Source organism: Bradysia coprophila, unplaced genomic scaffold (assembly GCF_014529535.1).
Source record: "Bradysia coprophila strain Holo2 unplaced genomic scaffold, BU_Bcop_v1 contig_232, whole genome shotgun sequence".
NCBI classification, from domain to species: Eukaryota; Metazoa; Arthropoda; class Insecta; order Diptera; family Sciaridae; genus Bradysia; species Bradysia coprophila.
The window spans coordinates 5,988,188-6,051,922 of NW_023503493.1; the positions used below are offsets into that span (position 1 = coordinate 5,988,188).

A 63,735-nucleotide genomic window follows, 5' to 3' on the forward strand; every position below is an offset into this window, starting at 1 on the left:
AATACAAGTAAATGTGTGCTAGGCCACGCGTCTGAATGGCATTACATCCTCACTATATTTACCTTGCTCTGGGGATATGATATAGATCAAAATTTTGACCACTAGCAGTGCGATTGTATGCCAAAATTTGTGTGCTAACTAACTAACAGCAAACTTCACGAAACGTGATAATTTTTAAATCTCGTTTAAGAAAACGAATAAACTGAAAATTCTTACTAAAAAGTGTATTGAACAACTTGAAGTAACCGGGAAACGTTTATATTTGAAGTTAAGCAAAGTAAAATCATTAAATTATTCCAAAAATGCTAAAATTTGTCGAATTTCTCAGGAATTTAAAAAAATATTCCGCTTTTGTGATGTTGGCTGTAAGTAGTTAGCACTACACAAAATAGTGAAAGTGAACAGAGTACTGTCATTAGTTTTGCCAACTGAAAAGATCTATGAGGTTGAGAATTCGTTGCTTTGAGCGCGATCTATACAAAAGAAAAATTTTCCAATCAACTACGAACTATATTTTACGCATTGAATCGATCTATCAATTGTCAATCGATTCCCTAGAGATTCATTATTTAAATTCGTAATAATTTTATTGCGTGTAAGCATAACATTAGTTAATTTACCACTTACAGCCTAAATGCATACGTAACTATAACCTACCTCTATCTATAATATCTGATTACCTGTTTTATTGAACACAGATCACATTATAGTCAGTGAAAATGTGTTAGGAGGGTATGACAATATCATTTAAAATTTGATTAATTTCTGGAAAATGTAAGACCGAAATTCCAACGGCGAAAGTCCAAATTACCTTTCTGAAGCATATTCGAATCATTTTATATGACTTCCTAAGACATATATCGACAGTTTTCGGGTCGTTTTTTCTGGTTTTGTGGTATGAAAAAGTACTGATGCATCTTTAGGGCTCGTTCAGCAACTAAAAATTCGTTACCCAAAGTGAAGATTTTGACATATTTTATATGAAAGAAGTGTCAAAATTCTCATCCGTGAAACTTAACGAAGAGTTCCTGAACGAGCTCTTATGTATTCGTTGCGACGTACACAAATAGCTGACGTTCGTTCAATGTGTTCACTTTTCATTCGTTGGGAATTTTCAAAATTACAAATGGAACAGTATTAGATTTAATGCTGACCGACACGGTGAAGCTACCATTACTCTAACAACAGTAAGATCATTATTGATACGATACATACTTAATAATAACAGTTTTTTGTATTGGAAATTGCGGCGCCACACAAGGTATACCCTCCTGAAATATGGTCACTGCCAATACCCTCACTAGCAACCAAACTTCGTTTTGACGCAGTCAAAATTCAAAATGCCATCTTATTTTAACAAATGTGACACTGATTTGTTTTTGTAATAGAGTTGCCGTGCCGCGCTCTTTTTCAAAGCAATATCGATATCACACGAAAAAGACAAATTTAAAACTTTATTACATTTTTGTACACCAAAATAACGGAACAACACACAAAAAAACACGTCACAATCACAAACTATTCATTTTCGAACACCGAAAAGGGTAACATCGTTGCTCATACTTCATTTAATTTATTTTTGAAAGTGTAAAATTTCAATCACAGAATCATAGAGTATAACTCTATGGACAGAATACACTGTACAGTTTTACCACTCTAATTTTCCTAGTTTGGTTACTAGAGAGGGTATTGTCACTGATTATAGTTAGGTATTTATTGTCAAGATTCGGAAGGTCCACGGCAGATTAAAATAAACCAGGCAGGAGCGGTTCATTTTCGAAACGTCAAACAAGGGACCTAAAACACACTGTATGAAAATGATCTCAAATGAACACTGACATAAATTGAAAAATTTTATTCGCAAAAAACGGGCTACTAGATTATTCAGGTTCCTAGTCAAATCAGCGCTACTGCCTGGTTAACTTTACTCTGTCGTGGGAAGGTCTAATTTAATTATAAATTGACAGAGACAATAAGGCCAGTTCATGAGTTTGTTTAGCAATAGTAAAGACGAATTTGTTGCCGACAGAGACAGCCCCTTTTAGAGTTTCTATAAATTTTATCCATAATATAATGAAAAGTATGCTTCAAAGCGTGTGAACACTATTATTGTTTAGTCGTCAACCAATTAATTAATCGATTTAATGAATAAGTTAGCGTTCGGATATTTCAATCGTTCAACAAACAATGTACAAAATAATTCGATTGAAGTGATTTGACAACGGCAACAACTGATTTTAGTGACACGTAAAATCTCATTCAAGAACCATGGAAATTCAAGCAATTCTCAGCGTGTTCACTATCACATCTCAAGAAGTGGGGCTGATCGACGATTTAAACAACTGTTTCAGCTTCGATCACAATATCTTCTTAGCGGACTCATCAGTAGAAATCAATCGATTTGTGAGAAATGGAACCCAACCGAAAAGTTTATTCATTTTCGAGACTGCTAATGTAAGTGTAACGGGTTTGGAAAGCCTGCGAATGATACAAAGTAAAAACACTTTCATGATTGCTGTTCCGGAGAGTTCGACCGTCGATAGGAACTTGAATTTACTGAAACAGATCAGGGACATTCAACGGCTCAGCACGAACATGAAGATTGGAATTTTCTTTCAAAATATCACTTCAGTGGACGATGTACGCAGCCATTTTCTGTGGTTCAGGGAGCATTCGGTTGTTAATGTATTTGTTACGACGCACACAAATAGCTGACGTTCGTTCAATGTGTTCACTTTTCATTCGTTTGGGAATTTTGAAGTGATAAACGTGACAAGAAGAACAACGTGCGAGGAGTTCTTTCCGAGCTTAGACTCCAATTATCATCAACACAGGTTCCAAGTGGCTCCGTTTCCATTTGTTTTTTTCGAACGATTCTGGTTGTCAGCTCTTCACACGATGAACGCGACATTTACAATTGTCGAGAATGTTAGTTACGAAACCGCTGCGGAATATTTCCACAACGGAATTGACGTTTTTCCTGCTCTCTTTCCATTCTCTGACAAATCAACTGGTGGATTTTGTATGTACCCAATTGCGGTGGTATGCATAAATGTTATTGTACCAGAGGCACAACCATATTCCGGATTCTACGCTTATGTTCAAACGTTCGCTTCGACCGAATTTTTTGGCTATTCTACCAGTCTAGTAGTCGCAACCGTATTAATGTTGTGTGTTTGTCGCTACATCAAAGGGAGCAAAATTTTATTTTTTCAAAGTTTGAAGGATGTTTTGAACCTTCTCGTTAATGACAACAGCTACATAAAATATCAGCGACTCTCTCACGCCGAGGTGTTTCTCATTGGACCACTAACTTTCGTAGGATTTGTTATAGTCAATGGATATCTCTCCAATTTGCAAAGCTATCTGACAAAACCGGTTCTGCAGCCTCAGCTGAGAACGATTGCCGACATTTACAATTCACCACTAACTATTTCAGCTTCACCGGAGATGGTAGATGCAGTTCTTGAAAGGGTAACTTATCGAACAACGTTTGAAGACTGGACCAACAAAGTTGTTGTAGTGGAAGGTCAGAGATTGTTAGCGCAATATCTTGCGCTAGATACGTCGACATCATATTTGATGAGTGATCGTGATTTCGTTGTGCTTTCGAAGATTCAACGGCGGTTGAACGTAAAGGGATTTTACGACACTGGTGTAACGGTGTTCCGTTCACTTAATACATTTCCGGTATCACCAACGTTAGTGTTTTTTGATAGATTAAACGAATTTGTTCACTGGACACACAGCTCAGGATTGTTACACCGATGGTGGAAGAACAATTTTGAAAAGGTAGAAAAGCAACTCCTGCTTGTCAACCGTGACATAGCAAAAAGTCAAAAGACAGATGACGGCCTCGAATTTCCAACTATCATTGTTTATGGTTGGATTGTCAGCACAACGGTATTTTTCTTAGAAATTATTTGGACCAAGGCTAAGTTACAATTTTGGTATTAAGATAAAAATGTGACAGATTCGACGATTCATCGCTGAAAGTTTAAAAACAACAGGACAATTAGCGGCTTAACCAAGGAAAGATTGCTTCCTTACCCATCGTATCCTATAATAAACAGGCCTCTCACTTTAAATTTGGACTCCTTATTAAGGAATTAAGGTGGTTTTAGCACAAAAATAAGGAGAAATAAGGAAATTGTTAGTTGAAATTAAGGAAAAATGAGGAGAAATTTTTCTATAAAAATCGAAATTATTCTAAGATACAGCAATTAACATCGGAAGTCCGCCTCACCTTTAAAATAAAACGCATTATTGTTTATTTTGACGTATCGTTTTTGTAAAGTTGAATCGTAAAATTCACTTTTATCACGCACGATGCAAATTTGAATATTTTGAGCGCGTTTAAGGCTTGAATTAGATTCTAAGCAAATCTTAGCTTTACTAATTATCACTGTAAGTGCGCTTCAAAATTCAAAATATAGCGCATCACTGTTTATTTTGACGTACCTATCGTTTTTGTAGGGTGGCAGTTTTCAATTAGTTTTCGATGCGACAACATTTTTGAAATTTAAGACGTACTTCCGGCATGAATTCTTACTTGACCCCACCCTCAAGTTTAAAAACTTGCTGGATTAGATTTTGATCTCGTTAACTGCAAAAGCTGTTGTTTGTTATCCCGTTCGAATTTAGAAAAAATGATAAATTGGTGAAAGTATAAAAGTATAAATTTGAAAGAAGTAAGTGTAAATAAGGCTAAAACCTTGAATTGTTTGTAATAAGGACGCATGTATGAGACAATGTTAAGGGTGATTTATATGTTAAATCAAATAGTTCTACTCGAGACTCTCGAGCCGATAGGTGGTGTGGAACCACAAAAATATAATGTTAAACCAGTCTTGTTGGAACGATCATGAGCTACGATACCAAATGTTACCTTTTTATTAGAGTTCTTTGTGTTAAATAATAAAAATTGTCATTTTTGCCGCGCATCGATTTTTTTTCTTAATTTTGATTTCCGTCGATGAAATTTGCGAAAAATAAGGAAAATAAGGATTTTTTAATAAATCGTACAAAATGGTTGAAAAATGACTGAAAAATAGCATACGATCCAGTGGCTGAAAAATCTCTGAAAAATTTGTGGAATTACAGTCCACTGTTACCAATTCAAATTTTAATAGTATCCAAATTACTTTGGTGAAATATAATTACCAGTAGCACGTTGCGTGAGAGAGCAAGCTGTCAAGTAAGCAAAGCAAAAATTTAAAAAAAAGAATTTTGTCTCTCTCACGGGAAGTGGATATCAAGCTTAAGGAATGTGTACTCGTTGTCGTGTGTTGTGTACCATAATCACTTCTTTTTGTTAAATAAATATGAAATTCGGCCATCTCATTTCCAATTATTTGTTGTGGTTGGTGGTGGTAGATTTGGCATATTTAAAGTAGAAACGTTTTAAATCAAGTTTGTAAACAGTTTGATAAAATTTTGTAGTGAGTGAAAAGCACGATCTCAAAATAGTTATTTGTTTACCGAGAGATACGAAAACATCTCTTCGCCATACCATTTTCGAAACAATAAACAAAGTGACAGTTCGAGTCAGAAAAGTTCTATTTTCTCACCACTGGAGAGGGGCGAGGGCCACAATTCACTAGAAAAAATTCAATTGCCAAATTTTTTCCAAGTTAAACACAACGTTTTTTTTTACAAAAAGGCTTTCGAAAAAGTTTCAGCGGAGTGGAGAAAATGACTATTTTATCGCCTGCGTTGTGAAAACGCAATTTTCTCATGGAATAGCCGTTTTGTGAAAAACGTTGTGTGTAACTTGGCAAAAAGTTGGAAACTGCATTTTGTCGGGAGAATTTTGGCCCTCGCTACTCTCTGGCCAAAAGCAACACCCAAAATTTCCAACTTTTCTTATTCCCTCTTTGAACAAAGAAGTATTTCAGGCCTGATATTTATCGGTAAAAATATGACGAGGTTTGAAAACGAAGAACTTTTTGAAAATTGTCCTGGCAGCTGCACTAAATGATAGTTTGAAGGAAAAAAAAACGAACACTGTGAGTTTGAGCCCGCTATGTCTGACTTTGGACTTGGGATTATTTTCATTGAAATGGAAAATCAGCAAAAAATTTCTTACAAATTTTATTTTTCACACAATCAAATCATACAAAGAAAACCGGTCAAATGTGGAGCGAACACTGCTGTACAAATACCGTTCCCTTAACATACTGAAGTTTGTAACTAGAAAATCAACATTCGATCATATCAAAAATAACTGTAAAATATGATCGAAAACCTACCTCGCAAATGTACCGATGAGTCTGCGTGTCCCCCACAGTTTGCCAAAACGTATCATATCGATTGGTGTGATAAATGAGTATCCGATGAGCTGGTATTGGACCGCTCGGAAAACCTGCTCCCCATGGCGGATACGGTGGTATTGGTTGCTGGTTCGATGACCATCGCCACACCGATGTTGTATGATCATACATGCCACTTGTCCAATATGTTGTGCCTGGATGATGATACAATAAAAATCAGTAAAGGTCACCCAATTGATGCATAGGTGAGTTTCGCACCAAATCCGAATGTTTCAAGGGCCACTCTCAGAAATTCCCATTCGGCAATGGTATCTATAGCAAGTAATCCACCGTTCCGTCCAAACATATTATAGCAATCTAGTTCTGCCGCTGACCATATAGTCTACAAGACATAATGTTCAAATTGGTTAATGAATCGCTTCTTCGAATTCCTCCTTTTCGTTGACTCACAGGATTGCCACTAACGTAATATCGGTTCACGTCGAAATTCTGTGTCGCAGACGGGAATGATCCGATGTAAATGAATCCTAGTCGCATTTTGTAAAATTGATTGTCAACGAAAATCTTATATCCCGTTTACCATACCTTTTCCGGCATTCTCGTCACCAGTTGCGAATATAGTACTCCTACTCGTTGCGAGAATAAGCGACAACAAAATTACAATAGCTATCATTACGCGCGCTTTGCTTTGAATCGTTTAAGTTATGAGTATGAGAAAGTAAACATTTGAAAACGATTCGATTGTACTTCTCTATCAATCTATTATTTAGAGAGAGAGGCACGCACACGCAGAGAGAGCGAGCGAAGACTCTCAGCATATAATGCAAAGGTGAGAATTTATAACTCTTCAAAAAATACAGAAATAACTGAGCTACTGCAACTTTTCTATATACAAAAACAGAATTGCAGGCTTCACGATCAGCGATAGCTTTTTGTTTTTCGTCTTCCAATTTCTACTTACGATACAAGTATAATTTAACGCAAAGCTAACCGCTGTGATTTATATGCATTTAAATACTGATAATAGTCAAAAGTAAAGATTGCCGCACACAAATTTAAACTCAAGTATCATCGAAATATTTAGTTGCCTGCCCCCTGCGAAAGTTGAGCATTACACAGTAGTTTGCCTTTCGCGAAAATAATACATTACATGCTGAACAAACTACCATGTAATGTTCACTTTAGCGTGGACCAGTTCAACAGGTGAATTTAGTTTCGTTGTGTTGCACCAATAACCTCTCTAGCAACCAAACTTCGTTTTAACGCAGTCAAAATACCACCTTATTTTGAAAAAATTTGACACTGACTTTTTTGTAATACAACCACGGAATTTTGAAAACCGACACATTTTCTGTTTCTGTGTTTTACTTGAGTTTCTGATTTCGCCATATAAAAATACATGCAAAATGCACAAAAAACCGGTAAACCACGATAATGAAAGTGTGTCGGTTTTCAAAATTCCGCGAGTGTATTATCAACACAATTAAGGACATTGCTGCTCTTACTTCATTTATTTTTTTTTAATTGAAACATTTTCTGTGGTAAAATTGGTAGATTTTATTTTCAGTGCACCCTCTAATGTTCCTACTTTGTTTGCTAGAGAGGGTATTGGTGCGCACGCGTTTCATTAACGAGAAAAAAGGTAAACATAAACAGATTGCACGTAATATTTTATGAACTTGTTGCGTCAAGTTGCAACAAATGTGAGAGGTGAATTCGATTCCATAGAGTGTTATGATGAAACAGAAAGAAATATTTTGACAAGTACCCCAAGACAACTTATAATCAAAGTATATAAACACTGAAGGTACCGCAGACCCTCAGGGAAAAGCAAGAAATACGGATCCCGACTTTCGGGTGAATATAAGTTTTACAGCAGCATTTTGCAATAACCATGTTTAAAGACATTTTTAAAATGGAAGAAACTTGATTATTACAAAATGGTGTCCTTATAATGTTGCATCTGTGTTGTTTGGCGTAATAATGTTGTCAGAACTGCGTTGCTCAGTATAAGATTTTCTGTGTTAAGTATTGAGATGCAACCTAACAAAGTGAATTTTACTCGATTTAACTTGTGTCCAACGTTATGAAAGTTATTCACCCGAAAGTAGGGATCCGCGTGATTTTGCGGATCTGCGGTACCTTCAGTGTGTATATACTTTGCTTATAATGAACTGGTATTCGGTGCTCTCGCTCTCAACGTAACATGTTGAAAGAGAAGCAAATACTTTGACAAGTACCCCGAGGCAAGTTATAATTAACTAGTCTTCGGTTTTCTCGCTCTGATCAAAACAGTCTATACAAACTTAGTAGAAGCAACAACTTTAGTCACAAGAAAATGCCAACATTACAAAAATGAATTCACCTGAAGTTCGGGATCCGTAATTTCTCTGATCCGCTGAGGGTTTGCATCACCGTCAGTTTTAATATACTTTGATGCAAACCTTCAGCGCAGGCATGAGCCGAAAAAAATTTCTCGGAGGCGGCGAAAAAATCGGCTTGAGCCGGCTTAAAACGGCTCGGCTGGAGGTTCCTTTTAACTTTTTTTCAAAATAAAAACGTTTAGATAAATTCATGGAAAATGAACTAGTAAGCATGAAAATGAAATTGTACGGAACGGAAAGCGAAAATGTAGGTAGATTAGGTTGTTCAAAGTGCAAGTGGAACTGGTCTTGTTACAAGCAAGTCTCTAAGTCTAAGGTTCACTAACACGTCAAGTTTTATTGCCTCAAAACTTGAACTGAATGGAAAATCATGCTCCGGTACACTCATTTAACTCATTAAGAAAATGGTTTTCGAGAAGAAATCGAAAGCTCACGAAAATCAAGTAAAAATTGAAAAGAAAAAAAATCGAGAAAATTCGCAAAGATCGATAAAGTTTTCTCAAATTTGTGAATTAACTGATTGTGCGCCTTCGGCTCGTTCCGCAAAGGTCATACTTGCCAAAACAACAAACTTAGAAGCGAGGACGTAATATACCATTCTGGAAAATTCATGAAAATTCAAGAAAATTTTCAAAATTTTCTTAATTTTGAAAAAAAAAATTCAAAAAGTACTTGAGCTGCTTAGGATCAACAGGAATCTCGGTTTTCAAAATTATTCCACCCATTCACCTTTCGAAATCTTTATTTCATTTTCCAGCCGTTTCAAGCCGGCTTGAGCCGTGTTTTTGACACCGGCTCGGCTGCGGCGCGGCTTGCTCAAAAATGGCCGGCGGCGGCTTGATCGGCGGCTTATTTTCGGCGGCGCTCATGCCTGCTTCAGCGGATTAGATAAATTATGAATGCCAACTTTCAGGTGACTTCTTGACTTTGAAACTTGTGATCCATAATGTTAGTGATCCGCTGAGCGTTAATTAAAGTGTTTATTTACTTTGGATGCCACAGAGGAAGATTACATTGGATGCTGTGAATGTCATGCATTACAATTCATGAATCACTGTGAAGCGAGCCCAGCTCACAACTGTTATTTTGTCAATTGTAATCATAAATAACTCAATTACTTGACCAATGTTGTAACCGACTATCGTATGTTTAATCTCTATCTGTTTCGAATGATAACAACGACCGTTAAAATTTCACTGTTCGAACGAATTCTAATCATTTGAGTCATAAAACGACTTAGTCGAAATCGAGTTTTTGGTTCATTTATTTTAGGAAACTCTAACAAAACGCAGAAAATGAACAAACTCTTCATTTTCTTGTTGCAAATTATATTTGTGGTAACTGCAGACGTATTGCAGAGTTCTTTCGCAGAGAAAGGTAAATTTAGAAATTCCAAAGTGTCCTTGATCTTAATTAATTTGCTTCGAACATTCAATGAAAGGTCTAGTCTATATCGGCTCATTGAAATCTGTACAAAATTCCACTCAATTTGACCAAAGATTTGACGAAAATGACTACTACGTCAGCATTAATCCGGTGAGTCCTTCGATATTGCTACCGTTCGACATTTCGATTGCATTATTATCATCTCTATCCACAGACTGTGTGGTCCAGCGCAGCTGACGATTGCAGTATTATATTGGGACCGAATGGTGGTCTAGTTGGTATCGAGACTCTGGAAGAATGGGAATTTCTTAAAGTGTTGCTCGAAAATTATGGATTTGGTAATGAAATCAAGAAATCTGCATTTGATTTTGTCGAAGATAGAAACTTAAAATATTGTCGTCAATACACCAGCCTCAACATTCTGGACGAGTGGTAAATTCGATATTTTCCGAAACGAATGGATTTGGTCCATAAATAATCAACCGATTCCGTCCAATCCTCCGTGGGGCGCAGGACAACCTATTCCGTTGCCGAACCTTTCGCAACGTATACAAATCTTTCACTTAAGTCGATATGATGCTTATTGGCGTAGCGTAGCAGACACTCAACTGCATCGGTACATTTGTGAGGTAACGTTTTATTAGAACATTTGTGAAGCGAGTTGGTGTTAATAGAATTCAAATTTTGATATAGCTACGCAAAATAGATTACGTTTGAACTGTGAACGATTGTTGGAATCGAAGAAACGCTGAGTGTCAACGAGTGGAATTTAATGTTTTTGATAAAATAAAAAAATATATTTTAAAAGCTTTTGTTTTACCTAGGATCGAAAGTGGTCTATTATAACCTCGATGATGAAAAGTAAATTTACATGCCACATGCGTCAACACACGTACATTTTATTCAAGCACTGTTTCATACTAAGTTTTGGAATAGGTTGACCGCGGTCAACAATTGCAGCGATCTGAAAATTCAGGTCAGGTCAGGTAATTTTTTTCAAGATTACCTGACCTGAAACTGAGTTTCTGAAAACTTTCAGGGCAGATTTCAGGTATACCTGAAAGCTTCCAACGGTCGACCTGAAACCTGACCTGATTTACCTGACCTGACTAACACTTTCAGTTTCAGGTCCATGCAGGTCAGGTCAAAATTTTTAGAATCAGGTTCAGGTCAAAACAAGTTTCAGATAATTAGATAATTTCAGGTCAGTTTCTGATAAACGTAACCTGTTCCGAACCTTACTTTCGACGACCATTTACATGCCTTTGTTTTCCCTAGAGTCAAAAGTGGCTTATTTCACACCTAGGGAAAACAAGAGAATCGGTTTAGGCGTCAAAAGCAAGTAAAATTCATTACAGAACTCGTGATAAAAATGAAGTCTCGTTTTCGTGTGTTTGTTGACCTCAGCTACGCCTCGGATCAATAAAATTCATATGAAAACTATACTTTTCATCGTTTTATCCCTTGTTGTGTAAATGACAATTCTAGTCACTCTTGTGAATCACACGGTAACGAATTTGGGTTTTCGAGATGCGTCAATAAATTTCTCCCATCCGCTGGAACTTCGGAAGAATTTGTTGTTATAAACGTTGCGTTTACCTCAGGAAAAACTTGAAAATTGCATTTTCTTGTTGAACGAATAACTATTCCTTTACTAGGGTAGGAAAATGGACTTTCCGTCCCTAGGGAAAAGTCTTTCCGTCCCTAGGGAAAAGTCTTTCCTACTTCGTATAGGAAAAAGTCATACTATACGCGGGAAATAATTTGATATTTTGTATCACGATGAGTAGAAGTGCCTCGGGCTAAAGCCCGAATCAAATTCCTTCCCTTGTATAGTAATATACTTTATCACATACGCGCGATGTTCGGATGTCAAAATTACTTAAATAGAAGAATAATTCAAAAATTACACTTTAGTACTATGTTGTTGTCTCGTTTTCGCTTATGTGATAAAATAGAGTACACACCTGTCACTATCAGTCTCGGCAAGCCTCGACTTCTTCGTGACAAGTGTGTAATATATAATAATTTTTTCCCTTATTATCGTTATTTTTCAATTTGGTACCTACGTGTTGGCATCTCTAATTTATTCATTCGAAACAGCAAAATTATTGGTTTTTTTTCGGCCAAGCAAATTCTTCTTTTTATCGGGAAATTCATTCCCTTTGCCTGTTAAGGAGAATCGTCAGGAAATACGTCTTCAAATTCACTTTGATCAATATTGTGAAATGTATGGAAACGTTAGAAAAAAAAACGGAAAATACAGAAATACCGATAACGCTTGATGGCACGATAACTTGAGTAAATCTGGAACCAATTTTTGAACTTTTGGTTTTGTTTGACGAGCTCGTAGGAATAACATTTTTGGGTTCAAGTTCGTAGCTGGAGAATATCGGACTAATGATCTCGGCGTTATTCAAAAAAAAAAAAAAATTGCCCATGGGACTTGGGCAGCGCTAAACCCGGGGCTAAACCGATTTTCGAAAACTTGATTCTAATCGAGGAAGAATGCAATATTTTGGTTGATGGTTACCGGCAACAGGCATTATTTTCCAAATTTCACTCACTGACTAATATAATTAGGCCCCACTTCTTATCATCCCTCATCAGTAGCGCATAACGGTTCCGTTTTGAAATTAAAATAAAAGAATGTTTTGACGTCTTTTGATAAGTTTATCACTTTCTTATGGGACCTATATGTGAAACCTTCTTTGTTTTAACAAGCAAAATTACTCATTCCTCGTCAGGTAAATGTAATAAATCACAAATTCTCCATCACATGCCTAATTAATATCCATTCGCCCACAACGTGTTAATTATTGTTATAAATCGATCAAGATTTGTAAATTCCTTATCGTCATGTCGAAAATTGAAACCCATTCACAATCCTCTTCAAAAAGAAAAAATTGCAGACGATCCCCCATAAGTTTACTTTGGCTACTTGAGATAAATGTCTTACAAATCGACAATAATCTTGAAATGTATTCAAAACGTTTTTTCTTAAAATAGAAACGACCGGTGTCCACTTTTGGTAAGGACTCACACTTCAAGAATGCATTTTCATGATACCGTTACGGTATTACCGTATCTTAAGTTTAAAATGATTAGGAATGAGAACGAACGTCAAAGAGATAAAATTGAATTAATTTGTATATTTGTGGTAATAATTCAAGATTGAATACGATTAGAAAATCAATTAAGGATGTACTTGGGGTACAGTATTTCATGCAATAGTTATTTGCATCACTTGGTTTGAAACCACGAAATTGCAGTATACGTGTACATTTCCATTATTAAGCAAAACATCGTTTCCGTCCCTAGACATGTTTGCAAGGTCTGCTGAGAGAGAACCGATAACGTTTGATACGTAATATTCAATGTTTTCGTGCTGTGTAGAGTGTAAAGTAAATTACAATTGTCATGTTTCATTAAGACAAAAGTAACACATACACGTAATGTTATTGTGTAAATTTTCGCGTTGAAAAGAAATGATTTTGAGGAAAAAACACAGTCTTTGATCAGAGAGATGATAGAGAAAAGTCCCAGTCACCAAAATATCATCTCTCTGTCTTTGACACGTGCAATACGTAGCAAAGGTTAACGTGGATGCCGAATACCAGAGATTCTAGAAGGACCTTTTCACTCGAAATCTTCATCTAAATCGACATGGATCCACGAGTAGCTTCCCAACATCGCAAGACTGGATGGCTCGGTCGTTACGTACCTTACACCAAAAAGCTTCGGGTTCGATTTCCGTGTCAGATAATTCCACACGGAATTTTTCTAGCGATTATTTGAGGAGAGTTATGCACTAACCATCACAAAAATCGTTCTAACGTCCTAAAATTCCTAAAGATGTACACACTGAATGACTCGAATGACGTAGCCCGAATGCAGTGAAGTTGTGTGCAGATATGTCTAGCCTACATTCAGACGAGATTTATCATTTGAGCACGGAATTTTGCTCAGAGAATATATTTGCATAATTCGAGGCGTGCTTCGGAAGTCACGTTACGCGTGGTCTATAGACTGCATTCGTTATTGGTAGTAAAAAGGTTGTTAGCAGGCATGAGCGCCGCCGAAAATAAGCCGCCGATCAAGCCGCCGCCGGCCATTTTTAAGCAAGCCGCGCCGCAGCCGAGCCGGTGCCAAAAACACGGCTCAAGCCGGCTTGAAACGGCTGGAAAATGAAATAAAGATTTCGAAAGGTGAATGGGTGAAATAATTTTGAAAACCGAGATTCCTGTTGATCCTAAGCAGCTCAAGTACTTTTTGAATTTTTTTTTCAAAATTAAGAAAATTTTGAAAATTTTCTTGAATTTTCATGAATTTTCCAGAATGGCAAGTATGACCTTTGCGGAACGAGCCGAAGGCGCACAATCAGTTAATTCACAAATTTGAGAAAACTTTATCGATCTTTGCGAATTTTCTCGATTTTTTTTCTTTTCAATTTTTACTTGATTTTCGTGAGCTTTCGATTTCTTCTCGAAAACCATTTTCTTAATGAGTTAAATGAGTGTACCGGAGCATGATTTTCCATTTAGTTCAAGTTTTGAGGCAATAAAACTTGACGTGTTAGTGAACCTTAGACTTAGAGACTTGCTTGTAACAAGACCAGTTCCACTTGCACTTTGAACAACCTAATCTACCTACATTTTCGCTTTCCGTACAATTTCATTTTCATGCTTACTAGTTCATTTTCCATGAATTTATCGAAACCTTTTTATTTTAAAAAAAAGTTAAAAGGAACCTCCAGCCGAGCCGTTTTAAGCCGGCTCAAGCCGACTTTTTCGCCGCCGCCGAGAATTTTTTTTCAGCTAGCCGCCGCCGAGGTTTCTCCGTCGGCGCTCATGCCTGGTTGTTAGTGTGTTCTATAAATCAAATAATACAAATCAAAGATCAACCTCGAAACACGTCGAATGAGACATATAACTTTTTCGTTTATTTACTCGTGAGCTCAAGTTGTTTTTATTTTACCAGATATTTCGCCAACCAATCGCATTTTGGAGACGTATAACTGTTTAGTTCATATGCTAATTGCGACTTGGCATAAGCCAATCAATTTGAAAGTTTTTATTGGTTTCGTTGATATGGCAGGAACTAGCGTCACAGCCTCCACTACCGCTACGGTTGTGATGTATTTATGAAGATTTTCGAAGACAATGATCAAATTAACTAATTTATTGATTTTTTTGTTTGTTTATTTGGATATGTTAATCACGACTAACAAAACTATTGTTTGATATGCTGCTAGTTACTGGAGCATATCTTTCGGCTAAGTGAACGGACCAGCGTTTCCAATCCATCACACTTGTCGCTACCGAAAACATAATCACTATTCCCGTTAGCTATGATCAGTAACTCTTCCCGATTAGCTGATGGTGTAATTCCAACTGCAAAGGGTCGAACTCCCATTCCAATCGCTGTCGCTATAGACGTTGCAATTAACGTTGAATTAGTAGATTCACCATCTGTTATTACGATCAGATTTCGGGGCACAATTCGAGGAAATGTATTGAATTGTTGAAGTGCTAAATCAATTGCCAGATGTGTGGCAGTGTCACCCCGTAAGAATGGAGCACTCAATTTAGCGTTTGTTATTTCGTCAGGACTAAGCGTATTGTTTAGAGGAACTATGACGCTAGCTGTATCTGAATAGATCAAAAAGCCGACGCGACTATCATCGTCCAATGTAGTAACGTTCCTGAATAGATTCGAAGCGAAAAGTTTTGCTTGTCTATAATTATGAGATCCAATGCTAGCAGACGAATCGAGCACAATAATCATGTCATTATTTTCACATGGCGCTGGGTCTGTTGGTGGTCGGTTTAATTCGCAAATGTAGCGATGCAGTTGGGAATTTTGAATGGTTCGCCATGAAGCGTTAAATCGATTAACGTGCGATATTAATATCCTGTGAATGCTGTTCGGAACACTTGCTGGATGGCCATTATCCCATGGGGCATCAGCTCTAACCGGTAAATTATTTGAGGACCATCGCCACACTCTCGATCCAAGGTCATACATTCCGCTGCTCCAATAGGTCGCACCTGATCGGAATGAACGTTTTCTGTGGTCAAAGATCGAATAATTTTCAGAATAGTGCAAGCTCACCAAGACCATAAGGCTCGAGCATTATTTTCAGAAATTCCCATTCCTCTATGGTTTCAATGGAGACTAAGGTCGAATTGCTTCCGAAAAGAATTCTGCATGATTGCTGGGCGGTGGACCAGGCTACCTTCAACGAATTTTCGTGACATAGTTGCCATCGGAATTTTGTTATTGACTTACTGTGTTCGCCCCTGGACTGACGTAATATTCGCTAACATCAAAATTTCTGTCATCGATCCCACGCATTCTGTTTGATGATCGATATGAGCCAATGTAAGTAAAATCTATTCAGAATCAAAAACCAAAATTTTTTAGAAGATTTCCTGAGAGCCCAAATGCCCAAGACTACACATCCAACAAGAACAGAACATTTAAATGATGTCCAGGATCTGGTTCCTGGCTTAAGTTTAAACGGAAATGGAAATGGCCTCAAATGCCTTAAAAGTGCGGAGAGAGATTCAACAGTATAATCAGATGTTCTGGCCAAGGTGGCACTAGTTGGTCTGTCCTGAGCAAACGGTAAACGAGTGGATGGCATGACACTGATCCTGTTTTCGATGGTGTTCGACTTTATTGAAAAAGATTCAAGTTTCTTGATCACGTTAGAGCTTTTCGGCAACAAAGACAGATCATGGTCATCCAACACGCGACAGTGATGGGAGTATTTTTAGAACCGGGGATAGGATTAGCGAAATTTTTGATTTATTAAGAGATTGCACGAATGATGATCAAACAACTGTTCGACTACGCAGTGTAAAATCTTCTGCAATCTTTACACTACCTTCAACTATCAGCTCTGAATGAAATTAATGGATCTGTGCGTCTGTTTTACCTTGATTAAAGACGACGGCATTCTGACTCAAGACAACATTGACGAGAAGAGTTTGCAAGATTGTAAAGGCGCGAATACCCATAACGTTTTTGCTGGTTTCAAAAATTTGGTTGGAAGAGTACTTTTTTTTGGCTCGCACAACTAATGACACAAATATTTTTATCACAACCACTTATATACAAGAAAGATAAAACGGGTGCACCAGATGGGCAAAGAGTTTTACTGAACTTAACAACGTTCATTTTAAGTGTATCGAACGACATTTACGTAATGATTTGTCCGCGATCCATCGTTAAAGTTTATCTGCATCGAAAAATGTTGAAATCAAACTTCTATTGACCCATATTGGTGCATAATCTCGAAATAAAATTTCTCTCTTCGGGAAAACCACATCCAATTAGCTCAATCTAAAACCTTTAAGTTGTGGTAAATAACACTTGAAAATGATTGAACTAATCCGAAAATAACTGACGGCTAATCTGCTGCACATTTGAGTAGTAGGCTCGTGTTATCATTCAGATCATTATTTTTAGACCGGCACTTCAACGATTAATTTAAAGACTTTCGAAATAACTCTTAATTTTCTTCGCAAGAATCACAGTATTAATATTGATTAATTACAGGTGTGATTATATCGGACAATGAAATAGTACATTACTATGCAAGGGAAGTAAAGTGATATCTCGTATCCAGATGAGAAAAAGTATCCGAGGGCGGTAGCCCGAGGTACTTTTATTCATCATGATACGAGATATCACTTTATTTCCCGTGTGTAGTATAACGTTTTACTATGCGAGTGATGTAAAAGCTATTGCCTATACATGTAATAGCCTTATTACATGCACCAGCATAGTAAAGTATTTTTACTTTTATATCGCGTAGAACTGCTTTCTTATCTGCATAACTGTAATGCAGCGATAAATACCTTTACGTCCGGATTGAAAGTGTCGTATGACTTTGACGATCAAGATAAACGGTTTCATTTAATTGGTATTACGTTGTTTCTTCTGCACCAAGGACTTTTCGTAATCTATCGGTTTTTTTTGCATGAAATCTAATGCCGTTCGTATATAATAGGAAATTAGGATAAAATCATCAAATGATCGATTCGTTAGAAAAATCCAAGGCTGTATACTTTGGGGAGGTCACGCAGACCGCCATTTTATTAGATACGCGGGAACACACCACTTCTGATGACTTTACATATACAAAAAATTCACCACATCATCAAGACGACGAGAATCATCAGAGTAGGTGAATTTTTGTATGAAATCGGCCATTTTATCATCAACTGTGGTGTGTAACGTGTGTAACCCGCGTATCTGTATCTGCGTGACCTCCCCAAAGTATACAGCCTTGGAAAAATCAAATCCCAACAAAAATCTCTGCGAGAAAAGTGTGTCGCAGTCTTTGAAGTACGATTTCTAAAACGAATGATATCGCTAGAGTTGACGCTTTCAGCTTTGTTACGCAAAGATTAAATTTTACGCCCAATTAGTTCAAACAAGCTGGCTTAGTTTTCCTCATCATCTGATGACAAATAATTCTTACCAAACAAAAAAATTGACTGAAAAACAACAAAAATTTTACCAAAAAAATCTGCGTCATTGCAAATGATGGAATTTCAGGAACCAGCCAACTACTATCATAATCATCCTTTTAGTTCAGAAGAGAGTCCAAGAAACCTGAGTTTTCCCTTCAAATTCGAGAAAGTTTTAAAGTTCTAGAATTGGGAAAATGGTGGACCATGTGGAGTGAATGAATTTTAGGAACTAGTACACTACCAGGTGAATAATCCTAAAAGTAACGAAGGAAATAAAAAAAACGCTAGGAAGACCTTTCAAACTTCCAGTTCTAGAATTGGTAGCGGAAATAAGAGGCCAGGACTATACTGGTCTGAAATTCTTTCTCATTTAACTTGACAAATGTAGTTCCTTCGAGAAATCCTTAAAAAACCAAAAACCTGGGTTACTTCCAACCCTGTTACTGACTATATCCCACCAAGATGATAAGCTAGGATGTCAGAGGTTATTGAGGAATCATGAAATTTTGGGTACTTTAAGCTGGAGAACTTTTAAAAGTCCCAAATCACATTCAAAATTTACACAGAAAAGTCGTAAAATTCCAGAGTTCTTACTAGTGGAATCTCTGGATGAGGAAATGGGAACATCATTTACAACAGAAATAACTTCTTACATCATAACAGCAACTTTCCTATCAGAATAAAAATTTATTTTTGGTGGAAATGCGGAAAATTGCTACATGTAACGAAAATTTATGACTATGCCAGATTCGCTCCTTAGATGTTAATTCGCCAAAACGCCAACGAGTTATCTCATTTTGAAACTCAACTTTTTTTTCTGACATTGAGGAAAAGATCAGAAAAGTCACATGAAAATGGAAAATTCGGAAAACTAAAGGGTTTCAAAAAAAACTTTGGACTTTCCTCTTTCATTTGAGCTATATATAGCTATGGTAGCAGTCATGGCGACTTCACAATAATTCATCAAACCTACCTCTGCACAGGTAACTTTGAAGTGATGGGAGGGGAGGGGAGACACTAAAATTTTGGCCTTCATCTCGCATTAGACTCTGGAAGTCCATATTTACCGATTCTCCAATTTTCAGACCTTTGTCAAAAAATGCATTATGCAATTGTCTTTTGTTTGAAGTGGAACCTCTACTACACCGACAAAATCAAATTCCATCAAAGTAAACTTTTTCGATTGATTGAATTTCCAACAGTGGAAAATACTGTTTTTCTGGAATAACTTCCAGATCCTTAATCCCACATAGCCCATCTTCGAACTTAACCTCAGGAATTCAATTCTGCGTCGAAAATAAAATTAGTAATTGGTTGGTCAAGTTATCGTGTTTACCAGCAAAATATTGGGACAAACAATTCCATTTTTCACAACAGTTTATACAACCTTCGGAACAAACATTATAGGGTATTTTCCGGCAGAAGACCCTGACTTACAGTCAAGGGAATAAAAGTTTGTGGAAGATGCATCTGTCTTGAACAAACAAACTACTTCAGATTTGCAGGGATATTCCACAGTCATTATTTCGGAGAGCTGCTCAATTTTTTCGAATAAATTAACGAAAGTATAGAGCACCAATCGGGACAATTTGATGACAATCAGTTCTTTGGATATCATGAGTTAGATCACTCCACTCAGAGTGAGTGTAAATCGTGCTGCACGATGATAGGTGATGTGTTTTTCAGCTTTTGGAATTACTTTGGCGGTATGTTGGTTCCCAAAGTTGCATCACCTCTCATTTTACCAGTTCTACAACTTTAGAATTTTCAAGGATTTCTTTGGTGTTTTTAGACCCGTACGAAGTACTGGGGTCTTATAGGTTTACGCATACGTTTGTAACACGTCGAATTGGACTCCCTGAGTAAGGGGAAACCTATTGTGGTTGTCTAGAGATGCCAAATCAGTGATAAAAAAATTTTCGGCTGTCCGTCTGTCTGTCTGCACGATAACTTGAGTAAAACGCATCCGATTTTGAAAATTCTTTTTTTTCCCGTTTGGTAATGTCAAAAGACAGGCTAAGTTTGAAGATGAGTGGTTTTGGATCGACCCCTCCCGAGCTGTGGCCCAATAAGTGCTTTACGGTTTTTCGAAGATATATCCGGACATTTAAACGTTACACTTGTAAGTGATACGTCAAATGAAAGGTATTTACAATACTAATCGACAAAAAAAAAGTTTATGGAAATCGGATGACCGACTCGTGAGTTAGACCCCTTGGTGTGGAACAGGCACAGGGCGGCAAGCAGTTTTTGCTTGTAGGTTGGCCACATTTGAACATATTTCGTCTGTTTTAGCTTTATTAGATAGGTATTGAAATTATGAATTATGAAATTATGTTCTCCGGAGCGTGAGCTAGGTCTCTTGGAGTGAGCTCTTATCTGGCTACTCGGAAGTACAGTGAACGTGGTGTATTTTGACAATATCTCGAGTAAATTTTGACCGAATTTCATGAATTTTTTTTTGTTTGAAAGGTATTAACGAATGTAAAGCGTCGGTAAAATTTCCGGTCTCCTAACAAAATGGCTGCCGGTGGCCATATTGGATTTTAATAAAAATGATATATCTTGGGAAAAATGGTACTTAGAGAGTTTCTGTTAACATGGAAATAATTTGTTATGTGTGTGGGGTGTTTCAGGCATTCCATATATGGACATCTATATATACCTATATACAGCTATATTGAGCTATATACAGGCATATAGAGCTATATAATAGCATATTCATCTGTGAAATGTTTATTTATAGGAAAATATAGGTAAATATAGCGGTATATAGCTGTTTAAATAGGAATTTATGAAAGTTGACTTCGTACGGGGCTGTCTATATTTCCTCCGGCAATTTATTTGTATATGCTAACAAGGCAAAGAAAGATAATGTAAGTGATTTTAAAGGGCGAATAGCTTTTCAGTAGAGAATGAAGTAAAAGAAATGAAGAGTTTCACAGTAAAGGTTTTTGATACGAATAGGTGTTTCGTACGGGTCGGCGTTAGCTATGTTTTTTTGGTTTTGCCGCAGCTCTGAAGTGGTAGAGTGTTGCTTCCCAAAATTCTGGCACTATCTTCCCAGTTCTGGACTTGAAGGAATTTGAAGCATATCTGAGGTTTTTTGGGTTATCTTCTGCACTCTAAGGATTATTGAGGTGGTGATGGTTTCCAAAATTCCACATCCCCACATTTTCCACCATTCAAGGAATTTGAAGGAAATGTGAGTTCTTTTCGGGATACCTGGATATCTGGAATTTTGGGATTATTGAAGTGGAAATGTGTTGATTCCCAAAATCTAGCACTTGCATGGACTACCATTTTCCTAGTTCTAGAATTCAGACGGACTTTAAAATATTTGCGAGGTTTTTTTGGAATCTTTTCTTTCCAATAATTTTCTGTAGTTTTTCCTCTGCGTTTTCTTGTAGTTTGTATGCTTTTCCATAGTTTTTTTTAGAGTATTTTCTATTGAGTTGATGATGAGTAAGCAGAGCATGAAAAGTCACCTAGATCTATGTTCCGTGGTCAGTAATGACCAGCCCTAAACTGATATATCAAAGGGTCTCTGTGCAACGCGCTCCACCAAATTTCAGCAAAGGATTATAATTTTCCACTCTTCAAAATGAATTTTTTTCATTATTGCATTGAGATATGGCTTATCGCATCTGCTAATTTGATAGGCAAATCGGGAGGAGAGTATATAAATGGCATGCCGTGGCACATTTCTGCACAGTATTAACACCGAAAAAGTCGGACAGTGTTGAATGAGGAGAATCTAGACAAAGTAAAAAAAGGAAAATTTTATCGATCAAAATGCAAAAGTTGGCTTTCATTCTGTGGCTAATAGTACTTGCGACCAATGCAGTATGTGCTAAGAGTATTCAGTCGGGTTCAGGTAATATCAAAAAAAAAGTTGTCAATGCTATGGACATCATTAAGATCCTTTCAATTTATGTAAAACAATAGAATTGCAATACATCGGAACTTTTAGAACCGTAACCGAAGAAGAGGGAGTGCAAAGTTTCAATGAAAACGATTACTATGTCAGCCCGAATCCTGTAAGTATGAACGGCGAAGATCTTGTCAGCGAATTCTAACACATGACCGTTTTCATATCGTAGACAATATGGTCAAGCGCCAATACTGATTGTCGGCATCAGCTGGGACCGAACGCAACCTTGCTAGCTGTTGAATCACAAGCAGAATGGGACTTTCTACGATTGATGCTGGAAAATTACGGATTAGGTATCGGGTTTCGATTCACTCAATGCCGGACATCAAACTTATTTTCGTTTTTTTCATTCGGAATAAAGGCACAACATACTGGACCAGCGGAATGTACGACCCTTCAAGACAACGTTGGACATGGACAGCAAATGAGCAAGCGTTACCGCCATTCGCTCCATGGGCACCAGGATTTCCGAGCGTTCCTAATCAACTCCTTCGTGTACTATTGTATTATACGAACCGTTTTGATGCTTATTGGCAGACCGTTCCCAGCACGCAATTGCATCGCTACGTTTGTGAGGTTAGCGCGACATCAAATTGTTCTCGGTTATTCAGACTAATTAAGCCGTAAAATTCACAATTATAGTTGCAACGCGTAACGGTAGCTGTTCCTTGCTACCAAACCAACGACTTAGCTGTTGTGCTTGATGCATCTGGCAGTATTGGTGCTGCAAATTTCGTAATTGCTGTCAACTTTGTGAACCAACTTGCTGCAGCCTTTACTCGGCACAGTGAGAGTCGATTAGCATATATCGTGTACGACACGACGGCCCACGCACGTATTGCTCTCACAAACACATACTCCCCCGCCCAAATTAGTCAACTGATTCAATCAACACCATATACTGGTGGCGGTACAGCTACAAATCTTGGAATTGATGTTGCAGTTGCACAATTTAATGGTTCGCCACGATCACTGCCGCGAAATATGGTAGTTTTGACGGATGGCGTTTCCAATAATCCACAACTTACCGCAGCAGCTGCTAACAGGGCTATTCAATTGGGAGTTCGAACGTTTGCGGTTGGAATAACCCCGAATGTTAATCAACAAGAATTGTTAGCCATTGCAGGAAATGATGCAAGTCGTGTGTTTACCGCTCAGAATTTTTCCGATTTAATTCAGCTATTGGCTCCACTTAGCCTTAAAATATGTCCGTAGAACTCGCCGTAGAAATAAAATGTTGGAAAATGGAAAGGACTTTTGGTATAAATTCACACACAGAATCAATGTGAATAGACCTCACATGTGCGAGGTGTGATTGACCGTTTTCTCCACTAAACAGAAACATCAATTTGTTACACAATTCTTCAAAACTACAGCAAAAGTGACAGTTCAGGGGAGAAAATGTCTATTTTCTCACCTGTCAAAACACTGACCAAAACACCTTATTAGGACACGTGCACTTATATCGCACACACTCGTAATCTATTCTCAGTGCTTCAGTTTAACTTTACAACAACGATCTTAGGAAACAACAAGTCTTAAGTCGGAATTCTTAAAATTGCAATTAATGAACATTCGTGATGTGATGTTGTTGATGCACGACTAAATCGTCAGAAAATTAATAACGAATATTGAAAAGAAGAAAATTTGTCCAGTCAAGTCGTATCCTAGAGTAACTATAGAGACACCGTTTCGTCCTGCTGATCGAAATCGATCGATCATCGAATTCAATCCATGAACGTATAAGCATAACGAAAAATCCACCAGTATTCATCCTTCATATAATAGAATAATATTGAAGTCATTTCTGCCATTCTTAAACATAGGCGACATAGGCATAGAATTACGAAAGCGAGAATAAATGAACTGTGCACTTAATACGGACTACTTTGGCATACCGCTAGCATTTACAGAACCAGTTTTCAGAGTGCCTTCCATGGTTAAGCCGATGTTCCTTTTGTTCCATTTGTTGTTCAATTGGCTCCTGTCACCCATCGCACTTCTTGGAAGGTTTGTACGTAATAGCTATTTCTCCATAAAAGGATTGTATTTTGAAACTACACTGCAACACTGCATCTTGAAACTACACTGCAACACTGCATCTTTATATGTTATATCTTTGTAGAGCTTTCAAAAGCTTTGAGTAGGTATATTTTGAATAGCATTGGAAATGTGGAATATTTCAGTGGAATACAAAAGATGCTCGTATGCTGCAAGGTCAAGGAATACAAAAGAAGCTCAAGATGCTTCATGATCTTCATTATACAAAAATGATCTACGAAATTTCTGAGGATTTTTTTTTGAAAAATGGATTAGGCTCTGTCGGAGCTTTTTTTAACGAAGCTTTGTTGATATGCCCAGATAGCTCTAGTAGCCCGACGTCGATGCAAAATCTTTATCATAAATAGTTATTGCTGGAAATCATGGCATAATTGGTATCATTGTAAAGCTTCAGGCTTCAGGCTAACTTTTACAAAGTATGTCGTGTTGAAATATGTCAACTGGCAAGGTATGCAAGTAGCCAAAGTTCACCAAGAGTAGCAAAAAATTGACTATTCTGAAAAATGTACCAAACGACACCACTTTAAAAATTTTCTTATTGCCATTCGAAAGGGCACATGTCTCTCGTCTAGAATCGCTGTTACAGTGCTGGGTTGGGCGGTTCGTCGTGGAGACATTACACTGTGAAGAAGGTAAAATTGTGACTTTCAGCTCCTATTGCTCTGCGACCGAGAGCAATAATTTTTACATGGTTGTTCTTAAAATTTGTCCCTCTACCGATTCCAGTTTCAAACACCGGTCCAGCAACTATCGTGGGGTCGGGCGACGATATACCTAGTTCTGAGAAACGGCTCAGCGGTTGCGCCTGCAACATGTGCCGTTGAAATAGTACAAGCCTCCTCTAACTCAGCTATGAAAAGAACCGAGATGGAAGTGTACATGTTTATTTAAAATTCGTTCAGCCCCACCGTGTGTCTTAATAAGCAGTAAATCACTGACAAAAAACACCCTTTTCGACTTTTGGACTTCCACCACAAGCCAGTAAAAGAACATTAAAACTAAACGGCGATTTTAGACTATTGAACTCACTGTATGTGTGCCTATGTAACTGATGTATAGTACATAAGATGTCCATCAGAATTTAATGTGAAAAATGTTCACGTTTCGGTGTAAACAATTTTCCGAGCACATACACCCATACACACAAGAGAAAAAGAGAAGAAAACGTTTGACTTGAGTATATAATAAGTTTAGTTTTATAGTTTTATAGTTCCGGGTGATGGCAGAGAGGCCAATACCAACACGATATACCTCTTCTATACACACCAAAAAGAAAAACTATCCCAAAAACGTCTTCGGTCTTCATTCATTACTGCTGCGATAGTGCTGTTGTGAAGTTTACATTTGTTTTTTGGTAAAAAAATTTAATAAGAAGATGGGCAAAGGGAAAGGTGGCGGTGGCGGTGGTGATGTAAGTTTAAATGTGTGAATATTGGTTGACTGATTTGCACTTAATTATTTCGTAAGGGCACGTGGTGGTGTTTTAGTGTTCATTTTACGTTCATTAATTACAAAAGTGAATTGTGTGTATCGCATAAGAGTATGCTTTACGGTTGTACGTGAATATTACGATTCTTCAAAGTAATTTATTTATTGTTGGATATGAGGGACGCATGTAAGCATGTAAGAAAATTATGGTCGAGACTGGTTAAAGATATTTATTAATCACTTTTCTCACTCACTATGTCGATCTGTCCTAAACCACTACCCCAAACAGTATAGTGGTTATTTATGACATCGAGTGCAAAGGACTCTATTAGACTCTAGATGATATAATTATGACGCGAGGCTGCAGGCCGTGTGCCGTAATACACGTGATATGTCAAAGTTTCTACTCTCTTTACTTGCGTCATGATATATATAAAAGACACAAGAGACAGAGAGATATTAGCTACGCATTCGTATCTATTCAAAAGAAAAATATGGTTTTCGAGCCTTTTAATGTTTAGAAGTACAGCAAACGTCTCGTACATTTCCTATCCTAAAAAATAATATTTTCGCATGATTTTTGGTGCGTAATTTCCTCGTGCATTTTTTTTTTTTTTCATTTTTCCCGTTGATCGTGTCTTCTTTTACATATTTTTCTACATATGACATAAATTTCGGTGTCTTCGATGCATCATAAGAAGATCTTGAAATACATGGACGTACATTTGCCTCGATATTTGCATAGTTTGCTTATTTTTAGAATGTGTTAATAGTGGTTATTGATTGAATCAATCCAATAACTGACGGCTATTCATCTGTTATTATCGATAAGAGGACAAACACAAACGAAAATCTCTGACTAATGCTGTTTCATAGTCGCAAAAATTCTGTTCAAACACCTTACTCGGCACTCCAATAACAGGCACAAGAACAGATTTTCTTAACTGGTCATTTGGCCTCTTATTTTGTATGGAACGTCCGTTACTCAGTGGCCTATACCAACATAAAAAAATGAATTTCTATGAGAATTTTGGACTACTGTGTCGTGGAGAGCTCTTATCAAATTCTGTTCTCGTGCCTGTTCTTGGAGTGCGTCGGTTCACAACAAATGAAATAAAAGATTTGAAATCAGACACTTTGATCGAAAGAAGTTCTAGACCCGATCATCATACAGGTGATGTAATTTCCCTATGCTGATGAACTTCGTGCGGTAAAAAATTAACGGAAATTTGGATTTGTTGGGAAAAACAATCTCGTAATACAGAAGAATGTTGAAAATTGTATGGTGGGCTGCATATTCGTTAAGTGAATGCGTAGATCGGTATATGATCTATGTGAGATTTCTATATACTCGAAAATAGAATTCCGTTAAAAAAATCATCGAAGCTACGCATGTCATAAGGATTATATTCAATTTTATGTTTCACCAACGCACTGCAGACCAAGCAACAAAACAGTATTTTTTATATTGATAGATAACCTATTGCAGGCGGCTGGCATATCACAAACATAATTAGCAAGTCTATTGCTTCTTTTGAATAAAATCTGTTTAGACTGTTTGATACAAAATCTTCTTTTTCATTTGTTATAATTAAAATTTAGCTATGTAAAACCTCGTTAGTCCCAACTCACCGTCAGCTAGGTGTGTTTTCTTCAGCTAATAACTTAATTTTTCTACTTATAGAAAGGTGGAAAAGGTGGAAAGGCTGCTCCTGCTGCAGCTGCTGCAACACCAGCAGCGGGTGCAACGAAACCAGCCGATAGTAAAGGAGGCAAGAAAGGTAAAATTTCCTGCGTTTTGTTTATATCAGCCCTTGTGTACGTTTTATGCTATTTTTTTAAAGTTTGGTTAGATTGAGTCTAGTGCTATAATTGGTGAAAATATTCTCACAAATTTTTCGTAACTTTTACGATTTTTACTGCCTGTTTGCAGCTCGATTCTTATCACATCCACAAATCATTTTACTCAATTTCCGGGAAATGAGGCATTACTTCATATATGAACGGGCATATATAGTTATCGTTCTGTCAAAACGTCATCCATAGAGACTTAACTAAAAAATTATTGTTGACGAAATATTCAAAAAAGCGTTGAGGTTATGGCTCTGTTGATATTCTCATCCGTTTTTGGCGTGTCAAAAATCGTTTTTACAGTTCGATAGCTATTCTATTGTTCTATTGTTTGTTTCTCTTTCGACTCGAGCTGACAACGCCACACTTGACAAAGTACAAATTTCCAAACAGTGACGTAATCTACTAAAATTGTTATCTTAACCTTTGTCTTAACATTTTCTTTCAAAGAAGACATTCCCTGCCATACTTTGTTCTGGTCTTTATCAACTACATAAATCCTCTGAGGACGAAGTCGCAAATAATAGAAATTCCATTTTTTCAGGTGGCAAAAAATAATTGTAAGACAACTGGGACTGACTGCGACTGTGAGGATCGCACAAGAAATCTATAAATAATAAAGAATCACCAGCACCACCGAACGTATTATATTGCCGATACTTATCATAAGAAATGTTTTATTTAAAAAGAAAAATGACCTTGACGAAGGTGACGCTACTTTCTATATACAAAATCGAACTGAGATGTGAACCAATATGATGTCATTACGTGTGCACACAACTTCAAAAACAAAATGTATTTTCGTATTTTCCACATAAGCCAAACACGCGTAAAACTCACACAACCATCTCATTTGTACATAAAACGATTTTCGGATGGCATTTCAAAATAAACAAAGCCAAAAAATCTCACAGTTTTCCGGTTGCTCAATTTTTCTTTTATTTTTTTACATTTTTCTTGTACAAAATCGAAACCACACAAGAATCGAATACAAACATCCCACAAATTATCGAAACCAGTCCTGTGACATGGCCCCAAAGAATGCCGCAGCACCGGACTTAACATTTGCCAAATTTTGCGCCGACGTCGATTGATGTAGAACGTTTGATGTTGACTGGCTTTGTGACGATTTCTTCGATTTGGTCGGTTGGAAAATCTGAGATGGAAAATGCGTTAAGGGCCGAGTTTACACATAAAACAAGTTGTTCAAAATGGTAGCATAAATGTATAACGATATTTAGTACTCGTTTCTGGTAACACAATTTATACGAGTTTGTCTGTACTACAAAAAATGTCAAACGTTCGATCGCAAACATCAACTTAATACTAATTGTGTGACAATTGGCTGAGTGTTTGGGAATAAATTAAAAATTTTCGCATTTTACACCAGTGATTTGCCTTGAATTTATAGTTGATGTGGAGCGGACAGGATTCTCTTGGATGTGGACGGATAATTTTGGGATAGCATCAAAAAAACACAATAAAATGACGATAAATGTGCCATCAAAGTGTGTTCCAACAAAACAGTGTGCTGTTCAGCTAATTTTGCGACCTGGTCAAAATCATCCGTCCAATTTAAAGTTTCAAGCATTAGCTTCCTAATCTAATTAAAAGTAGCCAAATCATAATTAAAATCATCTTAAAACAAGGCATCAAAACAGTCGGAGCGTTTGCTGCAATTTTTCATGGCTGTTCAAAATTGCTAGCGTTTATTCAATTGGTCAAACAAAACCGCACGTGTTAATCGGTTCAACTCTAAAAAATTTCAGGAACAATCCGTTCGTCAATTTAAACGGCTTACGTTCATTTCCTACCAAACCTAAGGTCAGTTTGTGTCTCACTTTTCTTGGATTTATTTTTCTCGACTATATCGAAACACTTCGAGAGACACTCATGACTGAAAAAGGTCGTCAAAACTGTTCTTCTGCGACTCGAGTGAGAAATAAGAGTAAAATTTCATAAGACTGTCGATTACTCAATAATTTTAAGCTTTTACGATTCTTTCGGGGTCATTTTCTTAGCACAATGAACTCATGAATCCATCGGACAGTAGACTCTAGTTGAATGAGTCGTGCGGTCGACATTTTAGAGATTTTTTTACTGAAGCTTTTAGCGATGCTGCTGCCATGACGATCCCCTGTCTTGTATCTACTTTGTCCATATTAACGTCGATATGTCACGACGATTGTGAGTTAAGCAGAAAAGAATCAGCCGTTTAAATGGACAATGATTGTTGCCACAATTGCTGAAAATGGTTACCGATACCAGAAGTTTAGTCCACATCGATGAAATAATGGATTAAACAACAATGGAAACAGTTGGCGAATTGATGGCACGAAAGGGCGAAATTTTTGTACAAAAAAAAAGTCACAAAAACCGACAAGAAATTGTCGACTATGAACCATGCTCAGAGGTAAGAAAGTCAGGCATTCTTTGCGAAGGGTAACGTTAGAATGTGGTGAAGTGGTAAGGGCATCAAAAGCACAAAGGTCAGAATGCGATGTAGTGGGTGGAGTCGGAACGACGAGACAAATATCACAAAACCGAAAACTGAAAACTGGCATGCAAAAGCGAAGATCTTACGACAAAACAGTTCTAAGTCGCCGATTCCTGGGCAACAGAAAAGAAAAACCATTTGAAGTCATCTGATCGAATCCATACCGAGTAGTGTAACAACACAGTTTTGATCAAGAAAATTACCTTTTCCTCCTCAACGGACGATTTCCCCGGATTCAATGTCTTCACATTGCTGGTTTGTGTCACCGGCAACAGAGGAAAATATCCCGAAGCATAATCGTTTCTGCTCAAGGCCAGAACGTTCGGATCTTTGTCGGTGGTCGCCGCTGGCTTCTCATTACCCAGTAACGTTGTAATGTGCTCCGCATTCGGTAGGATCAGGCCGAGTTTCAGCTGTGACGGCAGGAATGTAGATATTTTGCACAACCAAAATTCATTTCAATTTTACCTGCATTCGAACGGCCGTTCGTTTAACGTTCGTCAAAATGTAGTTGTGGAACAGCTCGAAATCGAACGGATCGATGTTCGCCTTGAACAGTCCGCACAGAGCCTGCAGCTTTTCATTCCACAATTTATTCTCTCTGGCCACCAGCACCAAACCGATAAATTTCACATCGAAGAAGCACTGCAGCGACATATTTTGATTGGAGCGTACGAAATCGTCAGCGCTCAGTTTCTGGTACGTTTCGACTAATTTCGCCACAATTTCTTCCGTCAACAGCGTTGTAACGGCACGCGAAAGCGTATGCGGTACACTGGTGTTCAGCGATCGACACATTTTGTACAGAAATGAATTGAGTGACAGGCTGACCTGCGACGGAACTCGAATGGTCGACAAAATGGGATTGTCCAGTTCGTCCTTTTCTTCGATTGAAATTGTTTCCCAGGCGGTGAATTCGTTCAACAATTCCGTGTAGCTTGTCGATCCGGCGAAACAAAGACCACCGACCAGGTGTTCATTGACGAAAAGTCCGATCCATGTTTTCCAGAAACGAAGACTTTCCTCTTGCAGCAAGTTACTTATTGCGTCCCATTGACCGGTACCGAGCGACAATTGATCCAGCGAACCCGTTAGGCGTTGTGTCAGACACAGTTTTAGATTCGGACAGAGTTCGGCGATTGCTTGAAGCAAAATTGCCAGCGAAATTACGGTCGCCTGGGTTGATGGAATGTTGAGCGACTTTATGTTTGTGATCAGGCTGAAAAGGACATTTGGATGAAATTTTGATTGTACGAACTTTGTAAGCCGTCACGAACCGTGAAACACCATCGCGACTTGCGTCGTTTAAAAATCCGGCTATCCGTTGACGATCCTCTAGCGTTAGACTACTCGTGTTGCGGGAGTCCAACTCTTCGACGAGATACACCTTCAAGTCATCGAACAAATCTTTCATGTTTCTGTCGAGTGTGTCACAAACGGTGATGACCCTTTGTGTGTACCCTTTGGACTTCAATAACAATCGATGGCATTTCTTGTCTTGACTAAGTGCTTGCTTCAAACTGAGTGGAATATCAGTCGACTCATCGTCCCAAATTTTCACTTGAAGATCTGTGGACGGCGTAAAGAGAGTGTCATTAGGTCGTTAGTGGACAGAATAGTGGTGGTGGTGTGGCGAACCTTTCGATTTTGACTTGATTAAAACGTCAACTTTCTGCTGCGTTTCCTCAATAGTCTTTGACCAGGACGCGGCGATGATTTCTTTTAAACGTTCGGTGATCAGCGGCTGATAGTAGACATTGTACAAATCGAGGTTCGATGGTAAGTTCAGTCTCACGAGAATGGTTTGCCATTTTGGCGATTTTTCTGAACGGAAAAAATTGCAAAATTTAAAGGTTCCATGGCACCTGATGCCACTGTGTCATTATAGTTACCCATTGCAAATGCTTCTGTCTTAATGTTGTGAATAGTTTTGACTGTCGCCACAACATCAAAGACCGGTTTCAGATAGTTCTTTGTGTGCGTCGAAACGTCTTGCAGCCATGCCTCCATCAACCTTTTCAATTTATCGCTCTCCAACGGAGAAACATTGAATTTGGGTCTACAGAAGAGATTTCGACAGATTATTGGGAGTCAATGGAAGACACAACAACGTCGGTAGCACTTACTTGAAAGTCTTGATGACACCGGGCAGTGTATTGATCAGAAGCGAATTCTCTTCCTTGATTAGCGACAGCGTTGGTGGTGCATCGTCACTCATTGCACGATGTAGTTCTTCCAGCAACAGTCCGTTGTTACCACCCGCATCCACGAAACATTCAAATATCTGCATAATGCTGCCGTTCAACACGACCAGACTTTTGACAATCTTTTCCTTGACGCGGTCATTCTGTTCCGGATTATCAGCCAGTGCCTGTTTGAATGCTTTCGACCGCAACTGGGTGAATGTCTGGAACAGTTTATCGATCGGACAGTTTTCCAACAAAATGAGACTGGCCAAACATTTGGCCGCCGTTGCAGAAGTCAATGTTTCCCGTTCCAGTGTTGCCATGCATTCCTGTTTGATGGTGTAGAAGAACGGATTCAGCATCGACCACAGTCGTTTGGCCACTGGGAACGAATCCATTATCGACCGGTACACCTCCATTTTGAGACCTGTTGTATGTTTGAGGTCAGCGAAATTAGTGAAGGGAAAAAGAGAAATTCGTCCCACCTGTGCTGATGTGCCGCGAAAATACGAACAACTGTGTCGCCACAAAGTAGTCCTCCGCATCAATCCGGGTCCATATCAATTCCGGCAATTCGGTCAACAGTTTTATTTGCACGACAATTCCGTAGAAATCGTTGGTGTGTCGGTCCAACGTTCTGAACTGCTGTGGTTCGGACTTGAAGCCGAGCAATTGTTGATCGTTTAAACTGCGACACGTTCCCATCACTTTGCCGATTTGATCGGTTATACTTTGGGATGCATTTTTCATTTCACCAATTGTGTCGGCTGCTTTCAGGAGGTCACGGTACCGTTCACTGATTCAACGAGAGAGTTTTTATTTGTTGATGACATTGACAATAGAATGTCCGGTATGTCTTACCCAACCATGGTTCGAAGTTCTTCCTTTTTCGCTTCGACATCACTCTGCAACTTCTTGTGGATTTGATGTATCTCTGCGACAGTATGTTCTTCGAACAAATTGTTTACGTTGATTTCTAAAAGCGGAGTCGTCATGTCTTCACGGCAAGTTATTTCACACGATAAGTTTCGGTAGAACTTCGACTGGTGCGTTTACATCGGTTCAGTAACTATTAAAACACAATTTAAGGCCGCTGATAGTTTGATCATGAAGCAGTATTTTCAATCTGTTTTTATTGTACACGACACGTCAAAAAGTTTGACAGAAAAATGTCAAACAAAAAACCTCTCTGCTTCGAGAGAGAATAATATTGTCGTTTCACACAGCGCCATCTGCTGATCAACAGCTAAGTTTTCAAAACACAGGCTAGATGGCATGAAGATATATGACGATTTTACAGAGAGAGAGATATAGAGTCTGTACTAACGGAAGTAGATGTTTCGTTCCTAAAAGCACTAATTGCTTTAGTGCTTTTTCTGAATGTTTTCACTTCTCCGTTTGAAACGTAGATGACGTGAAAAGAAATTCTTCGAGTGTTTAGTGGTCTGTGTTATGAAGGAATGGTTGCACTGAACAATGTGTACAACTAATAATTCGCGCGGAACGTAGTGTCATTCCTTGCGAATATAAAGTTAACCTGTTACAGACGGCAAGCATATGATCATATTATCGGGTCTATTACTTCCATCGATAAAAGCATTTTTAGTCTGTTGATTTCAAATCTTGCACTTCACTTTTTTAACATGTATTTTACCATATTATCCAGAGCTTGTCATTATTTTTGTCGTCGTTATCGATAACAGATGAATATCCGTATGTGACAGGTTAACTGATGCGACCTCATCGACCATTTTAGGATGTGTGTGGTGTATGGGGTTATAGCCAACACATGACATTATTAATTGAAACGGAAAAACCATTTTTTTGTGTGATTCAAATATCTTTATTTACTCTACCGTCGTTGTCGTCTTGTCAATTTCATTAAAGCAACGTTCAAGCAGAGAAAACCTTACCGCACACAAACGCACACACACACACACACACACGCGGCAACAATAAATTTAATTCAAATCCTAATCAACACAATAAATCATTCGTTAAATTACCAAACAACCAAAAATGACACAACAAAACATTTCTTTGACCCATCACACCTCATCAATAAGCTTTCAATAATACAGCAAACAACGCCAAGAGATCACATGAAAAAATGATGGTGTCATTTGTGGGTTGTGCTGATTTTGTGTCTACAACATAAGTAGACTCGATCTGTAACAAGAATTTAGAGTGACACCGGAAAGACACATCTCTCTATTGTTTCAATATACTTCGATTGCTGATTTTTGTGGATTGTAAGTTTTGTGGAAATTGTGTCTGAAAGTGATTGTCACTAGCAGAAATATTTTCTTCCATTGAATTTCGGGTATCGAATAGTAGATCCAGGAGATTTACTTTTGACAACTTTTTTTTAAGAATTACTCGATTATGGCTTTACATATTTGATTAATGCTTTTAGCTGGTCTGGTAGATTTTTTTCGCCTCCATTTGCTATATACCACACGATCAACGTAGAAAAGAATGATAATTTCTGCTCATTTTTGGATGATGTTATGAGGTGGTCCATGTGACTTTTTATGAGACCATAACACTCATAAGTATAGTTTATATCGTCTAGTCAAACACAGCCGGCTCGCAAGATACATTTCAGGGAAAAAAACTGTCTCAATCAACACTCGTGTCACGGTCAGTTTTCGAAAATGTTTTTATAGAATTGAAGGGTGATAGGAAGTTCTGGGCAATTGTTACTGGTTGTGTTAACTTAGGTCTTATTTCAATTTGTCGTTGTCAGAAAGATTCACAAGCAAAATGTGTGCGAATCGACTTTCACGATCCTTACAATCCAACGTTTAGGTAATTTTTATGGTGAAAAAGGTTTCTTCCATCGTACGGTAAAAACGAATTTTGACGGGCCGAAAACAACCGACCGTCATCCACAGAAGCAAACATAACCGCAACTTAAACAAATTTCTTCGTTAAAACTTCAAAGTGAGGTTGTGTTGGCTTCTCTGTGGATGACGATTGACATTTTGAACGACCTTGGAAGAAACCTATAGGAGATTGCGTTGGATGATACGAAAGTAATTCATTATACGAGGTAAAAGTTTTGTGATAAAAGCAAAGTGTCAAGTGTGTTGATCGAGTAAAGAGCCTTCGGCTTGGATATGCAAACTCTACACTTGTCGAAAAAACAATTATCGAAACAAATTACTGAATGAGTTTCCGAGCATCACAAAGTGGTTAACTCGTGACTTACTTTCGTAGCATTCAACGTACTCTGGCTTATTGCTTGCCCACGCTAAAGTTGATTGCAAAGCAATTCACATAAAATGAATCGAAAATTTGTTTCATGTAATTGATCATTTTCACGATGGGAAAACTGCTAGGTAATAGTTAACTTTCGCAAGGGGCAGGAAATAAATGTCATTCAAAGCAAGGGATTAGGCAAGGTAAATATAGTGAGGAGGTAATGCCATTCAGACGTGCGGCCTAGCACATAAGTTCGATGCCAACGACATCTTTTTTTAAAATGGTTGACTACGATTTACTTGTATTTCACAAAAATATTTTCGCTATCTCACAACAGATGGCCCGACTTTCTATTCCATTTTTTGCTTTCAACGAAGGGATGAGATGGCGTTTGTATCGAACTTTCGTGCCACCGCACATCTGATTCGGTTATATATGACATTACATCCTCACTATATTTACCTTGGGATTAGGGTTTGTTTTTGCAAAACTGTGCAAGAAAAAAACGTAACTCTCCGCCCAATGCGTAAGTTGACCATTACACAGCAGTTTTCCCCCTGCGAAAATTATCTAATCCATTCAATGAATGGCTTGGTAATCCCATTGGTGTATCTCAAAATAAATCCGACGGTCTTCTGGAAGGAATTTCAAGTAAGTCTAAAAGCAATCGTCCAAGACTATCTTCTTCTTCTTCTTCTTTTTCAGCCTGTTTCTGTCCACTGCTGGACGTAGGTCTCCCCAATTCTTTTCCATTCCGAACGATTAGTTGCCACTTGTTGCCAATTTGCGCCTGCAATTCTCTTTATACCATTACTCCATCTCTCTGGTGGTCTACCTCTAGGTCGTGTTTTAGGTGGTCTCCAAGACTATGAGTCCTGAGAAAAGTTACAACTTTACTATAATGTGTTGCCGATACGAGTGAAGCGAGTGAGTAATAATATGCTTGCTGTCTGTAACAGGTTAAGGTGGTCTCACAGTCATCCGTTTTGTCTTCGTGTGCATGACAGTTACCATTTTAAACTATAGGTTCACCATGTTCTCTATGGTATGGAATGACAATTGTCATGTACACGGAGGCAAAACGGAATGAAAACGGAGGCAAAACGGATGACTGTCAATTCAGACTTAATGTACGACTGAAATATTCTCTACTGTCAGCTGTCAATAATTTTTAATTTTCTACTCTTTCCAAGTAAAAATATTTAAAGAACAAAATCGAATCTTACGAGCAATACATAAACAACTGATTCGTCTAAACAATTCTGATCCATCTAAGAACGACACTGGTTACATGAATGTTTCTTCTATTTATTCTTTCGTTCTATCACAACATACACTTTCTGATTTCTGAGGATATGATTATGAGCATGGATGGGTGTGGATTTTATTATGAAAGTTTTTGGTAAAAGTCAATTAATCATTACAAGAAAAGTAACACGAAAAATAAAATGTAAAAGTTCTTTCGATACACATTGCAACGTTCCAGAGACGTTTATCGACTGTTTGAAGGAATTCAACAGTGATGTCGTACAACAAATGATTTAATTTTATGGACATTGTGTAATCAAAATCTTGATGAGAAGAAGCAACGCAGTGCGTTGGAAGAAGACTATTAACTTGTTGAAGTAGACGCTTGAAATCGATACGATTGTCTTTGATACAACTTCTATTGTCATTGGTCCAATATACTATTTTACATTCGCACTTCAACGAAGTTTATGTATAAAATCCCACTCTCGCTCATAAGTTGACTGATGTTCAAAGAAATCAAGGAGAACAGCTTAGTTAAGAAAATGGGTTTTTTGACGTGTGCAAAGTAGAATATAAAAATGTTCAAACATTACGAGGATGCAACGGGGATACACTGTCATCGCAATGTCACCAAAACGACATTTATAGATCATTGATCAAGTCATACATAAACAAGGCATCAGAACAGTCGGAGCGTTTGCTGCGACTTAGCCCCGTACAACCCGTAATCCTATTTCGTCCGCAACCATAATACGTCCGTAGCCCTAATAAGCCCGGAACCCTAATACGTCTACAACCCTCTAATGCGTCTGTTGCCAAAATGCAAGTCAAGTTGGGCATTGTCAAATTTACTGAAACTGTTCGTTTTTAAAATTGCGCATAGCGCAATTACGAAAGCCCGTACGAAGTACCTCTCAAATAAAACCAACAATTTACGACATTATTTTAGAAACCCAAAATTTTTTGCCAACTTTCCATTGGGTATTCAATTACCTCTCAAATGAAACAAAAACTAGCAAAATCGGTTGAGATTTACTCGATTTATGTGCAAAAAGCACTTAGGGCCGAGTAGCGGCCTTAGTGCAAGGGCCCAAATTTGAAACTTTTTTCGCCACGTTCTTTTCGATATTCAATTACCTTCCATAAAAAACTAAATCTAGCAAAATCGGTTGAGATTTACTCGATTTATGTGCAAAAAGCACTTAGGGCCGAGTAGCGGCCTTAGTGCAAGGGCCCAAATTTGAAACTTTTTTCGCCATCATTCTATTCGGCATTCAATTATCTCTCAAATGAAACAAAAAATAGCAAAATCGGATGAGATTTACTCGATTTATGTGCAAAAAACACTTAGGGCCGAGTAGCGGCCTTTGAGCCCTCCCAACAAGCCCACGTTGCATCTTACCCAAAAACAATGTTCAGCAACTTTGTTCTACTCGTCAATACCTTTCATTTGATATATCACAAGCAGCTATTGCGTGCGTATTTCGGTAGATATCGTGGAAAGACTGAAAAACACCTATAGGGCCCTAGCTCTGGAGGGGCCGACCCTACCATGCCCATTTTCGAACTTGACCTTACTTTTGTCGATACCAATCGGGGAAAAAAAGAATTTTGAAAAAAGGTTGTGATTTACTCAAGCTAGAGGGGTCACGGACGGACGGACGGACATTTTTAGCCCCGTACGAAGTACTGGGGGCTTATAAGATTAATATGCCGTTTGTAACATGTTGAATTGGAAGCAGACGGTAAGGGCAAAGCATTTGTCTATGTTCATAGATAACGAATCCGCAATAAAAAAAATGTCCGTCTGTCCGTCTGTCCGTCTGTCCGTGACCCCTCTAGCTTGAGTAAATCACAACCTTTTTTCAAAATTCTTTTTTCCCCGATTGGTATCGACAAAAGTAAGGTCAAGTTCGAAAATGGATATGGTAGGGTCGGCCCTTCCAGAGCTAGGGCCCTATAGGTGTTTTTCAGTCTTTCGACTATATCTACCGAAATACGCACGCAATAGCTGCTTTTGATATATCAAATGAAAAGTATTGACGAGTAGAACAAAGTTGCTGAACATTGTTTTTGGGTAAGATGCAACGCGGGCTTGTTGGGAGGGCCCAAAGGTCGTTACTCGGCCCTAAGTGTTTTTTGCACATAAATCGAGTAAATCTCATCCGATTTTGCAAGATTTAGTTTTTTATGGAAGGTAATTGAATACCGAAAAGAACGTGGCGAAAAAAGTTTCAAATTTGGGCCCTTGGACTAAGGCCGCTACTCGGCCCTAAGTGTTTTTTGCACATAAATCGAGTAAATCTCATCCGATTTTGCTAGTTTTTGTTTCATTTGAGAGGTAATTGAATACCCAATGGAAAGTTGGCAAAAAATTTTGGGTTTCTAAAATAATGTCGTAAATTGTTGGTTTTATTTGAGAGGTACTTCGTACGGGCTTTCGTAATTGCGCTATGCGCAATTTAAAAAATGAACACTTTCAGTAAATTTGACCATGCCCAACTTGACTTGCATTTTGGTAACAGACGCATTAGAGGGTTGTAGACGTATTAGGGTTCCGGGCGTATTACGGCTACGGACGTATTATGGTTACGGACGAAATAGGATTACGGGTCGTACGGGGCTAAGTCGCAGCAAACGCTCCGACTGTTCTGATGCCTTGTTTTTATTGCGGATTCGTCATCTATGAACATAACCAAATGCTTTGCCCTTACTGTCTGCTTCCAATTCGACGTGTTACAAACGGCATATTAATCTTATAAGCCCCCAGTACTTCGTACGGGGCTAAAAATGGAACAAGCAAATAATGAACAAGGTTCTGAAAGAACAGGTTAGGCAACTTCTGAGTTGATCACGAAGGCGATGAAGCACAAATTTTGACAATTTAGACAGGTTTTGTTTAACACATTCATTACATATTGCCTTCGTAAGTTTCTAAACCTGTACTTCTTTCAGAACCTGTACTTCTTTCAGAACCTTGCAAATGAACGGGTTTAAATTATAGCGACGCGACGTAAGTATTCGCCACTTCAATTGAAGACCACACGAAGGCTACAAAGACTAACATTCGAAAACATACCACTGTTTCCTACTCATATAGTGTTATGATGAATGAGAAGAAGATATTTTGACAAGTATCCCAAGGCAAGTTAAAATAAACTGGTCTTCTGTCCTCTCGCTCTCAACGTACCACGTTGAAAGAGAAGCAAATACTTTGACAAGTACCCCAAGGCAAGTTATAATAACTAGTCTTCGGTTTTCTCGCTCTGATCATAACAGTCTATGCAAGCGTATGTGACAATAGTATCCATTATTCAACTTTTGCTTTGACGTTTTATACAACGGAGACTGTCAAAATTTATGAAAAAACTGTTATTTCTTATATTGGCTCTTTTTTGTATGTTAGTCACTGTAAGTAGTGTGAAGGGTGAATTTGAACTTGAGTTATGAATTGAAGTATAGTAATCGCTCCTGTTAGACAGGATCTATCTTCTTTGGTTATTCATTAAGATTTTTGGCATCAGAATGCCACCTTGTTCGTGGAGCATCCTTATCTTATCAATTTTTCACTCCACATACCGTACTGACCTATATTTGTACGAGCCACTGCACTTTTTCTATTTAATTTTCTGTGTTGCAAAATTCAATTGAAACTTTTAAGCGAAATTCATTTCATTGTAACCGAACATTGGATCCGACAATTTTCTATTCAATTAAAAATCGCAATCAAATCTATGATTTATGTTCTTTCCGAACTTCTCACTGATTGTGTACCTTTTTGCCAAAATATAGTCACTTTCTCTGCAAAATTAATGGTCTTTTGTGAAAGTTCACATATTATATGCGAGATACATAGCAATACAATGGTGCAAAGTATAGAAGAAGAAAAAAACCCAGACCCAACAAAGACAATTTTCTGGTATTACATATGACCTTTTCATTGCACTGTCTCTAATGTTTATTAATGATGCTTTTATCGAGAGGCGCTTTTATGTGTTAAATCATTGGAAATAAATGTATGTGCGTGTTAGACAGAGCCGATACTTTTCTGCTGCAAAACGCTTTACACCTCAAATCCAATACATTACCCACCGAGTGATTACTTTTTAGTAATTCTTTTTCAATAAAATCCAACACATAAATTCGCATCTATGTGATATGGGCTTTGTGCAGAAGTAAACATGCACACGGGCACTGCTATACCTACAGATATACAGCTTATCACATAAATTGTGACAATAGTTATTTACATCACTAGGGGCGAAAGTATAACAAAACTCATGCGTTTGTGAAGGCTGTAGCCAGCGGTAAAAGATACAAATTTTGCTCATGCATCTGCTGCGCATAACTGCAGTATCAGTTTCTTAAAATCGAAACATGAAGTGATATTCCTTCAAAACAATAGATCTTTCCTACGGAAGAGGTAGGAAGAGCACGCTACCTTTCCACCAATTAAAAATCTTCGACGACCAAATGATCATTTCTATTTCGTCCTTGACACTTTTGACAAAAAGACAAAGACAAAAAATATTTTCTAATCTCACACTCAAACCACTATGTTAAACGTTGCGTTGTTCGGTGAGACTCAAAAGTAAAGTGATCGTCGCATTCAGCATATAAATGATTCTTCTGCATAAGACATTAGTGCGGCATCGGCTTCTGTCAGGTTATAGTAAGTTTCATTACAAAATGGATCTAAGGTGGAATAAATGGACTAAATTACGCTACCACTTGAAGTCATCATCAAATTCACTATACTTTGACAGAAGCCGATGACGCAATGATGATGGTGTTAATTCTAAACACACTATTCATCACGTTGAGCATGTGAGAGAACAACACAAGTCTACTAAGTCAATTTTTCACACAAACTACTATGTTGAATGCACACTTAGTCGGATGGTTCGAAAGTCCCTTGATATGAGAGTCAAACCAGGCATGAAAAGTCACAATTTCCGTACTAGGTGCAAAACGTTGTGCTAAATTATACGGGGCAGCTCAACAATTCTAAAATGGAAATCCGAGTAGCGAAAACGTGTGGTCTTTACTCGAATATTATACAAAATGCAAATCGTGTTTGTCTGTTCGAAAATGTTTCTAAACGTAGCCGATGTCTTGGACATTGTATTAACTGCATGGAAACAAATTTTATTTATTATATTTTCCCATTTAGACGATAGGCAACACCTAAACTACTCTAAATATCGTCGTATACCTATCCAAAAGACACTCAGATGAACAAAATTATTACACGAAAATGCAACCTTCACACACAGCATCAGTAAAGCAGAATTTGTTCGTTCATGTTTTTATAGCCGGCGTTCACACGATTTGTGAAAAAGCTTGAGAGAGCGATTATTTATTAAAGTATTACGCACACACGGTAAATGGATTTTATTGTGCCGTTTTGTTTGCTAATTTGTTGTATTAAAAGGTGCAAATTACGTTTATGAGTGAGCATGAATAGTTTTGTATTCAATTTTAATTAAATTGAATTGTGTGCACTAAATGTTTATCGCACAAATGGTGTACGAAATATTGTTTGTGGGACTTTTACGGTATTTTTCATCATAGATCAGAATTTAAGAACAAATTGCCATTGTTATAGTAGCGAAACGATGGAATTTGTAGTGCAGTGGATCCTACTTTTCGAAAGGTATTGCTAAATGATGATGAGCAAACCACATGTAACTTATATGCAATGCAAAGTGCTAAAAATTACGAAGTTAGATATAGCCTTTAGTGAGGCTATACTAACAGATCTATTACTTCATTTGATCTAAGTATTTTCAAGAGATTGATTTAAAATCTTTTACTTCATATTCTTTAATTTTTTTTAAACAATAGAAAAGAGTATTTGTTTAGCTAAACGGAGACAAAATGAAGTGTTTTTTTTGTGAGTGGAAATCAAGCCTTAACCCCAACCAAATGAGTAACGCAATTGACGCAATTTTTTCAGCTTTTTTTCCGCTAATCCACTCATACAACCTCACTGTTTCACACTTGTTTAAGAGGCACCGGCACTTAGCTAAAATTGTAGCCTACATTTGCGTGTTTCGTATTTCATTTTTGTCAGAATCCTTTTTAAAAAATGTACGACCGCAATTTCGACCACGAATCTGTTAGCTTGAAATAAAAATTAGTTTTGGTTGTAATCGTTTGATCAGCTCTGAGAAAAGTGAGCAGTTTAATGAAATTTTCATAAACTGCTCATTGTTCTCAGAGCTGGTCAAACGACTACAACCAAAACTATTTTCTGTTGAAAGCTAACACATTCGTGGTCGGAATTGCGGTCGTACATTTTTAAAAAAGGGTTCTGATGGAAAGATATCATCAAAAGTAAACTAAAATCCTATATTTAAAAATCGCCATAATGTATGCTTTTCGGCAAAGTACCGGTGCATCTTAATCGCCACGTCAAATCACAACACTATGGGATAAAACAAACGGTTTCACCACGACCACGCGCTCGTATGACAAAAGTCGTATAAACAAGTATAAGGCAGTGAAGTTGTATGAGTGGATCAGCTGAGAAACGCATATTAAAGGAAGGAGGCAACATCGAGGGAACAATCTTTTTTTTCAATATTTAGCATATAGGCAACAAGGAAGAAATTTTTCATAAAATACCTCCCATGTCGCTACTTCAATTTGATCCGTTTAAGACAAAGACTATTTTTGGGAAAAGTTTTTCCCATATTTACCCAACTGATGAAATCTACCCATTGTTTCCTAAATTTTACCGAAATTTACCAAATTTTAATACAGTCACCAAATATCAGTTTTACAACGCACTTCAAGAAAAAGTGCTATTTATGACAGCTGCTAAATAGAGTACTTTTTGTATGAAATTTTATCCCCACTCTTTTTACAGTGTAAAATTTTGTACGTAGCACTGTCAAGTTTCAGTACCCTATTTAGAGTACCACTTTTGCTTGAAGTGCGTTGGTTTTACACATTCATGCGTTACATCACTTTCAGCTGTTTTGTCATTATAATTGTCATTATAAAATCGAAACAACTGAAAAATTAAGATTTCTTCTTCAAATCGAAACAACTGAAAAATTAAGATTTCTTCTTTAAATACTTAAGGACTTTGAGTCAAGGTATGGAAGGTATAGATAAATATAAGTAAATGTAGGAAAATTCACGAAAATATGGGAAATCCTTTTTCCAAAAATGTTCCCTACGAATTCAGTTCCAAGTGATTGGAAGTTGTTTTGCTTGGAATCGTCCCAAGCACTAAATCCTTTGGTCTCAAACAAATCATTAAAAGCAGATAAGAATTAGTCAAGTTTATGTGGTAACAAGAAAAACATTGTGTGGAGTTACTCCTATTTCATTCTACATCGATTAAAACAAAAAGCTTGAAAATCGGTTAAGAGGCACCGGTACTTTGCCGAAAAGCATCCTTTTTCAAAAATGTACGACCGCAATTCCGACCACGAATGTGATAGCTTTCAACAGAGAGTAGATTTGGTTGTACCAATTTGACCAGCTCTGAGAACAATGAGCAGTTTATGAAAATTTCATGAAACTGCTCACTTTTCTCAGAGCTGGTCAAACGACTACAACCAAAACTAATTTTTATTTAAAGCTAACAGATTCGTGGTCGGAATTGCGGTCGTACATTTTTCAAAAAGGATTCTGATGAAAAGATATTTAAAAAAATGAAATACGAAACACGCAAATGTAGGCTACAATTTTAGCTAAGTGCCGGTGCCTCTTAAGAACAATGGACCATTTGCAAATTTGTAGCCTACATTTAGGCAAAAAAATATTCGTTTTTTGATGATTTCACTGAACCAATATCATTTAAAAATAAAAGTAAAATCATTAATTATAGCACGCAAAAGTGTCCAAGGAAAAATTGGTTTGGGGGTGATAACTTAGTGATAACTTGGAGAAACCTTTGCAAATTGTGGAAATTTATGTAATCTGCAAAGGTTTCTCCAAGTTGTGTCAAAGTTTTTTTCTCATACTGTGAATCAGATCATGCGATACACTTAACAGATTATACATCCGTCATGAGACTCACTAAACTTTTGACATAAGCTGATGACGCAATACTGTCGTATACTATTACGTCGACTTCTTTCAATGTATACCAAACGTCATGATGAAGGGAATAACCTGTTAGCGAATTAAAATTACTCAGCAGTCTTTTATGATGGAATTTTTTTAATACTTTGTTAGAAGCCGACGTCGCATCGAGCGAGTCTATTTGAATTTCATTTTGAAAATTCTTTTGACGAGAAATCGTCGATTTTTATAAAATGTAACATTTCATTAATGTAGTTCGATAACGTACTATATACGTCGGAAACCGATAAACTTTAATTAATATTTTAACCCTTTCAACCAAATGAATTCGAAAACAATTCGAACCAAACCAATAAAAACTCAAGATCTCAAGCCAATATCACACTTTCCATCTGAAAATATCCATCTAAAATTCGAAACATAATCAACTTCTTACAGTACACACTGGAGTGACTGTGAATGACTGGAATGAATTGACTGAATAAATAATGAACGATACAAGAAGTAGTACACGGCATACAATATACCACTTCATATCTGATTAAATTTCAAGATATTTTGCACACGAATTGATCATTGAAATCGATAGATCATTGTTATTGAATTAACGTACGTACAATATCGTACATTATATACCTGCTTGGCGTACTGTTGTTGTTTTTTATTATGTTTCTGTGTGGAATATTGGTTTCGTTGGATTTTCTATTCAAAATGATGTATTGAGGTGTATGGATGTTGTACAGAACATCGCGGACACACTCAATCTGAATGCAATCCTATCCATCTTAACCGTGTCCATTTTAAAGCGCAAGCGATGAAATGTAATACACGTTACGTATATAACGTTCCATTCATATCGTCTTTGCAGACAATTCCATTTTAACGATTAAAATGCCGATAGTTTGAACCAATCTCACTGTTCAATATATTTTCATAGTTTTTCGTGTATCTCCTCTACCAATAAATTAATTGTGTACTTTCTGGCCGACAGATAATAATAAAAAGAGAAAATGAAAACGAAAAGAGCTGAAATGCTTGTAAAAGTACAGCGCACAATTCCGGAAGAATTTAGGTTTCGTATGAAATGTTAATGCATGTGAGAACTGGTACAACCAACGTGTGCAATATGTGGTAAATATGTTCGATGTCGATGGCTTTGGCTAGTCGCAAAATGGAATTTATTTGTCGCTTTTTTATTAGTAGGTGCGGCGAGGAAATACAGGAAGCCGTCTAAACAGCGTTAGCATGACAGTTTACCTGTTAAAACATTTACTAATAATTCATTATAACTGTAGATGACCTGGTTCTTTTTCATGAGAGAAAGAAACAAGAAGCCTTATTCCGTGTTGCTAGCTTGGTTGCAAGCGAATTTTTTATATGTTTTTCGCAATTCCGGGTCATAATCATCACCTTTCCATGCATCCATTTAATGTCGTTTTGAAGGTATTTATTTCACAGTGCGTTTTTGATTATTTTTTCGCACTTGGACTTTTTCACATTTTTTTCGCACGCTACATAGCTTAGTACCTTTAAGAAAGACTAAATTTTATAAATAAAAACTTTGCACAGACCAGGATTTGAACATCCAACACCAAAATTCTTCCAAACACCAAGCAACGACCATAGCCATTCGGCTACAGAGCAGGGACTATTTTGGGGAAAATTATTGGAAAAATAAGGAAAATAGAGAAAATCGGGAAAATCGGGAAAATTAAGGAAAACAGGGGAAAAAATAGGGAAAATTGGGAAAAGATTGAGGAAAATTTTCCCTGTTTTCCTTATTTTTCATATTTTCCTTATTTTCCTTATTTTTTTTATTTTCCCAATTTTTCTGTTTTTCTTAATTTTTCCTATTTTCCATATTTTCCAAATTTTCGTTAATTTTCAAAATTTCCTTTTTTTTCCAAATTAGTTTCTGACCTTAAGTCGAACAGTGTTTCAAATAAACAATTCTATGTAAAAAAAACTACTTTGTGAGACATTGGGCGTAGGGTAATCTGGCACGTCCTACAAATTGATGGTGTGCCCATACTATGATCGTGTGTGACAGATTCCCCGATGCCGGTTAATTGTTCCATCAATTTTTATGATTTTAACGAAAAGTAAGGTTGATTTTATTCAATGTGTTGTCATGGTCACATTCTCTGTTGTTTTTTTATTTGAATTCGACTATAGATTTTCTTCACGAAAACCGTTTAACTCATCACCAGTAGTTGCAATGAAAGTGTACAGTAGTTTAAAACTGCACAATTTTTGAAAGCGACCCCTGTATTTCTTTGTCGTTTTTACGATATCCAAAATACAACAAAACAAAAGATTTTCGATGGGGTGAAGAACATAACAGTTTTCGTAAGGAAAATCAAAATTAAGTTGACAAAAAATGCAACAGTGAAGTTGACCATGACTCCATCACATCAAATCAAATTGTTGACAACCAAATATCATTAAAACGGAAAATTCCTTCAACCTTTACTTTTCGAAAAAGCATAAACATTGATGGACCACTCAGCTATCAGTTTCGTTCGAAAATGGAGGGAATCGTGGACTGCTTTTATCGAACGTGTATAAGTGTTTGCTACTTGTCAAGCCAACTAGCATAGAGTCAGAACGGGCATTTTCAGCTTGTGGCTACTTGTGTAGTAAAGTTCGTTTAAGACTGAACGACGAAACGCTGCTCCGTTTGTGCGTTCTTTCACTTGAAAAAATTAAGAAGTTATCACATTTTCGTTTTCAACAGATTCTACATAAATTCTAGATCCACAAATTTGACAGTCTTTATATTGAATGGTTTTTGTTCCAGTAAACTGGTCGTTATGCGTGTGCGACAAATATTTCAACTAGGAATAAATTCAAAAATTGCATACAATATAACAGCCGTCACAATCTGTGGGCTTAGAAATATCAGATCCTACATGAAACAAAAATGTGATAATACCTTTTCAAAAAGAATAAAAACGTTTTACAATGTCATTACCATTAGGATGTTCAACTGCTTCTCCCAGACGTACAATCGTTCGATGTCAAGGGACATATTTCGGAACTGTGTTAGGTCAGCGATGCTACCATCTGTGTTGGTGGATCAATTCAATCTCCACTCACTTGCCTCATCGCTCGATCAGGGTTGATGTCGTTAACTTCTTGATGTGTTTTCGTTTTAATTTAATTTTCATTTTGGAATTATTTCATTGTATTGTTTCATGCTTGGGATGGTTGATTGTTTTTAAACGAGAAAAAATTGTAGTCAGGTAGCTTATTGCGGTTGACGTAAGAATAAATAAATAAATAAATAAATAAGTCAAAACTCTTGAAGCGACAATAAATTAATGAATTTTGCTAGTAATTTTTGTGGAAGTGTTTTTGTTACTCAAATCATAATCTCTTGTCAATACCGAAAATCCCGGTATCAATCCCGGGATTCAGATTTAAAATCCCGAATCCCGGTATTCCAAAAACAGTCCGGGATTGCATTCCCTACAGCTATGTCTCACAAAATATTTTTTTTTATGTAAAATTCACTGTTCCGAATTTAAAAAATGCTTGTTTGATACACTATTCTATTTTAGGTGAGAAGGCAATATTTGGAAAAAAAAAATTAAGGAAAATAGGAAAAATTAGGAAAATTGGAAAAATGAGGAAAATTAAAAAAATAGGAAAAATTGGGGAAAATATAAAAATAGGGAAAATTTTCCTCAAAATAGTCCCTGCTACAGAGTCACACAATTATACAGAACGTATTGTTGAAGCGTACATACTAAGCATTGACTACTTGATTTTATTTAGCACGTCTCTATACATCACATTGTAATGTGTATATAGTGCAGGTTGCTTGATCGTTCAAATGAATTCATGTCCTTTATTCTTTCTCCATAAATTCTCATTACTTTCATTTGAAAAACGCGGAAATGAGAAAATGAAAAATCTGTCAAGAACGATTGAGTGTATCCATCCAATGGTTTAGAAGTTAGAATAAGACTGAAACAAATTCAAGACTGAGACTGAAACAAATTCAAGACTGGGAAAAACTCAAGACTGAGAAAAATTCAAGAGTCAGATGGATCCACAAAATTGCGAAATTGCGAAAAACGTTGCATCTACCACGGTAGGTATGCCGGTATTTTTTCGCACACGGCGAAAAAATACCTTCATACCTACCTTGGCAGATAAATAACTATTACAACCCTAGGTTTGTAATAGTTATTTTCATGAGCTAGTTTCGAATTGTTTTATTTTCTCCCCTTTGACAAAATTTAGTGTTCTTGACGACTGACCGAATGACATTTCCAGTGAGAAAAGAGCACCACTTTCTCTACTGATGGGAGAAAATAGAACTTTTCTCATTCGAACTGTCACTTTGTTTATGTTTTCGTAAATGGTGTGGCGAATCGATGTTTTTATCCGAAGATAAAAACGGCAAAACACAACATACACGCAAGTCATATTTTCGAGTAATGATTGATCTACAAACTTCAATCAGAAATTTTACTTTTTATCCTATTTCTTTATGTATGTGGACGTAGAGACCACACCGCAAGCTGTCAATTTCTTGGAAGTTTTTTTTTAATTGGCAAAAATTTTGAATTTTCGTCAAATCAGATCTTTTTTTGAAGAGTACAAAGTGCTCCAGAAGTTGTTCCCATGCGAAATGATTATATATCCAAATTAACACTGTAATTGTGCCTCAGAATTTGAATTTATGTGAACGGGTGAACCGGAAAGTAAATTTCAGCGCTTCGGCTTCCTTTATGTGACACTGCTAATTTTTTTGAATATATATTCAGCTCACTTAATGACCTTGATAACCAAGAAGATTGTTTTGCCGTTGATTGGATCATAAAAAATAAAATCTCATAAAATCAAAACCATATAATCATTTTAATTAGGTGCGCCGAACACATCGTAAAACGGTAAAACATTCGCTGTGCATACATAACTGACACACACACGCACTTGGTATATTTTGAATAAATCTCTGATCCATTTCTTTTAACGATCTCCAATTGAGAATCATTTAACTTATATCGGACCAATTGATTCAAATATATTTAGTTCATCATGCTGAACGGAATAGCAATGTTGTAAATGAATCGATAAATCAATTGAATTAAATTCATATTCCAACATAATATTGATGGAACGAACGAACAAATCAAATGCAGTTTATTAAATTTAATTGTTTATTAAATGAATATTATACGTTTAGTGGATGCGATGATGTGGCTTACATAGTCGATGCGAACGAAGTACTTGAATGATTATCAACGGCTTATCATTTGTTGTCAACAGCAACAACAAAAATAAGCGATGACTTGCGGTTAATGTGGTACATATGTAAATGCTAGATGTCTAAACAAATGAAGTAATAGATTTTGCGTGGCACAAAGCTCAAAGGATTGAGAAATGTTAAACTATTACTAAAAGAAGTACCAGATTGACGCTTTTAGAACGCATTTGCACTTTAGAACGTAGAACGTAGTTTTTTGTCCAGCGCAGGTTTTTTTTGGGGGGGGGGGCTCGGAGATTTTTTTAAACGTGTAAGTTCATTTCGAATCAAAATGTTCTTTCCCATTTCTGTTAGGACGCAGAGGGTTTTTTTTCTAACGTAGAGGTTAGGTCGTTCGACGAAGGAAAGATTGCCGAAGCAATGAAGATATCACGTATGGTACCAGTCTACAAAAAGAAAGGTTTGAAAACCGATATTAAGAATTACAGAGTCGTCGCAATTCAACCAACCAATCACGATGAAAATCCATGAAATGGCGGTGAATAATAGAGTCAGTGAAATCGTTTAACCTCGTTTATCCGAAGAGCAACATGGATTCAGGAGTAAACGATCAGTCGTCACGAATTCACTGAATCTATCGATACTGGCATATGATGCTTTTGAAGACCGTTGTCAGTTGGATTTACGATTTATACGGAGATTTCAAGGTGGCATTCGATTCAGTTTGGATTCGAAGGTTGATGTTGAAGTTTGCAAAGTTTGACATCGGCAAAAAATCAGTGAAATGGTTATGTCAATATTTTAAGGGACGTTCAAATTACGTACGGATTGGAGATGACGAATCTAGAATTTATGAGTCTCCATCGGGTGTGCCACCCGGAAGTTCGCTTGTTCTGTTGGCGTTTACTGTATTTAGTAATGATATCGTGGACGTTAGCATACATGTAAAACCGTTGATGTTTGTGGATGATATCAAATTAGCTGAAGTTATCCGACGTGAAAATGATGCAGTTCGGATGCAAATCGATGTCGACAATGTGCTAAAATGGTGTGATGAAAACCGTTTATACTTCAACCCCGGAAAGTGCTACGTTTTCAGCATTTATCGAGACATAAACGAACGACGAAAGTCGAAAGTCAAGATCTGGGAATATTGTTCGACAGATGGTTTCGTTTGGGTCAACATTGTGAGCTGACAGCAAGAAAGTGCAGGCAAATTGTTGGATGCATAAAACACTACTCAAATGGCAATTTCACAATCGACACACAACAAACATTGTATTTGGCATACGTTAGATCGAGATTGTCATCTATCTGCTAGATAGTCGCAGAAATGCTACTTCGTTCCGATTGGCACCATACGAGGATCGAAGCAAACAGGTTGGGCTTCAAAATCTTGAGTCGATGTCATACGACATATTCAAAGGCAACATTAATGACAGTTTGATCTCGTCAAAGTTTGTGTTAGGACACAGAGGGGTTTTTTTTTCTAACGCAGAGGTTATTTTAGAGCGCAGATGTTTTCTTTTCAATTCTTCTAGAATGCAGAGGTTATTTTGGAACTCATAGCTTCATTTAGAAGCAGAAGTTATTTGAAAGTTCAATTTAGAACACAGAGATTCTTTTCAAATACAGACGTTCCTTTTAGAATGAATCGTCTAAGAATTCGCTGATTCTTTCAACGGTTCAATTACTTTAACTGATAAATCCCAACAAAAATCTCTTCGAGAAAAGTGTGACGCAGTCTTTTAAGTACAATTTCTAAAATGAATGATATCGCTAGAGTTGACGCTTTCAGCTTCGTTACGCAAAAATTAAATTTTACACCCAATTTCAGTTCAAACAAGCTGGCTTAGCTTTTCTGCCAAATAATTTTTACCAAAAAAAATTTGACTGGAAACAACCAAAATTTTACCAAAAAAATCTGCGTCGCACGTGGCAGATAAATTTTCTTGCTGGTCTGTTCCTGAACATTTGCCACTTTGCCAACTAAGCCAGCTTGTTTGAACTAATATTGGGTGTAAAATTTAATTTTTGCGTAACGAAGCTGAAAGCGTCAACTCTAGCGATATCATTCATTTTAGAAATTGTACTTCAAAGACTGCGTCACACGCTTCTCGAAGAGATTTTTGTTGGGATATCAGTCGTTTTAGAACACTGCTTTTTATAACAGTTTATAACAGAAATTCGAAAATTTGACGAAAATCGAAAATTTGACGAAATTCGAAAATTTGACGAAACTAGAAAATTTGACGAAACTAGAAAATTTGATGAAATTCGATTTGACGAAATTCGAAAATTTGACGAAAATCGAAAATTTGACGAAGAAAGTAATTCTCTATCTGCCACCATTCAAGAAATATCTCCAAAACCCCAATTGACCCACCCATTTCCAACTTTCGACATTTTTCACATATGCCCCTCTGTTCTACTCGTAAAACTCTGAGACTTTGCCGAAGAAAGTAACTCTCTATCTGCCACCATTCACAAAATAACTCTAAAACCCTAATTGACCCACCCATTTCTAACTTTCGACATTTTTCACATATGCCCCTATGTTCTACTCGTAAAACTCTAAAACTTTGCCGAAGAAAGTAACTCTCTATCTCTCATAATCGCAAAAATATTAGTCCTTTCATCCTACGCTCGAGTAGCTCAAAATTTGGTCACTCTAATCACTCTAGCTCAAACGAATCTGCCCCGAATTTTTTAAATAATTGTTTTGTTCGAATCGTGTTACGAATACCTTTCATTTGATGGGTCGCACGCCTCTGTAGGTTTCAATACAACTCAGCTACAGCCGAAAACGCGTTCCCGACCCTCGAAAACCACACTCAGAAACCACTTCGAGGCCAATAAAACAAAATTCTGGTTTTTCCTGGGGTTGTGGCGTATCACATTTTCATTTTTATGTCCACCCTGAGACTCCTGCAAAATTTCATGGAGATTGGCTGACTGGTTTCCGAGATCGACCGTCGATAGATAGATAGATAGAAACATACAGAGTAAGTTGAAAGATTTTGATTGTTTGGGAAAAGTCAATTTGGTGTATTTTGTATGAAAAGTGACCAATTTCAAAACGATGTATCTCCGGCAATTTTAAACCTACATAGTCGAGTGATAGCTCGTTTTGTTCGTATTTGAAGCGAGAATATGATAGAATATGTTTTGTGGTGATATAAACCAAAGGTCTCAAAAAATTTTCTTCGTTCTTTTTTTGGAAGTTAGACTGCGTCAAGTCCTCCGCTATCGCTCCGGACATGATGAAACTATATTGAGACAGAAAATCTACAGCAACTTCATGTATTACAAAGGGCAGACTGAATACTAACGAAAGAGAACTACAGCCGCACAATTCCTCATAAAATAAAATTCTCGTAATAAATGAACTTGTTTAACAAACTTTCGACCATTATCGCATCAAAATGATTCAATTTTCCAGCACCTCAATTAATTCAACGGGAACAATCAAAAACCAAACCCCAAAATAGTTTAAAGTTCACACGAAAAACTAATTTTTCAAAATAAACCATCGGTTTTACGACCATATCATGGTACTCCCGTTGTGCGTGTATGGACGGAAAAAAAAATAAATAGAAAAAATTTAATCTTTGTCAAATAAATCGATTAGTTTGGAAATGATAAATGAATTTCACGTTTTCAAAAATCTCTGACACATTTCTAATTTCTTTTAAACAAAATTTGTGATTTCATTGCCGTTGTGTGCATACAGACTGTATACATAGTGTCAATGGAACTATAAAATACAGACAAAAAAAAAGGTAAACATTAAAACAACCCCACAGAGGGTAATCGTGCATTGCAAGGAAGAAAGAAGCGGTGGAACAAAAAAAGTTAAGAGAGAAAGAAAAGACGAAATGGTCACTTTCGAATCCGATCCACTTTCTGTTTTCCTTTAATTAATGACCATGGTCAACCGTTAGTGTTATACTGCCACATATAGCTAAATGTCTCGTCCCTTTCACAACACATTACGAACATCGTTTGAGCGACAAGATTAATGGATAACTTTCGAATTAAATAGAAAATATGTTCTCCTGTTTGCGCTGAGAAATTCAGCTACGCTCTGAAAGGAAAACATGAATTTTTAAGTAAATATCGAACTTTTCGTTCATCAAAAAGTTTTTGTTATTATCGTCTCTCGGTTGTTTGTTGCTATAAAGTCAATTCGTTACTTGATGGGTTTCGCCACCATCATTTTACTACACAGATTTCGAATATTATACTTAAAACGGTTGACGGTTGGTTGTCTATGTAATACTATGCACACGAACGCTATTCGCTTGCCATATTTTAATATATAAATGAAAAACTCATCAACTTCTGAAATAATGTTTTAAACATCTGCGTCGCTCAACATCTCCATAATTATATGGCCCACTTCGACAAAAGGTATTTAAATTCTAAATTGTAAGTGGTTCTCTCAGCCGTGTTCACTGGGTTGGGGATAGAAGCTTTTTACAAATTAATAATTTAGTAAACTCCAACTTTTCCGATGATGTTGATGGAGATGTTAGTGGATTCCACTTTAGTTACACATTTTCCAGTATTACCTTAAGATATATAGACACAGTACGGTGTGTGTGTATATAGAAGGTGTGTGTTCTGAAAGAAGTTTGATGACATTATGAAATTATGAAATGTTGCAGCTTTATCGTAAGACAATGTCGCAGATGTATAATTTGTATACTGGAACCATCATCATCATATGCCACTAAATATATAATCTGGCCATTAAATATACTTCAGGGCAATTAATCGTACACCTCAAGACTAAGTAGATTGAATTTTATTAGATCGCTGCGGTACAAGGTTCGGCATAAGGGGGAACTTTCTTATTCTGACGATTTCCAAAGATGACACATTTGAAAAGTAAAAATTCGCGCCGCCTGCATTTGCACCTGTTCAATCTCTTTATTATAGTTCACACTTAGCACTGAATAAAACAGATTTTTTTACGGAATATCTGCCCCTTCTTTCAACACTTGAAAATTCTGTTCCAACAGTCGTCTTCGGTCATCCTGTATTTATTTAGTAAAAGTCAACGACGACAAAAATAAGCAACGAAATTTGTGTCGTCTTATATATGACAAAATAAATGTTTGAACAAACGAAGTACAAGATTCTGTTCCAAACACTGGATGAAACCTTCATCACAAAAGGGAACAGATTTAATTGCCGTTTCGGAATCAAGTAGCTCACTACCAAAACCGCCTGAAAATATTCAAGCCGCTTAATATATGTGCTCTGAGGGATGATAAATGAAACAGAGAATGTAGGCATTTTTCACACTAAGAGTAAGGAAAGCACTTCGTACGAGGGAAACTATTGTCACAGTACAAATCTCAATGGACAAATTCCTGTAACTTTGGGAAATGGATCTTCCCGAGCCGTTTCCCCATCGAATTCAAAATCCAGGGGAAAACTGGTCACATAGTGAAATCGGGCAATCCCATTTGCGCCTCTGTCTATTTATTTCAAATTCCTGCACGTCTAGACTAAATCTATTCTTTTAGCGCCCTGATGGTATTTGGTCGGCATCCTTAAGTCTTTGATTGAATAGATTTGTCTACCTTCCTGAACTACGACGTACTAAGGAAGAAAAGACCAGATGATTTATGTTCCTGATATAAATAAAATGGGATCGATCTGTTAATCATCGAAATTGTTGTTTACATCTGAAAAATTATGTTACACCTCTCATATCCTGACTCCTTAAGCCAAACCGTATCGCACTGTTCATGTCCTTTGGAGAGCTTTCATAAGCTCTAAGCTACCATTAAAAAAGTGGAATATTTCAAAGCTTTTGAAAGCTCTTTAAAAGCATCGACAAAGTCGATCGTTTGGCTTAACACTGCAATATATGAAAAGGAAGTGTGATGAGAACGACAAGGAAGTACGGTGATGAAAAGCCAGAAATATCCCTGGATAAAAATCGAAATTGGGTCAACCCAGCCAATCTTCTCACGACGCTTCATTACCTCTACAAAAGAAAAAGTTACATCGCCTTTCTGGTGCCCATTCAAGAGAACATGATAGCACACTTATACCACACGAGAACCGACGTCTATTACATAAATAATAATAATCCCAACAGTATACTCATACACTCTATGCTCGAATCGTTTCACTTTTATCATCGAAAATGCATCGGCAAACTATTTAAAATCAAAATGTGATTCAACACGACCTGCTCGCTCGCATCATCAGATACATAAATCACACCAGAAATGTAAAGCGCTACATTTCCAATAAATAAAAAGACTCGGAATCACCAGCACACAAAAAAAATTGTGTTCGAAAATCTCAGCTGCATCTCGGTTGGGTTGTATGTTGCTGTTGTTGGTGTATAGTAGTTTTATAATGTTCTTCAATAATGTTTTGCTATATTTTCGATTTGCGCGGAGAATGCTATATGGTGGAGAAAGTGTGGGAAACCGAATTACCATGTCAAACAGATAAAAGCAGCAACCAAACCAACAAACAAGCAAGACGAAGAGGAAAAAATCATTGTGTTTCCTATTGGAAAAATATTTTATTGTCTTTTTCGAAGTTAATGACTTTTAAATGAATTGGACAATGTTTATGGTTTTTTATGGGTCTTATTTTTACTCTGCCAAGATGTTTCAGCTGCAGAAAAGCATATTACTGGTTAAAATGTAATTAAATGGAAATCATGTCGATTGTTGTTAAAAGTAACAGAAAATTCAGTTCAACGATATTGGCATTCGTTTCAAGCTTAAAAATAATTGCGGAAAAAAACATGTGTTCGAGACTTAGATTCATGATGTTAATTATGGCATTTATATAAAAGCATAAGGAGTTCTGTGTTTCGAGGAATTTCGTGTGTTACATGCTCGATGGATTTGAAAGAATGTTGGCAGAAAGTGTTACGAATAACATTCGTTGACCACGATCATTCATTTCTCTGGGTGTCTCTGTTTCGTTACACTTTTTGCTTATAATTTAAATATTGGCGCCACAATTGTAAGGACTTATGTCACACTTCGACGTATGTGGTTTTTGGGAGATTTAGTTTCATTTATAAAATGTTGATTTAATTAGACTTAACTGAGCTTCGATCTCCGGTAACACTGTGTATAGTGTTAAAAGAGAGTAGTGACGTATCATCAACCATCGAGCTCAGTCTGGTTTTTTCCCCTGTTTTTTCGCTCTTTTTAGCCCCGTACGAAGTACGAAGGGGCTTATAGGATTACGATGCCGTGTGTAATTGATGGAATTCGAAGCAGACGGTAAGGGCAAAGTGTTTGCCTATGTTCATAGATGACGAATCCGCAATAAAAATTTGGGCCGTCTGTCCGTCTGTCCGTCTGTCCGTCTGTCCGTCTGTCCGTCACGTCGATATCTTGAGTAAATCAAATCCGATTTCAATTTTTTTTTTTTCCCTGAAAGATAGTCAAAATAGTGAGGCTAAGTTCGAAGATGGGCATATTTGGGTCGGCCCTTCGTGAGTTAGGGCCACCTAAGTGATTTAAGGTCTTTTGGTGATATTTATGGCAAAATAAACGATGGAAATGTAAATGACATGGCAAATGATAGGTATTGTCAATACCAATCCAGGAAAAAAAAGTTTTTTAAAATCGGGTGAGTGGACCGTGAGTTAGGGCCTTAGAAGTGAAAAGCTACTAGGGCCCTATGTGTATTTTACATATAACTCGAGTAAATTTCATATGTTTTTCGTAATTTTTGTTTCATTTGAAAGATAATCGAACACCGAATAGAATGTTGTTGAAAAAAAAATTAAATTTGGGTCCTTGGACTAAGGCCGCTACTAGGGCCCTATGTGTATTTTACATATAACTCGAGCAAATTTCATCCGTTTTTCGTAATTTTTGTTTCATTTGGAAGGTAATCAAAGGCCGAATAGAATGTTGTTGAAAAAAAATTAAATTTGGGTCCTCGGACTAAGGCCGCTACTAGGGCCCTACGTGTATTTTACATACAACTCGAGTAAATTTCATTCGTTTTTCGTAATTTTTGTGTCATTTGGAAGGTAATCGAACGCCGAATAGAAAGTTGTTGAAAAAAAATTAAATTTGGGTCCTTGGACTAAGGCCACTACTAGGGCCCTATGTGTATTTTACATAGAACTCGAGTAAATTTCGTTCGTTTTTCGTAATTTTTGTGTCATTTGGAAGGTAATCGAACGCCAAATAGAAAGTTGTTGAAAAAAAAATTAAATTTGGGTCCTTGGACTAAGGCCACTATTAGGGCCCTATGTGTATTTTACATTGAACTCGAGTAAATTTCATTCGTTTTTCGTAATTTTTGTGTCATTTGGAAGGTAATCAAAGGCCGAATAGAATGTTGTTGAAAAAAAATTAAATTTGGGTCCTCGGACTAAGGCCGCTACTAGGGCCCTATGTGTATTTTACATACAACTCGAGTAAATTTCATCCGTTTTTCGTAATTTTTGTTTCATTTGAAAGATAATCGAACACCGAATATAATGTTGTTGAAAAAAAATTAAATTTGGGTCTTTGGACTAAGGCCGTTACTAGGGCCCTATGTGTATTTTACATATAACTCGAGCAAATTTCATCCGTTTTTCGTAATTTTTGTTTCATTTGGAAGGTAATCAAAGGCCGAATAGAATGTTCTTGAAAAAAAATTAAATTTGGGTCCTCGGACTAAGGCCGCTACTAGGGCCCTATGTGTATTTTACATATAACTCGAGCAAATTTCATACGTTTTTCGTATTTTTTGTTTCATTTGGAAGGTAATTAAAGGCCGAATAGAATGTAGTTGAAAAAAAAATAAATTTGGATCCTCGGACTGAGGCCGATACTAGGCCTATGTGTATTTATACTCAATAAATTAAAATTTTAGGGCTATTTGAAAGTTTTGTTTTATTTGAAAGGAACGTCGTACGGGGCTTCGTAATTGCGCTATGCGCAATTTCTAAGATGTACACATTACATAATAATTTTACTTTAACTACTTTAACCGGCGCATAGGCTTACGGTCAAAGTAGGGTGACAGACGCACTAGGGTCACGTACGCAATAGATATACGGGTTTGTACGGGGCTCAGTCGCAGCAAACGCTCCGACTGTTCTGATGGCTCGTTACACTCTATAGACTGTTACGATGAGATGAAACGAACTATAATTCGGACCAGTTAGTTTAAGTATAAAAATGTCTATGAAAATGTTCAATGGCAAGTCACGTTATGACTAATTGGTCTTCGGTATTCTCATTCTCGGTCTAATTATAACAAATCCAGATGTCTAATACGACCTTGATGGTAATCTTTTATCATCCGACAAGTACATGTACAACAGAGATAGTTGAATATTGTCTGGTTAATTTTGCTTCATGCAGCAAAATGTCGGTTGAAACTATTGAAGTAAAAGATTTTTTTTGTGGGAAATACTTCACAACAAATGAAATATTAGATTCAGCCGAGACTTCAGTAAATTCTGAAGAAACGTTGGTGAAGTGTTGATAAATGATAAATTGTAAACGAAGCTTGTAGGCGATGGCGCATCACATAATCCCGAAAAATAACAATTTAGAAGTACTTACGCCCTCAACTTGATTTAGTAGTTTGTTCTTACAACTTTGTAATCGCTGCCAGTAAAAAAGAAGCAAACAATTCTGGTGATATTCGATAGAAGCGTCAGTTTGTGATTATTATTTTCAATAAATCACACAAACATCTGTATGAGTAATCATTTCGCAAATGTCTTATGAAGGTTGCGCTGGTAATTACTTAATAAACTTTGAACATAACATCAATCTCATATTCATTATTCATCACACAGCAAAGTACAAGCACAAATGTTGTGTAAGAACAAATGAAGTACGAAACGTTCATTTGCTCGCATTACATGTGAGGTGTTGCATTCTAACAAAGGAACAACAAAATAAGTCTGTTAACTGCGGTGGTTCGATAGGTTTGTTCCAAGGCCATATGAATTGTCAAATTTCATCCATATAACCATAACCTCAATAATGCCTCTGTGTAAATCGCGTAGGCGACGTTGGTCGATTTGTATGAAATATCACGTAAGCGACGTTGCTATGGATGAAATTGTCGTGGTTCGGGTTGTCGAAGTTCGTGTTTGCAGTTACTTGGAACAAACCTATAGGTTTGTTCCAAATAGCTGTAAACACGAACTTCGACAACCCGAACCACGATGATTTTATCCATATCAACATCGCCTACGTGATATTTCATACAAATATGGCAACGTCGCCTACGAGATTTACACACAAATATTTTTGAGGTTATGGTTCTATGGATCAAATTTGACAATTCATACAGCCTTGGAACAAACCTATTGACCAAAATGTTGTGTTGATTAAATGAACAATATTTTTGGGTACATACACAACGTACGAGGTTTAGTAAAGTAGTCACAGTACTAAATCCGAAACTAATTCAATAACGAATGGCTTCTGTTACTATGTCGATCTGGAAGATGATTAGATCAGGTTATGGCAATAGTGGCTAAGAAATATCAAATTCTCTCTCTAGCACCGAAACTAACTGTGACGTAAGTTATATAGAGAACCAGCAAAATCAAAGTTGAGTCTGCATGATTTTGGCCATCTATTTGACTTACGTCACAGCTTGCTTCGGTGCTAGAGAGAGCACTGCAAGGAGATCGTCGTTTGAGCAAATATTTGTTATACATTATTCTCTTAACCTCTCTTTGCTCTTAGTCACATTTTCTGCGTTTGTAATGTCTTTCCCTTATCTATCCAGTAATCGTTCAAATGATGTTTACCCAGAAAACTCATCGCGATATTTGGTTTAAGCTCGGAATAAAATCTTATTTTTAACTACTATAATAAATCCATACTTTTGTGCTGAGTTATCAGAAACTCTCTCATAATATGGAAATACAACAAAATATTCTAAATAATTAAAAACAAAAAAAAAATATTTGGAAAAAAGTCTCGATAACCTTTATTTGATTCAATTATTGACCTTTATAATGGCGGGAGAATGTGATAAGAAAATGTTGTTGTTTTGCTGGAATATATTACGATTTCTGATTTTATTATACAAAAAAAGGAAAAAAATTGTTTCCATGATAACTGCCACTTATGATTCGTTTTATTTTTTCTGAACAGTTCTTAGTAATAACCAGATATTGCTCCGACAAAAAATACACACGTTGCTATGGTGTGTAGCCCAGTTGGAGTTACCAGCTCAAGATCAAAAAATTGAATTATTTTTGATATGAAAAACGTGAGTTTGGATGAAAATTGAATTTAATTGAAAAAAGCGAAACACTTGCCGGTTAAGTTATATTTGTCTACGATGATGTGTCGCTTAACAATTTGCCAATGTGTAGACTACATTTAGGCGTAAAAATATTCCTTTTTTGATGATTTCTCTGAACCTAAATCTTTATTTGAAAAAGTGTAACCATTGAAGCACGCAAAAAGTATTACTCTTAAAGAAAAAAATGGTTTGTGAGTCATAACATAACCGACTTGGAGAAATCTGTGCATATTACAAAAATTTACACAATCTTGCGCGCTACAAAAAATGGTTTAGAAAATAAATATTTTTCCGCCCTAATGTAGACAACAAATTAGCAAATATGGTCCGTTGCTCTTAAGAGCACTCACCCCTTGGCAAAATTCTAGCCTACATTTGTGCGCAAAAATATTCGTTTTTTGATGATTTCTCTGAAGGAAAATCTTTTTTTGAAAAAGTAAAACCATTCACGCATGCAAAAATGTGTTACTTTTAAATTACACATTTTCAAAGGGTTTCTCCAAGACTTACAAACCAATTTTTCCTTTAAAAGTAACTTATTTTTGCGTGCTATATAATGGTTCTACTTAAAAAAAAGAAGTTTTTGATTCAGAGAAATCATCAAAAAACGAATATTTTTGCTCACAAATGTAGGCAAGAATTTTGCGGCTCCCCTACAAAATCCGGAGAACTAAAATCCGGAATTACAAAATCCAGACAAAAAAATCCGGAGGCTTCAAAATCCGGAAGCCTCAGAATCCGGAAACCTCAAAATCCAGATGCTTCAAAAAACCTAATTACAAAATCCAGGTTAAATTTGGTGCAAAAGCACATGTGCCTGCACCGACTCGGTACTAAAATCAGGATGGAAGGAAAAAGATGTACCGAGTAGGTACTACTCCTTTCTTAAAAGAAATGGCAGCTGTAACGACTAGACAACAATCAAGATGGAAGGAAAAGTACCGTGTGGTACAACTCCTTTCTTTAGAGAAATAAAAGCTGTACCAACTAGGTACCACAATCAGGATGGAAGGAAAAAGCTGTATCTAGAAGGTACAACTCTTTTCTTTATAGAAATGGAATAAGTCCATATAGTTGTGACAAGTATAAAAGTTGTACCTAGTTGTACCTAATTCATCATAAAAAATCTGTACTAAGCTAACTTCAGACACATCATACACACACCGGCATTTCACAGCTTTAGTACGTTTTTTTTCCTGCAGCGAAAACCATATCTCAGCATATCTTTTGAACACGCTCGTTTTTTTTCCAACCAATTCGCAAAATTTCCGAGGTCAAAATAGCTCTCTCTTTGCTCAACAGTTATCCTATCAAAATGATCTCTACGTGAAGATGGAAGAGTGACAGTTCTGTAATAGTTATTTATCTACCAAGGTAGGTATGAAGGTATTTTTTCGCACTAGATGTCGATGGGCGAAGCCGAGGTCGACAAGACGTCGTGTGCGAAAAAATACCGGCATACCTACCGTGGTAAATACAACGTTTTTCGCAATTTCGGGCCATAATCACCTTTCCAATGCAAAACATGTCCTATATTTTGTAACAAAATTTTTGTGTATGCAGAGATTCATTTGAACGATCAAGAAGGCTGCATTATAATACACATTGCAATGTGATGTAAAGAGACGCGTTGAATGAAATCGAGTAGTCAATGCTTAGTATGTACGCTTCAACAATACGTTCTGTATAATTGTGTGACTCTGTAGCCGTGTTTTGGTCCTTGTTTTCATGACGAAATTGTCGCAACTGTCAAACAATTTAGAAATTTCTCTATCGAAAATTGCGATTGCTGCATTTGTCAATGAAAACTAGGACCAAAACACGTTTTCAATGTCTCGTTTGTTTTCAGCATATAGGCGTTGCTTGGTGTTTAGAAAAATTTTGGTGTTGGATGTTCAAATCCTGATCTGCGCAACGTTTTTATTTATAAAAATTTAACCTTCGTTGAAGGTAATAGGTTCTTAAGCGTGAGAAAAAAAGTTCATATTTCACTGTGTCCGGGAATACAGTGAAATAAATACCTTCAAAACGACATTAAATGGATGCATGGAAAGGTGATGATTATGGACCGGAATTGCGAAAAAGATTGTTGAATGAATTCCGTAAGCCTAGAGTATACACCGAATTAAATCGCTATGTACATGTACATTGACAAATGTGATTCTAAAAAATTGCAACAATAGGAACAAGGTCGTTGAAAATGTCAATCGTCATCCACAGAGAAACAACACAACCTCACATTTACGTT

General features: G+C 36.9%; 1 protein-coding gene and 3 long non-coding RNA genes across 5 annotated transcripts; 2 read left to right on the forward strand and 2 right to left on the reverse strand.

The window, feature by feature from the left end:
• The first annotated feature begins 10,274 nt into the window (after positions 1–10,274).
• LOC119076204 lies at positions 10,275–10,809 on the forward strand. Its single transcript, XR_005087573.1, has 3 exons — positions 10,275–10,380; positions 10,454–10,671; positions 10,736–10,809. It is a non-coding gene; the product is annotated as an uncharacterized LOC119076204 (long non-coding RNA).
• A 14,939-nt stretch (positions 10,810–25,748) lies between these two features.
• On the forward strand, positions 25,749–28,736 carry LOC119076178. The gene is made up of 3 exons (XR_005087546.1): positions 25,749–25,934; positions 27,636–27,732; positions 28,347–28,736. It is a non-coding gene; the product is annotated as an uncharacterized LOC119076178 (long non-coding RNA).
• LOC119076022 (conserved oligomeric Golgi complex subunit 1) lies at positions 28,717–33,644 on the reverse strand. 2 transcript variants are annotated; one of them, XM_037182623.1, is made up of 9 exons: positions 33,347–33,644; positions 32,971–33,281; positions 32,426–32,912; positions 32,192–32,358; positions 31,938–32,123; positions 31,577–31,868; positions 30,768–31,518; positions 30,503–30,712; positions 28,717–28,958 (listed from the first exon to the last, which is right to left on the reverse strand). In XM_037182623.1, exons 1-9 carry the CDS (start codon positions 33,478–33,480, stop codon positions 28,809–28,811), a joined length of 2,688 nt encoding a protein of 895 aa, XP_037038518.1. In that variant the 5' UTR covers positions 33,481–33,644; the 3' UTR covers positions 28,717–28,808. The 2 variants fall into 2 exon arrangements, with proteins under 2 accessions (XP_037038518.1, XP_037038519.1); XM_037182624.1 differs by lacking the exon at positions 28,717–28,958 and adding an exon at positions 30,263–30,412.
• A 2,594-nt stretch (positions 33,645–36,238) lies between these two features.
• On the reverse strand, positions 36,239–60,525 carry LOC119076184. Its single transcript, XR_005087554.1, has 3 exons — positions 60,337–60,525; positions 54,499–54,503; positions 36,239–36,249 (listed from the first exon to the last, which is right to left on the reverse strand). It is a non-coding gene; the product is annotated as an uncharacterized LOC119076184 (long non-coding RNA).
• Between the last annotated feature and the right edge of the window lie 3,210 nt (positions 60,526–63,735).

Bases quoted from the DNA above. Each gene is read 5' to 3' on its own strand.
- LOC119076022 (XM_037182623.1), bottom strand. From the start codon at position 33,480: ATGACGACTCCGCTTTTAGAAATCAACGTAAACAATTTGTTCGAAGAA. The intron at 30,713-30,767 runs GTAAAATTGAAA...CTGCCGTCACAG, and splicing joins GAACGGCCGTTCGAATGCAG to CTGAAACTCGGCCTGATCCT. The intron at 28,959-30,502 runs GTAATTTTCTTG...TTTCCATCTCAG, and splicing joins CGTCCGTTGAGGAGGAAAAG to ATTTTCCAACCGACCAAATC.